Source organism: Ahaetulla prasina, chromosome 2 (assembly GCF_028640845.1).
Source record: "Ahaetulla prasina isolate Xishuangbanna chromosome 2, ASM2864084v1, whole genome shotgun sequence".
NCBI classification, from domain to species: Eukaryota; Metazoa; Chordata; class Lepidosauria; order Squamata; family Colubridae; genus Ahaetulla; species Ahaetulla prasina.
In genome coordinates, this window is record NC_080540.1 from 88,440,506 (window position 1) to 88,512,594 (window position 72,089).

The 72,089-nt window shown below is 40.3% G+C and overlaps 1 protein-coding gene across 2 annotated transcripts; it reads left to right on the forward strand.

Annotated features, from left to right (window-relative positions):
- The first annotated feature begins 8,967 nt into the window (after nt 1–8,967).
- Nucleotides 8,968–34,261, forward strand: SPARC (secreted protein acidic and cysteine rich). Of its 2 annotated transcripts, none has more exons than XM_058165654.1 (10): nt 8,968–9,110; nt 19,193–19,262; nt 21,703–21,750; nt 22,924–23,008; nt 25,321–25,442; nt 26,218–26,338; nt 28,760–28,893; nt 28,990–29,138; nt 32,143–32,291; nt 33,581–34,261. In XM_058165654.1, the coding sequence occupies exons 2-10, from the start codon at nt 19,206–19,208 to the stop codon at nt 33,607–33,609; spliced, it is 894 nt and encodes a 297-aa protein (XP_058021637.1). In that variant the 5' UTR covers nt 8,968–9,110; nt 19,193–19,205; the 3' UTR covers nt 33,610–34,261. The 2 variants fall into 2 exon arrangements, with proteins under 2 accessions (XP_058021637.1, XP_058021636.1); XM_058165653.1 differs by having other exon boundaries at nt 8,970–9,110; nt 21,700–21,750.
- Nucleotides 34,262–72,089: the final 37,828 nt, after the last annotated feature.

Genomic DNA, 72,089 nt, shown 5'->3' on the forward strand with positions numbered 1-72,089 from the left:
GGGAAGGTGGCAAGACTATCTTTGATTGCAAGAGAGTGAATTATTTTCTTATGGCTAAAAACAATTGAATTTAGTGGCATTACACTGCAAATAATTATGTACAACCCACAAAGCATCAATACGTCCATAATCTTTCTTTCTCTTTTAAGTCAAACTCCCTAAAAAAAAAAAATGCCTGCTGGCTTCCTGTCACATCAGCTTGGAACTGGAGTGACCTGCTTTCTATTCCAAATGCAAGCTATCACTTGATCAAAAGCAGCTGCAAGAGCACTGAATCTTTCCCCCTCTTTCCAGAAAGAGACTCCAAATCTGAGACTCATTTAAAAAGGGAGGGATGAGCTTGTGGAGAAATTACATCGATTGATTTATTTCATTTCATTTGATTCTTAACTGGCCTCCTGCCCTTCAATTTAAAAGTGGGGGCTAATTTTCTTTTCTAATTTCATATGCAGAAGATGGCAAAACTGAAGAATCTTTGAATCTTTCCTCATTTGCAGTGAACTGCAATGCAAATTTTCATCAGCAACCCCTTTGCTGTGATCTCAAAATGTTGCTTTCATCTGACATCCAGTTCATAAGTGAAGCAGCTGTAAGTTGCACTTAGCTGTAACTGGGTTAAAGTGTTTCCCCCTTATTATCCCAACACAGTGTCTTCCATGGATACAGCTTAATCCACTTCTCAACCACTCTGTTGATGGCCCAGTCAAATGACTCCTAGATGATGGGATCAGCCAGCACCTATTGTTCACTTTAGGCAGGGCACACATTTCTCTCACCCTTCTAATCCCTGAGCAATGTATTTCAGGCTATTCTGCTTTGAGAGGCAGGAGAGTCCACTTTTTTTCAAACTGATACCCCTCTGTAATTTCCAGGTCTTCAGTTCTCAGCTGATCAACAATAGTGGTGGGGGTGGGAAACTGTTGTCTAAATTGTTTTCAAATATAAGTGTAGTGATATTCCAGGGGAAAAAACTATTTCATGAAGTAGCATTACTAGTATAAAATCTATATCCACAAAGATCAAGCAACATTAGCTGCCTCTGAACATTTTTGCTGTTGTTAAACCAGTATGAGTTTCAACAGATGGCTAAACCAACCAACAAAATTTGACTATTAACTGACATTAATTAGACGTAACTGGGGATGTGTTCCTGCTGGCCCAGTGTGTTTGGCGAGAATGGATGGAAATAAAAGTTAGGAGAATCCACCAATCCTTGTTAATTTACCCTCTGTACTCTAAATAAGGACGTCGTTAGAACCAGCCTTAGTCATGCAGCAGGATTAGTATTAACAGTGGGTGCAGCATATTTTATGAAGGTATCATTTCTACTGGTTCAAGGACTGATGGATAGGTTTTTAAGTCCATTTCCCAGAGTTGCCAACATTGTGGGGGGGGCTCTTTACTTCCATCTTTCATAGCTCCTTAATCATCAGCAATTTGTATAGTATTTATCATGGAATGCTTTAAAAGCTTCATTTATTAATTACAACAGTTCAAACAGACAGCAGACCCAACTGTTTTTCTAGCGAGTTTACATAAGCGAATTCCATCCCTTGGCTGCTTCTGATTCAACAGCAGGATAAATGCTTTGCCTTCCAAATATGCTCAATTTCAATTCCTCAGAAAGAAACTAGAGTGGCAAAATTTTTGAGCAAGAATGACAAACACAGATACACAGCAGAATGAAGGCTTTTGCTTTGTAAATTCCCTTTGGAAAAATGTTGGCTAAAAGGCCTAATTTAGTCTTTTGCAAAGCCTCAAAGGTTTTCCTCATTCACTATTTGAAGGGACTCCAGAATGGCCAAGCAATCTAACTTTAACCTTCTCCTCATGACTCTGTCATTGTCCTATCTCAGACCATGATTTAACAATTTTTTCCAACACATTTTCAAGCAGCAAAAGAGAAAAGAGTTAGGAAAATGTCTATTACTTCAAGGGTGTGTGTGTGTGTGTGAAAGAGAGAGAGAGAGAGAGAGTTGTGCTAAAGATTGCTAGCAAGGAAAGATTCTTATACAGGCTCCATCTCCACTGGAAAGATGCCTGCCAGCTGGATGTGGTCTTTCTTTCTGAGCTGATCTTTTGGCTTGTACAACGCCATCTGCACACCACACCCTTCCAAAACCATACTGATGTCCTACATTTTGTACAGCTGAGACAGCTCATGCTCACACAGCTATATATACTCAGAGTTTGGCCACTAATTTATTACCCAATTTTTAAAATTGGGTACTGATGTATTTATTCAATGATTTGATTAATACTGGGTGATAACTAACAGTGAGGATACAAATGCTCTTCAGCAGTTACCTATCTAAATAATAATAATTCACTCCATTGGTGAATTATCTTTCTTTCATTTTTCTTCCTTTATTCCCACATACATCGATTCACTTATTAATAAATATTTCTATTTAGAAAGCACCTGGTGATTTCCTACCCTCACCCCTTCACCATAAACCATAAAACATTGAAGATCATGTTGAAGTCAGAGAGGTGAGAAAAAAGAGAGAGAGATAAGAGGGGAAAAAGATACCACACATGTGCTAGAGTAGGGCTGTCAAACTCCTGGCCTGTGGGCCAGATATGTCACACGCTGGCCATGCCCACGTCTGGTTTAGTGAAGGGGGGGGGGAAAGTGCCGATACATCATGTGACACCACTGTGACGAGGTGAGTTTGACGCCCCTGTGCTAGAGGTTGACAAATATTAGCAAGTACAGTAGTGTATGAAACTTCAAGTTTTCATTTTCTGAAAATCGGGCCTCTTTTCATATTTCTGTCTTCCCTACCCCACGCAATTATGGCTAAAACTTGCAACTAGTCTTGAATGGGAGTCACTGTTGCTCTTTATTTGAGTCACAGAACATTTTTTTTGTAAAAGCTTTTCCTCATAAAGAATATAATGGGACTTATTTACAAGAGTATGGTTTCCCCAATAGGAAATCTGCGAAACTTAAAAGGAGAATTTTTAAGGGCCAGAAGGAATCAAAATGGTTCTTTCAAACACCAATCTCTTCTTGTGCTTACTTCAGTGTTGTAACACAATCTGTCTTGTAAAAGTCTTCAGATAGATTCCGTAAAATGAAACGTATTGTTACCTGATTCTGCCCCCTCCCTCATACACACAAAGCCAAAACCCACCAGCTGAAAAAGACAAAGGGAGGACATCCCAGAAATAAATGTTTATATTAAGTATTTCCCTCCTCTTGTGTGCCATGAGCTATCTTGCAGCAAGTATATGCGCTATTTGAGTTTTTCTCTTGAGAGACTATGATTCATTGCCAAATCATGCATTTTTGAATCCTCTACTCCAGTCTCACAATCTTCTGAAAGTCCGATGAAAGATTTTCTCCATTAACATGTGTTCACTTGTTTCTGACTATATCCAGAATTAGGCAAAACTATTATTTGTGCAACTGTATTGCTCGCTCGTAAAACATAAATATCAAAAATAAGTAACCTTCTCTCCTGATGTTTTGTAAATTCACAGACTTTAAATATCTAAGTCTATTTTCTGCAAAGTTGTTTATCAAAAGTAAACTGTACTGATTATTAATACATACAGCATACTGGAGATTATTTGGCATAAAGGTAAAGGTTCCCCTCACATATATATGCTAGTCACGTTCCCGACTCTAGGGGGCAGTGCTCATCTCCATTTCAAAGCCAAAGAGCCAGCGCTGTCAGAAGACATCTTCCGTGGTCATGTGGCTGGCATGACTCAACGCCAAAGGCGCATGGAACGCTGTTACCTTCCCCCCAAAAGTGGTCCCTATTTTTCTACTTGCATTTTTTACCTGTTTTCAAACTGCTAGGTTGGCAGAAGCTGGGACAAGTAATGGGAGCTCACCCCATTACATGGCAGCACTAGGGATTCGAACCGCTGAACTACTGACCTTTCGATCGACAAGCTCAGTGTCTTAGCCCCTGAGCCACCGCGTCCCTTTTATCTGGCATATCTATATACTTTTTGAATAGAACCTTCTGCTTTGCTACTACCTCCAAAATTCCAATTGTTTTTGTACCTGGAGAATATCAACAAAATAAAAATATTTTATGTAACTTCATATATTATAAAACAAATATGTATTATTTTGCACCTAAGACTGATCTGCAATGAAGATCAGTCAATGAAAATTGACAATGAAATTCATTGGAATTCAATTCACTCAACATCACCACTAGTGATGAATTATAAATAAAGGCATCCAAATGAACATTCTGTATATTTATACATATTCAGCATATTTAGAGAAGTCAAAAGCCAGATATTGCATGATACCAGATACAGCCATGTAATTCAAACAGATACACAGCAAATAAAGTGCATATTAACCATTATTTGGGAGATAGTGATCTGCTTTTTAAAGAAGAGATATTCTTATTTATTACAATTTTTCATAAACTGGAAACAGTAATGTAATGTGCATACTATAATACTAATATTAAACACTATACTATACTATACTATACTATACTATACTATACTATACTATACTATACTATACTATACTATACTATACTATACTATACTATACTAATTTTTCTGTCTATTTAGAATCAGGTAAATAGGGCAATGCTGAAGAGAAATGGGTGCTTAATTTTATCCCTTTCAAGCCAAAGGCAAAGACAGTGGATGTTGTTTCTGGAATCTTTTGTCACTGATCTGCCTTCAACTGCCACGTATGTTAAGAAGTTCCCATTGTAATTATCTTGCTGGCTCTGTTATTTGGGGCTCTTTAAGTAATGAAACGGTTGTTTTCTTAAAAGCCTTGAGGCCAGCATATCTAAGTTTAAACAGCTGCCACGTTGCAAGTATACTGAGAGGTGGTTCTACTTTTTAAACTTTTCCAGATGTTTTTGTTTCAGCAGGACAAGTCTCAGCAGCAGCTGCCTCATCTCAATGCCTCTTAGCCCAAAAAGGCAACGCTAATCCACTGTAGAAAACATTCAGCATTCCTGGGCAAAGCAATGTAAGTGTAAGTGTAATGGAAATATGGACAGACGCACCCATAATCTTCACCAGTTTTCTCCTAGGTGTTTATTCCTATGCATTAAGCAACAGCTTGGCATGCAGAAAACAGCAAAATGTTTATTTTTCATAGTTTATTTATTAAGTGTGTTTTTGCCTCTTCAGGAAAAGTTTAAGTTTCTACATGTTGTTTACTGCTAAAAGAAACAGTGCACACTTTTTAAAAAGAAAACCCTCAACATCTATATAAAATTCCTTAATTCGTCAGGTTAAACTGAACTCAGCGCAACTATGGGAAGCCTCTTTAGATGGGTTTTTTCAAAGCTTCTGCAGTATGCAAACATTGCACCTGTTTGTCGTTTTATTTTAAGCAGCTTGCTTTAAAGTGTTGCAGATATATGTGACATTTGCATACCTCTGTGCACAAAAGCACCTTGAAGAACCTAATCTGTGATGCTGCATAACCTTCTCAGACATTGGATAATTATTTCAGGGCTCATTAAGACATCCTAGTCACAAACATTGCATGTCAATATCACAAAACAATAAATGAGAAAACCATTTCTCATTTGCTATTGGCTTGCATAAATATCAGCATTTCCTGGCCCAAAAGATGTCTTGATTAGCAGAACATCTAACTGATATTTTAGCTGATTCTTTGAACCAGTTTGTGTGCATTTTTAAATACTTAACTGAAACTGCTTTCTTTCAAGACTCAATTCAAATACAATTTTGTTGCATCTGGATATGGAAGGAAAAGGAATTCAGGAAGCTTTCATTTATTTCACAAAGTAGATGAAATACTCATCCAATCAACAGAGTAGCATTTCAGGATTAGTTTTTCTTTGATATTTTCAATATGAAGAATACCGTAGAGGCGTTTCCAACTTATGCATATCTAAGCTTCATTAAGCTTAGTGGGACATTCTCCAAGATGCAGTTTTAATTCATTTGATAGATTGATATCCTGTCTTTCATCAGGGACTCAAAGTAGCACATATAGTGCTCCCTCTTTCTATTTTTCCCCATAACAACCATCTAATAATGTAAGTCAGGCTTAGAGAGTGTACAGACAATGCTCTATCTACAATCAGTCATTTAGGCACTGAAAGAAGTGACTTATGACTGTTTTTCAAACTTATGAATGTTGTAAAATCCCCATGGTCACATGATTAAAATTTGGATAACTGGCTCATATTTATGATGGTGGCAGTGTCCTAGGGTCATGGAATCACCTTTTGCGAGCTTCTGACAAGTAAAGTCAATGGGGAAGCCAGATTCATTTATCCTATTGCCTTCCTTCCCCACCTTTCATTCTAAATTATTGCTGTAATGGTTATTTATTGTTTTAATGTTTTATTGATTTGTAATGTTTTCAAGACAGACAGAGTCATCTATCAGACAGATGATTGATAATAGACAGACAGACAGACTGACAGATTATATAATTCATGTACTCGGGTCCTTTCCTTTAACCTTGTCACCTAGGAAGACTTGGAACCCTGCCTTTTCCATAGCAGACCCAGTCTGTAGTACATTCTCCTCCCAAGAACTGGCAAGCGCCTGCCTCTTAGCCTTCCTGAAAAAGTTGGTTCTTCCTTCAAGCATTGGATAAAATGACACAGGAGAGCAGCAGTTACAATCATTGATGGTTGAATGCTATTTTGAGTGCTAGGATTTCTTTTCTACACATTGGGGTTTTCGTGTTTGTGTGTATGTCTCTTGTTTTTAATTATTGTTTTGTGAACTATCTAGAATTGTGACACCTAAGATGGGTGACCATCAGTAGTGGGTTTCAATTTAGTTTGCTATGGTTTGCTCGTGTGTGTGCATGTACATACATGACGCTTCTGCGCATGCGCAGGAGCATCCGGGCAGGTGGGCGGAGTCTGCTGCCACCACCGCTACCGGTTCGCCCGATGTGGGGAGAACCGGTAGCAACCCACCACTGGTGACCATGCAATTCTGTAAAACAAAAGAAAACAAAACAAAGTGTTGTTAATCACTCAGAACTGCATTCTGCAAAATGGGCTCACATATAAATAAATCCAGCCAACAAACAGAAATAAACAAGCGAGCTAACTATACTGTTTGTCACCCTTTTTCATCCATCCTTTATATTGTAAATTGTGAAGTTATCCCACTTCTTATAGTTGTAATTTGTATTTTATTATAATTTTAATGTGACTTTAGTATATTTATTCATATATTTATGTTCATTTTGCTGTTGTAAGCCATTCAGAGTCACCTTGTGTTGAGATGAGCGGCAAACAAATGGAATGAATAAATAAATAAAATTACTATCTAACTTTATACTGTAATGATGCATTACTACCATAGTCAGATCAGATCAATTACAGCGAACAAGCTATTTTAATTCTGATAGTTCTCTCTACAATATTTCCTTGTTTCTTAGCTTTTCATTCTATCAGTATAGTATAGAAGAGAATTTGAGACAAAACAAGCTGCAATATAGTATAGTAGCAAAATCCTACTGAAAATCTCCTGGTATTTCTAAAAGTAGAAATACTCAGAAGAGATTGCTTGTTAATTAGAAACGCTTCTTTGGTATTCAAGAAGAAAGCATGGAGAATAACACAGAATAATTGTCGTGTGTTAAAACTTCTAAATTGCACTTATTAATAAAAAAAAATCATCTACAGTGAATTAGATTAGATTAGAATAATCCCACATCCTTTCAACTATCCAAAATATGATTAGTGTATTTAAGACTACTGAAACAAATGAGCTTTAATTATATTTTATATTGCTGCTGTTGTAGCTAATACTCTTCTTGTCTTTATACTTCAGACAGATTCACACAGATTCATACTCCAAGGACGGAAGGAATTTAATCCAAAGAGCTGCTGCCACAAATCTTAACCCTTGTCAAGTGCCTTTTCTTTATACTTTTTATTCAGGTACCACACCCTGAGCTGCCATAGGTGGTTTCTGGACAGGAATTCCAAAATAGGCACCAAAATGGTAAGATTCAGGGCAATCAGAACACTAGGGGTGCCCTGGTCTTACCATGAAGTTAATATGAAGAAGCATCTCCACTCAATTTGTAGCACTCTGTGCATACGTGGGTCATAAGATCAAAGGAACTTTGTATCATGGGGATTATTATTGAGATAATAGAAATTAAAAGCTCTGTTCATGATGCATCTATGAATACATATCTGGGGATGTGAAAAGGAGTGATTTTGATACTGGAAAAAAACTTCTGAGGAATGGACAAAAATATTAACCTACACCACTAATTTGTGTAGCACAGCAATTTCTATAAACTGAATTTGTGACAATGGTGTACTTTGATTTTCTAACCAAAATAAACTCTGTATTTTGCTACTCCAAAAATAAAATAGAGATAGTTTTATATAACATAAATGTTTACAAAGGCAAATGCGGGTTGCTTGTTTGATCTAGGAACTGATTTTGATAGTAGCTGTAGCTATTCTTTCTTTGAATAAATTCTTAATCTGTTGTGATGACAATTGCAGTACTTTAAAGACTGACACATTTATTATTGCATTTATTATTGCAATTGAATTAATGGTATAGTAAATGCTACTCTTTCAATAAGAATATCTATCTATCTATCTATCTATCTATCTATCTATCTATCTATCTATCTATCTATCTATCTATCTATCTACAAATCACTCTCTCTAGATTGCAAGCTTTTCATTTTTGGGGAAGCAACAATTTCACCCCCTTCTCTCAAAAGGGCTAACATTTTGAGAAATCCTAAAAGAAAAAAAGTGATCTCATTGGAGCCCCCAGTGAGGCAATAATTGCCATAAATACAGCAACAGCTTCTTTCTTAACTCTCTATTCAACTTTACAGACTCTGTCACCGTTTGATTGCTCTGGCCTATAATTTAGCTGTTGGCTGCAGCCTCAGAATATATTTTGAGAGGAGGAGGGGGTGGGGAGGGAAGAGAAGGTGAAAGCCAGCCCACTTGTAGCTGGAGAGAAAGAAACAAATTTGGAAAATAGAAGAGGAGGAGGAGGAGAAAGAAAGCCCAGCCCAAGCACCCTCGAAACAGTTTCCTGTTGCCATCCTCCAAGATACTTAGATTCCTTCAGACCTTTGAGAGAGAGGCTGAAGTTTTCTCAGCTGCCCTGTGCTTGAGGTATGACATCAAAACTTACTTTTCCATTCTCAGATTTTATTTATTCTTCATTTTTATCTGTTATATTAAGCAAAGGAGTCCTGATTGGGCCCAAAACTAATATCTGCATTTGAAGAGTAGCCTAACAAGAATAGCACTGATGTGTAAGAATATACAATTGACGTTCTGTACTGTTGGGAATTCTGCATGCTGTGCCTAACTTCTGTTTTGCTGCTAATTGTTTTTATTAATTGAATTAGTTTAATAAAACTTCCATATTTGGCAACAATTATCAGCACTCTTTTCTACTTGCTGAATAAATACGGAAGGGAGTAAAGTTATTTTCAGGCCAATTGCTCCTCTGTATCTAAGATTTCACAATTTATTGCCTCCTAATTAATTAAGACTGTCATATGGAATACGTTCCCTGGTAATTGAAGAATAAACTTGGCAAGTAAACCTTGTTTAGGACATTTGCTTGGGCTATATTTGCTTTTGGAAAAAGGGAACGGGAAACATAATTTTCTACTTCCATCTTCATATTTATTTCTCAGTGTTCTATTGCAAAGCAGAATTTATTTCAATCTGTATAAGCCTATCTAAAAGGAGGCATGCAATTTGTTGCTTTTAAAATTCATTGCCTCAGCCTTCTTTCCCGGACATCGCAGAACTACAGTAGAGAGACGAATTAAATTGTTTCCCCTTTCTAGAAGAGTCCTTTATTTTTCCCTCCTACCTAACCCCACCAAAAAGTTTTTTTCTTCCTGCAATTCAGTGAAGTCAAATTGAGTTATTTTGAAATGTGTTATTCCCTTGCAACATAAAGAAAGAGGTTCTGTTGTTTAGGACATGCTATTCCCTTCCAGAGACAAAACATTTAAAACAACAAATGCAACGGATTTTTTAAAAAAAAGTTATTCTGGAACCATGGTAAATTGGACAAAAGAGTTGTGCAAATGCCGGTGCAGAGAGATGAAAGGGAATGCATGCAGAATAGCATGAAACCCGTTTAGACAAAGCCATTGTGTGTGCCACATAGGCAGAGGCTGGAGACGTGGGGAAAGGGGAGGGGGGAAAGAGATATCAACTTTTCACATTTTTGCCAAGCCCCACCTACAGGGAGGGGGAAAAAAATCCCTTCTCTGGTATGACTCTTCTACAATGGAATGTCGGCTCCCATGGAAACCCTTTCAGGGTCTTCTGGTTCAAGAGATACCCTGGCCTTGATGACCACAGATGTGAAAGGAAAGGATGCATTCAGTTGGGGTGTTTTGTATCAATGTTTTGACCCAAAATATTGCTGGTTTGCTCTACGGCATCCAAAAGACAAAATGCAGGACACTTCAAGTTAATTAAAAGGAATTATTCTACACTGTCTATTATTCAACTCAAAGTTTAGTTTGTGTCAAGGGTCATCCAAGACTCAGGCCTGAATCTGTGTCCCATACTTAGTATTTCACACTTAGATTGGTTTTGAAATGGCATCTTGAAAGAGCAAGGATTACACAAACACATACTGTAATAGCTGGAATGATTATCCTTTTGCAAATAAAGAAACAAAGGGCAGAAGCACCATGCCTTTAATTTAGACTTCATTGTGCAAATGGTAATTTAGTAATACTGTACAGTCATTCTCTGCAACAATAAGAAATATGCTAATAACTTTTTCAACTGTCTGTGAGATAACTGTGGGGGTTTTATAGGTAATGATAATCTAGGCTACCATCCAGTCCAAATTGTGGTCACTTTCTTAATGTTTGACAATGTTGGGACTGATAATCAAGGAGAATATTTGTAGTTCAGGGTTGAAATGGGGGTTCTTTGGTGCTCTCTGAGTTTTGTTAAATTCTCGCAGATCTTTCATTACCCAAACTAGGTAACATCATGAGTCTGTAAGAAAACAAACAAGTTCAGAGAGCACCAAGGACTTCAATAGACTTACTGAGTCTATTGAATTTGCTTTTGTAGCATCATGGAATGCATAAAACAACACAATGAAAAGTATTTGGAACACTACAGTCAAACTAAGCCCCATCTTCCATGTCTTAAGAGTACTTTTCAGCCCCTAATGGTAAATCTGTGTGGGTCATACCATTCAGTTTGTAGGAGAGAAATTTTAGACACCGCTGTGCTGCCAGATCATCCTTCTCTCCAGGAAACAGAACATCTCCCTAGAGGTTTGATGATGATGCACAGATAGCTGCTGGAACAATCTCTTTCTTCTTAGTGGGAGAAGCAATGGGAGAATAAATTCCTCCTGTCCTTTTTGCACAGAATTTAGAATTTTAGATTTTTTTTTATTGGCCAAGTGTAATTGGACGCACAAGGAATTTATCTTGGTGCATATGCTCTCAGTGTACATAAAAGAAAAGAAGGGGCCAAAAGGAATGCAAGAAACTTGGATTATAGCTTCTTTCCTGATGGCAGACAGCAGGGAAGACTTGAGTACGAGCTGGCCATCATATGGCAAAGTTAGAATTCCTGTTATAGCATTGATCAAGCAAATCCTCTTTCTTTTTTTCTTTTTCTTTTTTTTGGCTCAGTGGCCATCACATGGCCATCACATTGAACATTCACTAATGGCAACAGGTACACTCTGGTAGTTTTGACCAGAAGTGGCCAAGCTGTATTTAGGCACAGCAATTGCAGGGAGGAAGTAGGAACCAGGGGGAAAATGTATGTTAATTGAGCAGTACGTATGACAGTGGTATACAACTTTTACTGAGACCAAGACTTAAGTTGTATGTACCTTGAATTGAGCCCTGGAATCAATTCAAAAGTTTGCTCCAGTCAGCTATTTAATAATTTCTCCCTTCTGTCAATTAAAAATAACAATTGGATAAGAAGTTGCTTGAGGGCCCTGGAAGCCACATTCAAGCATTTGAGGGACAGAAGGCAGCCTGGAGGCTCAGCCTTTGTATTTCTGTCTTCTATGTACCATAGCCTATATATTGCAGAATTCTCTTCAAGTTCACCGAAGGCATTTCTGAAATCAGAAATTTCTGGTACCAGTAGATAGCTTGTATCCTTCCAGATCTTGGACCGAAGTAGTCATAGTTATATGGGAATGGAGTTTAATACCAACCTTCTTCATGCCCATCAAACATGTTCTCTCAAAAATAAGTCAATCTGAGGTCTGCATTATGGGCAGCTGTTAAGATGCCAGATCATCTGTGCTGATTCACATTTAAATTTTTGCCTGGCCTAGCGTTCCTAACAGCTTACCTTTCAAAGATGGTGATTGATTACTCTCCGGTAAGGGCCACTGGAATTTAACATAGAATGATCAATGAGCTTTCTTAGAGTTATCATGCTGAAGGTTTGCTCATATCCATGAATCAGCTTGCTATTAAAAGAGCAGTGCTAGACCAAGATTGAAAAGGCTGAGGTTCAGTTTCCATCCAATCCTGAGGGATGATTCAGCTTAAATTACCTCAAGATATAAAGAATAAATGGGGACATCAGGGAAGCACAATATATACTGCTATGAACTCCTGGAGAGAAAGAGGGATATGAATTATTTTTACAAAATGCCAACTAATATAGTGCAACATAGTGCAACCCATTTGAACATTTTACAGAAATCTTGGTCTAAATATACCAGGAAGAGATCCAAAGTACGTAAGAATAGTGTGCATGGGATAACAGCACCAACATGGAATTTTAGAAGAGAATTGCTCCAAGGGATTTACTGTATTTAATTGAAACCAGGGCAGATCACGTAGAGGGTGGGAAGTGGATAGATTTTTTTCTTTTAGTTAAACTTTGACATTTGGCTATGTTTGTTAGTGGTTTAACATGAAATTAGATTACGGTACATATCAGTTTTCCAGTTTGAATATGAATGGCAGATGAAAGCTTTTCCTTTTTATATAACTAACAACACAGCCCAGATTTATTCACAAGGGGTTGAGTTAATTCAACAAGTTTTGGGTATGTGTGGAATATTGCAGTCCAAACCTCCAGCTATAATTCTTTTATACTAACAGATGCAGCTAAAACTTGGAGTATCACTGTGAATTTTCAAAAAATGTCCATATCAATGTAGCTTCAACTTGGTTTCCTTTTAGATTTCTTTAATACTGTACAAAATAATTAGTAAAATATGCCATCTCTCACTAAAAAATAGGCCCACTTTGTCAGTATTTTTAAATAAGAATGTATCAATCCTTTGAAGAATCATGTTGGCTTCAAAAACAATTGTGCCCCTTACTACAGCCTTAAAAATTTGCCCCATTCTGTTAACATTGTCTACAGCAAGTATTATGTAAATTCAAAGGCTGAATTACTTTTCTTCCATGATTTTATGAGTGTTACTTACATAAAGCTTAACTGAGACTTCTGCAGTATGATTCTGCTGACATTTCTAGTCAATGATCATAACGAGCTATTTAAAGCTGGCGATTTCAGGCATTTCTCCTGCCTCTTTGAAACTCATAAGTTTAATAAAATAATATACAGGAGAAGTTTGAGTTAGCGATTTTGTGATTCCTACAGCATGCTTAAGAGATGAAAGAGTGCAGAACAGATTGTTCAAGATGTATACTAAAAAGCAGTTTTATTAGAAACAAATCTGCTAAAGTCTAAATTGGTTCATTTCAATTTTATGTATTTTAAACCTAAAATCATATTCATATCTGGTCTAATTATACAGTTGATGGCATTTGAAATTCATTCCATCAGTTACTTATCCTGGAAATCAGGCAAAGTCCTCGGCAATTCTTGTTTTATGTTTATGTATAATGTGTCTATGATCTCTTCAACAAACTAGAGTTAAACGAAATTCAGTATGTGAATTCAGAGACCACATTTGATCCCTAAGTATAACATGATGCCTTAGTTAACTTTGTGTGGACTATTTGCAATGTGTTTTAAATGAAGCTATCCTTGAAGGTCACTCAGAAGTTGCATCTGGTATAGAATAAGGTGACATGCTTCAGATTGCCCATATAACAATGCTGTGCAAGCTGCACTCATCACCAGATACTTCCAGATGCTAATCAAGGTGCTGGTTGTTACCTATAAAGCACTTTTTTGAATAGGGCCTAATTATCTGAGGAATTATCTCTCAACCGTGGTTTATTAGATCTGACAAATTTAGCACGCTCCAAGCCCTGTCTTAAAAACAATGCAAGCTGATGGGAACCAAGCTTGTTGGTATACCTGTTGTCTACAGACACCTGTTGTCTACCTGTACCTGTTGTCTACAGACACTCTGAAATAGCGTCCCTCAAATGGTTTTAATGATCCCTAACCTGTTCTCTTTTAAACCGGCCTTGAAGACTTGGTTTCCCCTCCCTCCCCACCCCCAGGTTTGTGTTAGATGGGAAACGTGTCCTCTGAACGCGATGGTGCTATTGTGTTAGCTTATATTGGTTCCCTGTTTCTTCCCATTTTTCACTTGCATTTTGTTTTTGCGAGATAGCCTTCTAAATTTGATTTATAATTGTATCAATAAATAATCACAACTAGTGAACACTGATAACATTTCAAATACAGCACATATTTCATATGATGGTCAGAACAGAATCTGTCACCATAGCTGTCTAGATTCACATGGTTAACTAAGAACAAAATCAACCAAACCATATTACAGTTTTAGCATAATGGCTGAGCTCAGTCATTGTAAATTATTTCTTTTTAATCAAAGTTTATGGGGAAATTCTGATTTCCAGTTTTCCAATTAGCAAATAGTATCTATCTATTTAACAGGGACATGTGTGGTAATTAATACATGTTGAAACCATGCATGACAAAGACACAACAAGTGTATTCTCTTACCTTACTCCCTTATTTAAAAGATAGAAACATTAATACTAAACTAATCTGTGACATGGGGTAATTAAAGTCCTGTTATAATAAATAATTACTATATTCAAAAATTTTATGTAAATATTATTCTCAACATGCTCTGTATCTTCTATATTAGCATGATAATTCATCCATAATTGTCATCTACCTGTCCCCAGGTAAATAAAAGTGATGCCTAGGAGATGCTACTGGCAGTTCCTAGGTAAACATTTCTATCATTCAAACTGTGAAAAACTAAAATGAAGGCTAGGGAAATGGAGGGTAGCTTAGGGTTTTACATAGATATGGTACCACACTTATTCCTTAAGCAATCCACGGAAGACACTTGTTTTCAGTCAAGGCAAAACCAGATCCACATAGAGCTACAACATTTAGATGAACACACAATCACAGAAAAGATACATGGTTAACTTAAAGCTATTCAGACTATCTATGGCAATGCACAGTATGAAATCCAACTGTTCACACAACTTTTTCTGTATACTGAAGCTTGGCTTTGAAGTTGCCATTCCAACTTTAAAACTAGGAATTAATCCAAAAAGAGGAGGGGAAAAATATGTTAATGGGGGAAGCAAATGTCCGAGAGAAGAAATGGAGAAAAATAACAGCAAGTGAGGTGGTAGAGAAGTGATTTTTAGTCATTGAAAGCTGGAAAATGAAAATTACTCTTCCCTGCAGAAAAAGAGAGGAGGCAAGCTACTTAGTACAGAAGAAACAAATAATACTGAGCTTAGTGGGAAGGGAGAAGAGATGGCCTCTGTTAAATGGAGCATAGTTATTACAGAAAGAGATGGACAAGAGATGCAGCTAACGAAAGACAGTTTTTCTTGCATCAAATTTATCTAGGTTGCCTTGAGCAGCCGCAGAAAGAAAACAGCTTTCTAAGGTGACATCACTATGAAATAATGCACTCCTCTTACAATGGGCAAAATCAACAGTTGAAATTTGTAGCACACTCCTTATTGTTTTTAGCCTAGTAATTTGAGGAGCATCAATTGTCCATTTTAATTTCCCACAGTGGTCCTGATATAATGCTTCTCTGAGAAAGCATCTGTGGAAAATTGAACTGTGGAAAATCATATTGGGTAGCTCAGTGGTGGGTTGCTACATGTTTGCCCCGGGTCGGGCGAACCGGTGGCAGTGGTGAGAGGCTCCATCTATCTGCCTGGATGTCTCTACACATGCACAGAAGCATCACCCACGTGCATGAGCACACCCGCGCCTGCCAGCAAATCGGTAGTGACCAAAATTGAAACCCACTACTGGGGTAGCTGGATTATATGTCATCTTCATCCCCCCCCCGAGAGCAACCCAGAATTTTGCTTTGACCCCTCTCCCCATTTGCAACCCTATTAATACAAAGGCAATTTAGCACTGAAGGGCAGCATTCATCGATACCTGCGTGAGGACTGCGTGAAACAAGCCCTCATAGTAGGAGAAGCACACTATTGTATTCCACAGGATTATGGCAAAGCACCAGCTAGACCTCTCCGCCAAAATATCTGTGCAGTTTTTCTCAAAAATAAGTTAGTTGATGAGGCTTTTCTTTATATTTTGTTTTTCAAATAAACGTGTTTCCTGTCTCCAGTGACAGATGTTTACGCAGGACCTATTTGCTCAAACAGTCTTTCTACCTCCAATCACAACAGTGGAAGGACTGAGCATTGACTGGTGTGTTGTCTGACGGTCTCCAAACTCCAAGCGCAAAGCCAGGCTTTGAAACCTGGTATTCTCTGGCACTGGAGGACACGGCAGAAATCTTAACCCAACATTGACAGCTGTGTCTTGAAGGATGCTGTTTTCTGAACATCCATCCCCTTGGCACCCCATTCATAGAGTTCTCCTGCCTTGGTTGTAAATAGAGCTAGGAAGCAAGGCAAATATGCCAAGCTTCCTGAAGCATAAGAAAAGCCCTTATAAATCTGGGATGAGGGAAACAGCCAGATTCAGCTGTACTTTTCCACCCAAAATTGCCCTTGGAAGGGAAGAGCTAGTGACCTCAGCTTCAGGTCTTGGCAGTGATGGAAGATGCTTTCAGTGGTCTCCAGAGCAAATAAAGGAGAGAGAGAGGAAGGGACGCCATGTACTGAACGGGAGTAAAATAGGTAGGAGTAAGAAGAGGAATGAATGTATTAAAGCAGAGCCAAGGAAAAGGGAAATAGACACTTTGCTTTAGCTACTTGCTGCCCCTGCCTATAAAAAAAATCTGGATCTATGTGTTAGCCACACTGCCGGTTATAGAGACAACCACATTACATGATTTCCATTTGGACCTATTTATACTCCACGCCTTCTGTGCTGTAAATGTAGGCTGTAAATGCTGTAAATGTAGGCATAAAATTCTGAAACAAATCAATATTGAGACAGGTTGTGGCACCAACATGTATTAGTAATACTCTTTTATAGGTAGTAGAAACAAAGATAACACTTTAAGCAAATTGCAAAGGTATTTAAAAGTATTGCAACATATTGTCTGGCAGAGAATGCCCGGTGCTGACTTGTAAAAGTGTCTTGTATGATTATGATGATAACAACAACAACAACAATAATAATATAAACAAATAGACATTGACAAATTTGCCTGTGACGATATCTGTAACACCGTCAAACATCCAGATTTGTCTATCCCAGGTCCTTGGTAAGGACTCGATAGGTAGACAAAAATGCTACCCCAGTCTGAACATCTGGCTGACTGTGCAATGATTAATAACAAGAACAATAACCATCAAAGCAGTTTCACCATACAAGATTCATCCACAGATTCACAGTGGGCCCATTTAGACTCTTGCTTATATGGTAGACAAAACAGATGTTCCTCCTTTCCAGCTTATCTCAGTTTACACTGCAACAGATGTACGTTTAAAAAAATAATTTTGTTAATTGGATTCGGAACAAATACCACCATGTGGAGGGATTGAATCTCTGTGCCAGCAATTTCCTAGACTTTAGGGCCTAGAGAATGATCAAGGTTCAAGGCACGAAGCCCTGGTATTAGTGGCCTGTAGATGAAACCAGCACAACAGTGCAATGCCAACTGTAGTTAAGCAAAGAATTTAATCTCTCAAGATTTTGTTTGAATGCTTCTTTTTGGCAAAAACCTGGATGAATAAGAATGGGCAAGCTTGAATATTACTATTGCAAAAGAATAATAATGCAGGTTTCTACCAATAGCATGCACAGATTTTACATAATGCCAAGAATAGGAAGCCACATACTTCAGTTCTTCATATTTCTGCATTTGTTTGATCTGAAATGTAACTTTTTATTGAGAATGTTGACTTCTGGAAGAAGCATACTTCTGGCTGGGGAATTCTGGGAGTTGAGGATGCTCAGGTCTTAAAGTTGCTAAGGTTGGATATCCCTGAGGTAGAATGCAGCCACATCCTTCCTGTTTATTTTCCATTGCCTGCCTAAGACATTCAAGGTAGTCTTCATAGGTCAGTAAACAAGAAGTGTTACTGAGTATGCAAAAGCAGTTTTATTCCAGTGCATTTTTTTTTCCTGAGAGCACTGTTGCTTCAGATTTCTGTTGGAATTAGTAATTGTCTGCTACCTTTCCTCAGATGGTTGAGATTCAGTTAGGAACAGAAAGTTCTGGAAAATCTATAGTTGGATAATAGTGGAGCATTTTTCAGTCCTTTTTTTTTTAATGTGGGCTTTTTAAAAGTCTGCACCAAACCAGAGATTGGCAATTTGGTGCACAGGAATTATGATACGAATAAAGCCTCAATGGCATTGGTGGGACCCCAGAACTAAATAAAATGTGACATAATTCTTAAAAAAGAGATTCCTGCCTCATGCAATTGCTGGATATCCCAAGATATCAATGCCTGACATAAAAATGGTGTGAAAGTTGACAATTTCCTGGGATTTTTATTTTTCTGACCACTTAAAGTACCACTGAAAAACCCTTTATGGATCACCATTTCAGATCCCAGATTGGGACAATATGCTGGATTGGCTAGTTAGTGATTCAGTTTGTCTTGTAAACCACCTTAGATGATGACTATAATGGGAAATCATGGACAATAATGGGAAGGAAGATGACCTGACATTGTGTATATGTTAATGTTATCTATTTTCCAGCATTTGTCCAGTGATACAACGGATATACCATTGTCTGTTTGTTGCATACTGTATATTGCCTTGAGTTATATGGAAGAAGTGGGTACAAATATTAAAAATGAAAGAGTCTGATTCAAAATATTGATAACTGTGAAATTTAAGGGAAGCAATACATTCCCGCCAACTTGGCAAAATAAACTATGGTTCTCTTTTCTCCGTAAACTCAGGTTTGAAAGGAAGATGCGGGCCTGGATTTTCTTCTTCCTCTGCCTGGCAGGCAAGGCGCTGGCAGCTCCAGTGAGTATTATTAGCTCTAAAAACCCATTTTCTGAATGTTATAGATGCTGAAGTGTCAAAACACTCTACATTTACCATACGGTTGAAAGTAAGCACTCCAACCAACCTCTCTGCTCTGAACACTCAGAAATAGTTCAGCACTGAAGGTCACTCTCAACTTTCCTACCCAATTATAAAAGCTTCCAACTTCTGCTGATTAATTTTTATCCAGTTGTATCTCATCCACTCTGTAGTCTAGTCCAGCCAGGACCAATCAAGGAGTTTTGTCAACGAATGTCAAAATATATAAGCTTTTAGCAGGGTAGTCATAGCAATTAAATCAATATATTCTTTTTTTAGTAAATATGTCAGATTAAGAGCCACCAATATATATATAAGAACACAGCCATCACACTGCTCATTTCCAAAGTAAAAAAGGAAATTAATAAGTGAAAGACATTGAAGGCACGATGCAAGAAGAAGAATTATAGGTTGAATCAAGATTGACTCAGCCTTCTATCCTTCCGAGATGGGTAAAATGAGAACCCAAATTGTTCGGGGTAATATGCTGACTCTGTAAACCACTTAGAGAGGGCTGTAAAAGCACTATGAAGCGGTATATAAGTGCTATTGCTATAGCTAAATCTAATTTTTTTTAAAAAAAATAATTTTTATTTCCATTTTTCAACATCATATTTATGTACAAACTATTATCCATCATTAATCATTAATTTTTATTTATTACTGATTCAGGCCTGTCCAATTGCCACTTCCTTTCTTCACAACCTCCCTCTCTACCCTCTACTACTTTCACATCCTTTGTCTCCTTCACTTTACTGCTTCCTCTCCTCCTTCTCCACTCCTCCCTTCTTCCACCCTATCTAACCTTCTTATTCCCCTCCTCCTTCTCTACTCTTTCCTACCTACTTTCTTCCCTCCTTCTACTCCTCTCTCTTTCTTTCTGAAATGGCAGTCGGGCAGCCCCAGTATCATTTTAAATTTTAATTTCATATCTTCAAACATTACTGTACATTAATAATCAATCCATGTATCATTTTTCCCCCCTTCCCCCCCCTCCTCCCCCTTCCCCCTCACCCCCCAGACTTCCCAGAGCAAATACCGGGTATTATGACCAACAATCACAAGCTAAAGTATACAAAATATACATAATCTCCCACCTTTAAAAATTTAAAACTTTAGCTAAATCTAATTTAGACTATTACTATTCACTATACAACTTATTTTTCTGTCCTTGGAAGCCCTTCTTGCTTCCACCAAGTCCATATGCCAATTAATTGCTACATTTTCTTCAAATGTCTTACCTTTCTGTTTTTCATGATTTCATAAGCTTTCAACATCATCCAATCATGACTTTCCTAGTCTAAACTTTCCTCTGATGTCATTCACTCTATGATTTTCATTTGAATCCTTCATTCTTTCATCCATTCTAGTCACTCATTCCATCCACATTAATTCATCATCTATTCATTTTTTACACTCTCTCTTCTTTTACATATTTCATCTTCATTCAATTTATTTTTATGTATCTTGGAACATACCCAATATTATATAACAGAGTAGGCACAGCAAACTTAACCATAAGCAAACTACTTCAAAGTCATATTTTAATATTTCTCAAGTTATACTTGCAGCCTTATCATTTAATGAAACAGTAAAATAACCTGAGCGGTGGCTCAGTGGCTAAGACGCTGAGCTTGTCGATTGAAAGGTCGGCAGTTCAGTGGTTCGAATCCCTAGTGCTGAGTGAGCTCCCGTTACTTGCCCCTGCTTCTGCCAACCTAGCAGTTCGAAAGCACGTAAAAAATGCAAATAGAAAAATAGGGACCACCTTTGGTGGGAAGGTAACAGCATTCCGTGCACCTTTGGCGTTTAGTCATGCCGGCCACATGACCATAGAGACATCTTTAGACAGTGCTGCCTCTTTGGCTTTGAAACGGAGATGAGCACACCCCCTAGAGTCAGGAACAACTAGCACATATGTGCGAGGGGAACCTTTACCTTTTAAAATAACCTATAAACTCCAATATTATAAAGACAACAAAGATAAGAAACTGAAAAATAAATATGTGCATTTATAATCAAGAGAATATGAAGGATATTTTGTATTGTTTATAAGGAGTGCACTATGGCCAAGGAGAGTTGAGTGTCTTCAATTCAGGCTTTGCCTCTCAGAGAGAAATTAGATAAAGAAATTCCATCTTTCAAAATAAGAGGTCAGATGTTCCAAGAAGTTCTTGAGAAGCTCTTTGTTTTCACTGTGGCACAGGGAAAGCAAATAAATATGCTTATAGTGTCTGCTTGGTGAGGGTTGAGAGCAATAGGGAGGCATATGCAAGCAAAAGGGATGGATATCCCACCAGTAGGAGTTGAGTTCTAGTACCAACTTGAGAACTCTAAGTAGAAGTCTTTATTTGCCTATTTTTTCTCTCTCTTACAGCAGGATGCGCTGCCGGAGGAGATGGAGGTTATAGAGGATCCTGCAACACAGGTACAGAGTAACACAGTGCTGGCCCCTTCTCTTGCTTCTTTGATGCTGTTCTTACATGCGAACATCCCCAGGAGTGGGATGGAGAGTTAAATAGTTCTAAATTCTCAGGATAGAGGATAACAGCAGATATGTTCATCTCCTGTTTCTAGTTTTCCTAAATGCACCTCATTTACTTTATTCCATTCATTTCTACCTGCACATCACACATACAAACACAATAAACTCTTGTAGGGTGATGTGCTCCTATTCAGAGTTCCACTAAGACATCAATTCCTTTTTCAGTTTACTCATTTTTTTTCTTTCCTGCCCTCAGTTGATTATATCTACCAGTCAATCAGAATGTCATAGCCATAACCACTAAACTGCTCAGCCTTGACTCAGCTGTTGTGTGGTTATGTTCCCCCCCCAATTCATTTTTTTCCCTTAAAAATTATTTTTACTTTCCAGTTTATTAACACATCCCTCTTACATGGTTGGCACTGTTTGGTTCGCATGAATATAAATGCTTAGAATTTTACAATATACAATAAATGTCAATAGTAAAGAAATACACATCAGGAATAGAGTAAACAAATTATTGTTTGTCTACAGCAACCACTTTTAAAAAATTAATTAATAAAACTTAGATGACCACCTATCTTATATGCCATAATCTTAGGTGGCTCTCAACAAAACTAATGAAGCAGCAATAAAAATAACCATGTCACTTGTAAACGGAGGCATCAGGAATTGTTTTTTGGAAAATACCAACAGCTATGACATAAAATAATACCTTGCTTCTTAAACTTTGGGTGCTTTTTGTAAATGTGAGGGTACGTGTAGGTACTTAAAATATACTATGGAGAAGGCAGCATTCTTCACCTTGGCACCTTCAAAGTGTGTTGTTGCACTTCAATTCCTAGGGAACTCTGTAGCCCAAAGCTTTAGGAAGGCTCCAAGTTGCAAAAGATCAATTTGGGGTATTTTTTGTTTTCTTTCATTTTTATTTGGTAATTTGCTGTTTCTACATTACTCTATTGTTGTGAGCTGCCCAGAGTCATTCAGAGGCAGGTAGCATCCATACTGAATAAATAAAGATGGCTTCCCAGTCTTGAGTACAGTATCCATGCTGCAGAAATCAGTCATCCGTCAGACCCAGAACAGTAATTGATCTCATTCCATCTATTCATTTAGGAACCAATTGGAATCAACCCAGTCCAGGTGGAGATTGGCGAGTTTGAGGAGACCACTGTGGATGTCGAGGAGATTGTGGCTGAAAGTACGTGGCTGCATAGCTACTGTAGATCCCTAAGATGTACTTATATAAAGTATTTTGTGTATATACAAGATCTATGTGTCTGTAACAGGTACATACATTTTATACATGTAAGATACCAAGAGAATAGAAATCGGCATCTGTCACCATGACATGTGCAATAAGGTCATTCATAGGGGGCAAAACTTCAAACCAGTACAACAAGAAAAAAAAATTTAAGAAATTTTCCATTTACAAAAAAGAAGCCATATTTGGAATGGAAAGGAATACACTTTCAGGTGTTCCTTTGCATACAGATTGTACAGTGGTGTTATATTACTATGTATTAGTCTGATTGGGAATGAAAATCAAATGGGAATCGTTTGTCAAAGAAAGCATTTGTCTCTCTCACACAGAGACAGAAGGTTTGACACCTGTTTTCTCCTCATATATGGGAAGGCTGATGGAGAAAATCTGTGTGTTCACTGGGAATCAAGAATGATGATGGCACACAGTCTTATCATCAGTCGATCAGTTAGAAGCATTTATGTTGTAATCCCATACACACATTCCTCTTTGGAACAGTAGAGTATCCCAAAGGTGCCTTTTTCAAGAGGCATCTGGACTTCTTGTTTTTTCTTTGAAGACGTTTCACTTCTCATCTAAGAAGCTTCTTCAGCTCTGACGAAGCTTCTTGGATGAGAAGCGAAACATCTTCAAAGAAAAACCAGGAAGTCCAGCTGCCTCTTGAAAAAGGCACCTTTGGGACAATCATGACCTAGATGGCTGAGAATCTCCATAGACGAACAGTAGAGAACTGAAGTCCATACATTTTCTTTCATTCATTTCATTGCATGATTCTTGGTGACCGCACAGTTCAGATTTTCTCCATGACAATCTGTCCCTAACCTGGTTTTTCAGATTTTCCAACAGTACACTACTGTAATCTACGTTTCTCCCACTTTTTCTAGTATTAGAGCCTTCTCCTCTAGAGAGCTAGGTCCTCGCATAACGTGATCAAAGTAATTTGAGCATGGAGTACATAAGAAATGCATAAATTTTCATACGGGGCTAAAAAGAATCAAGCAAGTTATTGTATCAGATGAATATAGAATTTTTATTGGCCAAGTGTGATTGGACACACAAGGAATTTGTCTTTGGTGCACATGCTCTCAGTGTATCCACTCAGATCTGGAGTGTAAAGAGAATCAGGTGATGTTTAGGGAGAGTTCCCCTCCCCTTATACCGTGAATGGCATTTTAGGTCCCAAACTGGGCAATCAATATGTCTCTTTACACTTCCTCTGAGCAAAATAACTCCACAAAATTATTTAATTGCAAGGAGAATTGCAAGGAGTAAACCATGCGAGGGGCTTCCATTTCCCTCTCCTTTCTAATGCCATCAAAGGGGAAACAATGAAGTTTTCTCTTCCTGATGGTAATTCACTATAGATTGCGGATCATCTCCTCCCATTTGCAACAGGAAAACAGCAATCCAGCCTGTCTTAGCATACTTATTAAGTGATAAACTACCAGATCTCTTCTTTTTCCACCAGTTCATTTTCTGCTAGGACACCCCTGTGCTAGGGAGTGGATGATACTAGCTATGGGAATGAGTGGGAAGGGGACTCACGGTGAACCATCACAGCAATGCAGGATACCCATTTATGTTTTAAAGAATTTTGAGGGGAAGAAATTGTCTTGAGGATGGATATTTTTATCTGAAACCAATCTACACTTTATTTAAATAGTTCAATTCATCTTTTGTTGAATGTTATTAATTGATTAAATGAGAAACACTTGAAATACATTCAACCAGAAGTTCACAATTGCATTGAGCCAGAAATTACACAAAGTTTGTAGAACGACAACTACTTTTTGTGACTTTCTGCAAGCAAAGGGAAGAGCAAAGCTAGGAATGAATTTGTTCTTGTGCATGTCTGATCAGTTTTTTTAAAGTGCAACCCCTTCAAATTATTGGGATCTCCTGGAGAATCCTAGTTTGAGAATCCTACATTAGGTACTTTTTTGAAAAAACACAGAGACAATAAAATTTCCACTCTCACAGAAGAATTTGCACCATTCATGATGACCAAATATTGATTTTGATTGGTCCTGGTAGTTTCCATGTTGCTCCAGTCAATGATAAATGCAAACAACTTAACTGGACATTATAAATTTACTGCATAAACATTCTTAGGAGGTTCTCCTGCATCTGATGTGCCAGCTAAAGCCTGAGTGGGATGGCTATGATTTTGTCATGACTAGTCCTTCAGGTTTTGTTTAGCAGCAATGGCCACTTTTGGGTTCTAAAATGGCTTCTTGGATCTTCCTTAGACCCCTGCCAAAACCATCACTGCAAACACGGCAAAGTCTGTGAAGTAGATGAAAGCAACACTCCAATGTGTGTATGCCAAGATCCTTCCAGCTGCCCAACCAGCACTGCAGTGTTTGAGAAGGTAAGCAAAGACTTTAGACACAACACAAGGTGAATAAATATATACCGGTATAAGATAAAATAAAGATACTCAGCTATAGTGAAGCTGAATTGTAACTACATATTCAAGATTGTAATGAATTGCATGCCAGGTTCCCCAGTGAAAGCTGATGTAGTTACTGTATGAGTTACTACCAGTTCTGCAGTTATTTAAAAAAAAACATGGGGAGGATTGTCCTTTAACTTTGGAGGGAACGGGATCAGGATAGGATGATTTATCTGGGCTCGTGTAGGGTAAGATTATGAATGAAAGCCAAGATTGGTTGGCAATACATAATTCTGTTCATTTCTGAACATCTGCAATTGTTAATCATCACTCCATCTTTGTAGATTGCAGAAGGCAGATGAGAATGGGAGGCAGGGCTTACCAGTGGTTCTCCCCTTTTGGATAAATAACTGAAAGCAACATTGGGGGACTTCAACTCTACCATTTGGGATTTGTTTTGTGGCCTACCACAAATGTCTATCTTGAACCTTTTAATATTTATACAGCATGCAGCTGTTTGGAAACTTCATTCATCATTTGGAAATGCAGTGACATCAGTGAACTTTCCATTTTCTTTGAATTCAGAAAAGTGAGCTTAGTCCTTGAAAAAGTCCCAGTTGCATTTTGAGTCATGAAATTTGACAGATGGAAGTGTAATCTGAGTAGACTTGTTGATTTGTTGTCATAGAATAGGAGAAAGACCCTGGTCCATTTGGACACTTTTTCTAACACAACAACCTTTTTCACAAAGGTATGTGGTACTGACAACAAGACCTATGACACCTCCTGCCACTTCTTTGCCACCAAATGTACTTTGGAAGGCACCAAGAAAGGACACAAACTTCACCTGGATTACATTGGACCTTGTAAAAGTGAGTCATCCTCCTTAAGAGTGGAACAGTCCAGTTAGAAAATAACTCCTTAGTAATGACCATGTTTTTAGAATCTAGGGACTTTGAAATTCATGCAGTCTGAGGAATTGCAGTACATATTGACATGTACTGCAGAGTGACTTTGATCATGGGTATCCTGCAATTTTTTTTGTGCCAGTTGGTAAATGATAAATCATCCAGTGTTGAAGTCTTAACTTTAATCTATTCTTTGATTGCCCCAAAGGTGCTTTTTCAAGAGGCAACTGGACTTTCTGGTTTTTCTTTGAAGTCATTTTGCTTCTCATCCAAGAAGCTTCTTCAGCTCTGACTGGATGGTGGGGAATGGAAGTCTATCTCCAGTCTACAACACAGTCCTTTCAACAGTTCCAAGAAGGCTCCACACCCATTTGCATTACTCAGGTGATCCTGATGAAACAGATAAACCTCCAGGTGTCCTTAAGGACTCACTAAAAGAATGCAAATGACTAATTGTCTGCAAGGAGTATAAATCCTTCCATTGCCCACCATTCACTCAGAGCTGAAGAAGCTTCTTGGATGAGAAGTGAAATGTCTTCAAAAAAAAAAAACAAACCCAAGAAAGTCCAGTTGCCTCTCAAAAAAGCACTTTTGGGACAACCATGACCTGGATGACTAAGAATCTCCATAGACTATTCTTTGATTATGACAATTTGTTTCCTCAGCTCCTTTATTCAGCAATGATTCCTAAAGGTTAAGCCTTATTCTCCTCCGGTCATTCATTCATTTTTATAAAGGTCATTTTGCATATTGCCAGAAAAACTCCTCTTTCCCTCTTTGTTCAAATAGCAGAACACAGACAATGATAACACATCAGTACTTACTCATTCCCTTTCAAACTGCTGAGTGTATTCCCCCCCCCCAGTTTCTAATATTCCATGAATTAATACTTGTCTTTAAAAGTAAAGCATGTAAGCTTTTAACATTCCCACAAATAACACATAATTTTACACATATGCAGTGGTGAAATCCAATTTTTTTTACTATCAGTTCTGTGGGTATGGCTTGGTGGACATGGCAGGGGAAGGATACTGCAAAATCTCCATTCCCACCCTACTCCTGGGGGAAGGATATTGCAAAATCTCCATTCCCACCCCACTCTGGGGCCAGCCAGAGGTAGTATTTGCCGGTTCTCCGAACTACTCAAAATTTCCGCTACCAGTTCTACAGAACCTGTCAGAACCTTATTATAAAAAGATTTATTATAAAAATCTAATAAATAAATAAATAAACCTGCTGGATTTCACCCCTGCACATATGCATTTAGCTGCAATTGTTTGATGCTTTGTGAACCATTTTTTCTGATAGACGATGGCTAGAAGAGAAATTCCTTTTAAAACACACACACACACACAGAAAGAGAGGGAGAGGTGGAGAGAGAGAGAGAGAGAGAGAGAGAGAGAGAGAAGCCTCAAAGGTCATCACCAATGCAGAGGGAATCCTGTAAAAGCAGCACTCAAGCAACTTTGGTAACCTAGCCAACTCTGTATTACATGCCAATAAAATCACATTTGAGGGTTTTCTCCCTAAGTGGGATAAAAGGAACATTAACTAGCATCTGGGTGGCCATGGCAGGCAGGGTCTCCAAAGTAAAATTAACCTTAGAGGAGGATGGTTTCATTGGAATATGGATTTCCGCCTCCTCTGAAGCAAACAGTTTTTCTTGGGAAGGAAAGAAATGATGATGGCTTTGGAAATCTGTATCCCATCAAATATGGGTTTTGGATTTTTGCATCCCATCCAGAAATCTCTCAGATATAAGAGGACTTTAATACTACATTTCTGATTTGGAGTGTTAGATTCCACCTCCTACTTGCTACTATTCCTTAACTTTTAGTTAAAGGGGCAGGGGGAATCATAAAACCGTTTTTTAAAGCAAAAACTGGGTCGATCAATATCATTGTAGATGACTAAATTCAATTCTAAAATACCTTTCAAAAGTTCAGGCTGGCTCAGAATACTGAAAATAATGTCTGGAGCAAATTGAGAAGATAATTTTATCTCCAATGCAGAAGTTATGTAACATCATTAACAGACATGGCTAAAACTATTGACCAGAGTGGCCATTAAATGGTGCAACTGTGTTGGGGAAGGGAAACAGTGAATGAATAGGAAGGGTGATAGAGGGTAGAAGAAATGTTCCAACAGGAGGGAAAAGCATTTGTGCTGCACATCACAACGCCAATATGATTAACTGTGGAGGAAAGGGATATAATTGGAGACACAAAGCAGCAGCATCTCTGTCCTATCACGGAAATTGCAGCTGGTCTCTAATAGCCTTTCTGCCATTTATTAATTGAGATCAATGTGTCCACTGTTGGATATAACTCTGGTTATTTTTTAATAAATTATGCCTGGACTGATGGGGCTGTGGTTGCATTTCAGTCATTCCTGCCTGTCTTGATACTGAACTGACTGAATTCCCTCTGCGTATGCGCGACTGGCTGAAGAATGTGCTGGTTACCTTGTATGAGCGGGATGAGGATAACAACCTGCTGAATGAGAAGCAGAAACTCAAGGTGAGCAAGAGACACACCTAAGCAGAGCCCCTTAGTTTATGATGCCTTTCTTACAAAGGGACCAGTTAATATCCCCCATTGCATTTTCCTGACTAGGTGAAGAAGATCCATGAGAATGAGAAGCGCCTGGAAGCCGGAGATCATCCAGTAGAACTCCTTGCCCGTGACTTTGAGAAAAACTACAACATGTACATCTTCCCTGTGCACTGGCAATTTGGACAGCTAGACCTACATCCTGCTGATGGGTATATACTGCTATTCCTAGCTTATGAGAAACTTGGCATAGACAAGTCCCATTACCTCGTAGACAAAATTAGACCTTGGTTACTAGTGGTTATCCTTTAGCAAGGTGGGGCTAAAACATTCACCTGGGATACAGAAATCAAGACTACAATTTAGTTTAGAGAAAACAGGTGAAATCAAATAAGTTAACGGGTAAAATTAAATAATCGGTGAGTTGCAGCGCTATTAAAAAAAAGTCAGACACTGATCTCAAATAGTAACAAGTTGTTCATTATAATTAGGTTTATGGTTAGGTTTATTTAATTTCTATACCGCCCTTCTCCCAAAGGACTCAGGGTGGTTTACAGCCAGGATAAAACAACAAAATACAAAAATTAAGAACAAATTTAAAAACAAATATTCGAATTTGGCTGTAAACTGTAAAATCCAATAAGAACCCCATTTAAAACCCATTAGGCCAGTCCTGCACGATAGAATAAAACATTTTCAGCTCGCGTAGAAAGGTCCAGAGATCGGGAAGTTGACAGATCCCTGGTGGTAGCTCGTTCCAGAGGGTTGGAGCCCCCACAAAGAAGGCCCTCCCCCTGGGGGTCGCCAGCCGACATTGTCTAGCCGAAGGCACCCTGAGGAGACTCCTATGGGAGCGCACTGGTCAATGGGAGGCTATCGGTGGCAGTAGGCAGTCCCGTAAATAACCCAGTCCTATGCCATGGAGGTGGTAACCAACACCTTGAATTGCACTCGGAAGACCACTGGAAGCCAGTGCAGCCTACGCAGGAGAGGTGTTATATGGGAGCCACGTGTCGCTCCCTCTATCACCCGCACGGCCGCATTCTGCACCAGTTGGAGCCTCCGGGTGCTCTTCAAGGGGAACCCCATGTAGAGAGCGTTGCAGTAGTCCAGGCGGGAAGTGACGAGGGCATGGGTGACTGTGCACAGGGAATCCCGGTCTAAGTAGGGACGCAACTGGCGTATCAGGCGAACCTGATAAAAAGCTCTTCTGGCGACGGCCGTCGTATGCTCTTCAAACGACAGCCGTACATCCAGAAGGACTGTGGACCCTCTCTGTGGGGGTCAATGACTCGCCACCCACAATCAGCGATGGAATCAGCTGATTATATTGGGATGCCGGCATCCACAGCCACTCGGTCTTGGACGGGTTGAGTTGGAGCCTGTTTTTCCCCATCCAGACCCACACGGCCTCCAGGCACCGGGACATCACTTCAACGGCTTTGGGTCACTAAATGGTTTTTTTTCCCCAAATCCTAAGATGTATTTCATTTTTTTAAATTGTTTAAAGATCTTATCACAATATATAGAGAGAATAAAACTAGCACTCTGATGCCAGACTATGAAGGATCCAATTCAGATTGCATTAACCCTTTAAATATTTAAGCTGAGACAAGACGTAAAATACTTACCATATAAGAAGCTCCTGTAAAGATGTTTGATGGAAAAAGAGATCATAGAAGATTCTTTGTCCCATAGAATAGGAAACTGCACATTATACTCTGGAAGGCTTAATGATGTATGATGTAAGTGAAATCTATAAAAGGAGAAAGGTGCAAGATAATAGGGGACATAGACAGGGTTTTTTTCTTCTTTTTAGTCTGTTACTTTGAGGTAGAATCTGGGCGATTGGATGGAGCTGAACATTTACTGGCCAGATGCCCTTCGTGACACCTATGTGGAGTTTGCAGCAGATATTTTTTTTTGTGCCCTAAGACAGAAACACCTGTTTAGGATTGAACTCTTAACAAGAGTGGGAGGTGAGAGTCTTCACCACTAGGACATGTTGACAGTTCTTATTTATTTGTTGAATTTATATTCCGCCTTTTGTACAAGAGTTCAAGGCACATTGCCTTGAACTCTTGTACAAAAGGCAGAATATCTATCTGTCTGTCTGTCTGTCTGTCTCTGGCTCAAAGTCACCCAGTTTGCTTTTGTAGTCAGAAATGGCTTCCTTAGTAACTTAACACTTTAAGCACCATGCCACACTGACTCTCCTTTCCTGTATTTGAGTCCACTTTTTTTAATGCCACTCATTATTCAGGGTTGTTCAAGCTTTCCCCACAACAATGAATTATTTTCAGTTTCACTGTGGTCCTTTTTGCAGTGTGGCTGCAAAATTGCCCATTTTGAATGAGAAATATAAAAGGAAAGTGATCAGTTAAGCACCCAGTAAGCCTAATGCACATAGAAAACTTTAAAATCTCTTATATGGAAGAGAAGTTGGGAAATATGAGTTGAAAATCTTAGCCTTTGTTCCCTTTGATGGGTAACTTTTAACAGGAATTTCAGGTATAGAACCCTGATCCTGCCTCTCCCTCTTAATTTGTGATTCTTCCTTTCTTCTATTTCCTAAGCCTTCCTGTCAGATAAAAACAACCAGACCCACACTTGTAGAGTTCAAACAAGCTACTTTATTATTCTATTCCTATTCTCCCCAGACTGGTAAGTTTGGCCTGGGAAAAAGTAGATAAAGCTCAAAGTCATTGAGGGGTGGGGGAGTTCTCTTATATTTACGTAATAATTCTAGACCAGGGGTGTGAAACGCACATTGTCATGGAGTCGTCATGTGACATATCGAGACTTTTTCTCCCTTCTCTAAACTGGGCTAGGGCGGGGCCAGTATGTGAGGCATACGACCTGCGGATGCCTCACACGAGTTTGACACTCCTGTTCTAGACTAATCTCCCTCTTGGGATGATTGCTCTCCAACACTTTCCAAGCACAGTTGTGTATTTTCTGTCATCTGCTCACATCTCACACTCAAAATGTTTTGGAACTAGCTCCCAAATAAAAAAGATTATAAGGTAGAAGTGTAACAGTGCAATCATTCCTCTCTTTTTCACAAATGCTTTTCCAGGTTATTTGCTCCAGGTTATTTGCAGTTATTTTATGCAATGAAATTATGCTGGGGATTCATTCAACCACCATTGCATGCCTTGTCCATGAGATTTCTGGGAGTAGTGGTAATTGTGCCCACTTTGATATTCCTTTCAGATACCTGTCCCACACTGAATTGGCCCCACTCAGAGCTCCCTTGATCCCTATGGAGCACTGCACCACTCGCTTCTTTGACACATGTGATCTAGACAACGACAAATACATTGCTCTGGAAGAATGGGCCAACTGTTTTGGCATTAAGGAAAGTAAGTACCACAAATCTGTGCTGACTTAGGAGTGGTGGCTCACATTGACACTGGGTTGGAGATTAGCAAGCCAAAATTTGACACCCATATGCTGCCATGGGGCAGGGTTGAGCTCCTGTACTTTTCTCCAGCTCCTGCCAGGGACCTGAAAGGAGCCCCCCATCTGGTCACACACACCCTGGTAACAGTGATGTAACCTGCTAATGCTTTCAATCAGGACGTCCCTTGGTGCTTCTGACACAAATGCACTGCAATCTGTGATGACCACAACTGAAAAAGGGAGAGAAGAGAAGTGGCCTTAGTTCTAAATATCTCTAGAAGAATATCTGTCCAGGAAAAAAAATACTGATCTACAGTGCAATTTTGAATGTACTTGCTCAGCAGTAAATTTGTCAGCCTTATGAAATTTATTCTAGATAAGTGTATATAGAATATCAACCTAAGACACTTTATGAACTGGAATAAGTGATGATGCCCTTGATAAACACTGATTTTAGTGATCACCAATTAGCTGAATTAGCTAACTGGAATTAGCTGAAGCTCTTAAAGACCATTTTTCTTCATTTGTATCCCAGCTTTCTTTCAAGACATTCAGAATACCTTATATATAATTGGCTTATAAAGGCAGTCCTCATTTAGCAACTGACTTGTCTAGTGATTGTCCGCAGTTATGACAGTGATGAAAAACTAACTTTGCATCCAGCCCTCATATTTATGGCCTTCACAGGTCTGCAAAATGGAGGAAAGTTGAAGTAAGATCATAAACAAAGTCACAGTTTCACTTACCAACCCCGTCACTTAATGACCGAGTTGCCATTCCCAGTTCTCGTTGCTAAATGAGACTACCTGTAACCGTATCCGGGATCTTCCTTAGCCAAAACTGTTTACCTTTAATAGTAAAACTGAGTCATATATGCCTTTAGAATTTCTAAAGGCTCAACATTTTTTCACAAATCATTCATCTGCATTCTAACTAGCCAAGCATTCGTATTCCTCAGTATGGCTGTAAAAACCTCTTTCTAAAAAAGCAGTCAATTAACCACTAGGCTATAACAGTATTCTCCAAGCTAATATCCTTCAGATATTACAACTTTACAAGTCTGAACATGGTGGATGGGAATTCTGAGAGCAGTAACCATTACATCTGGTTGGTACAAGTTTGGAAAAGACTGTTCTTTAGATATCAAATCTAAAATCTAAATCCTAGGAGAAGTGATTAAATAATGTTGTTTAAGACAGCGACAGCAAGCATTTTTCTTACATGATTTCTTCCTTTCTTTCTCTTACAGAGGACATTGACAAGGATCTTGTCATCTAAATTTAGCAGCTTCTTCATTTGTTATGCACAAGTTGTGTTCTTCCATTTTAACAAGTTGAAGAGTGTTTTTCTTTATTTTATCGGGGACAAGGTGCTAATATAGGTCTAAAACATATACATTAACGGTGCTAAAAAAAGAAGACAGAAAGTTGATAGTAGCTTAATCTATACCACTAGATCACTTTGCTCACACACTCATTGTGCATTTCTGTTGACCTTTTAATTTGTTGATACCAGTACAGTGATTTAAAAAAATCTGTTCCAATTCTCTACTCTTTGGACTATTTAAATTGACTCTAGTTGATAGACTCAAGACTATTAATCCCCTAATTTCAAAGAAAGGCAAGAGAGGAAGATAAACCAAAAATGTGTGGAGAGACTGGGCTTTACAAAGTCAAGTGTTGCAAATGTTTTATGAAAGTTTAAGAAACTTGGATTTTATATGATAGTGCAGTGGGAATGGCAGGGGAGGAGATGGGACAGGACTGAAAATTCAGAAAGGAGAATTTATAAATTTGACAGTCCTTGAATGTAACAGTGATTGGGCACAAACTCTAAATAACATAAACAGAAAACAACTGAAGTGTTGGAAAGTTTCAGATCTTGTAACCCTCTCATCCTCCCACCCTTTAAAAATAAAAAGTTAAAAATGCTTCTGCTTCACAGCTACTTAGTGACTGTATTGCTTTTTGCTGTGTTTCTATGTCTTAAAAGTTAAATTTGGTGCTTATCAAAAATTGGTTGTGGCTGTTTTTACTGGGTCTTTCTCTTTTGGTGATTTATTTGTAACTGATATACATTCTGACACAACAAATCACATGCCTCTGATTATTATATCCTCTCTGTATCCCTATTCATATTTTTTCAGCCAATAATTTCAATTCTGCCCTTCGAGATAAAACTTCAAATTATGTGATATAGTATAAAAAGTGTTCAAATGTTTCTTGAGTTTGCTTACTAATTAGTGATCAGTAACAGTGATTCGGTTTACAAATTGTATCAATTCATTCTTTATATAATCATATTTATTAAATAAACCTCAATTCATTTATAAACCACAATATCTAAGTTCACAAGTCAAAAGTGAACAAATCACATTATAATTTGGTATGATGTTTTAACCCAGCCATTTGATAGATAGTCCTATTTCCATACTGGAGTGTGACACAGGAACAATAATTGACACTGATCATTTGATTCTGCTGAATAAAATTGGGTTTGCTAAGATTCAAATACTTAGGATACATCTGCAGTTTTATGTTAATTTTTATACTGCATGACACCTAGAAATCATAGTTCCATGAATATCTAGAACCTCAAATATGGGATTTTTAAAAATCTTATACTCAGGATAATTCTTAGGTAAAATATAAATAACTATAAAATAAATTCAAACTAATGCCTTTAGAAGTGAACACATGTTATCTATTTAATCAATTGAGTTACCATATTGAAAAAGAAGTCCAAAACCTATCTACCAATACAAAGAGATGTTGCATCTTCTTTTTGTATTCATATCCTCTCTCCTGTTTTGCAAAGGACAATTGATAGAAATTGTGAAGTGGAGGAATAAAAGCTAGGAATGACTGGTTAAAATCTTTGATTAATTGTATTATCAAAAGATATATTAAGGTTTGAATGAAGAATCTGTTTACTCATATGAAGTTAAGGAGATACTAAGGGAAAGAAAGGACTGGAGGCTTTTAATGATTTGAATTATTCAGGAGAATAATGTCTTCTTTGTCCCTAATATGAAGAACAAGCACAGCTGCAACAGAAAATTAGGCATAGATGGTCTTCAGCCAGAAATATAAGAAGTCTCAGCCAGCATCTTAAAATCTGACCTCCCACTCTTGACATCAGCAAGAAATTCCAGCACGTTTAAAGGCCACTAGGCTGGGAGGCTAAGATGATGACTGGGTGATGATTGATCAGGCCACAGAGATCTTTACGATAGCTACTTCTGTTCAATGATAATAGGACAGCTCCTATTCGTTGGAGATGGTACAAAATTCTATTTCACATTATAACTGGAGTGCATGCACGAAATTAATAAAATTTGGTCCCTGAAGCTCAGAGAACAGAAACAGGTTGCCATTCCCAGGTTCTTCAATCCGTTTCTCATGCAACATCAATGCAAAAAGAACTCACCATTATTTAAAACAAAAAGCCATGTGTATACAGAATGAATAATTTGGTCACTTGCAGACACTATTTAAAACTTACAAAAACTCCCCATCTTCTAACCAGTTCTGGGTGGCTCCTAATCAAAAGTTAAAACAACACATAAAATCATATTAAAACTATAAACTGTTTAAAACACCAAAGCCAACTTAAGACCTAGCACCAAAACAACCTTCTGTGTAATTATCCAATTCACCCAGGATTCCTACAAACATAGCACACTTTTATGGCAGTATTATTTAAAGTTATAAAACGTGAGCAAATTTCCAGCTGTATCTTTTCCAGTTTTTCTGAAGAGCAGCATTCTGCACACCTGAGTTTTCCTAGATTTAAGGTAGGGTTCCTTCATCAAATCTGCCAAAACTGTTAGCTTTAGAGTGCTTGCATTCTCTTCGCTCAGTCCAGGTTATGTATTTGAAATAATCTTTCCGCCCTTCAGAGTTCGTTCCCCTTTTCTCAAGCTTTTCTCAAAAGCCCTTGACCTTTGTGGGGGAAGTGTGCAAAACATTCAAAACAAGTGTCTAGCACAGCTGCTTTGTTTAACTAAGACAGAAACTGCCACTGTCAACCACTGGAGCCTTGCAAAAAAGAGATGTTTCTCTGCTCTGCAGTGTCTCTTTTTAAATGCTTTGTATAACCCTAGCAGGGAATTGCAATCTCCACAGGTGTTTGGAAAGCATCAGCCCAGGTAGGCAAGGACCTGAAATCTTTCATTTCCTTCAGATTTGTCTTAGCCTTCCTCCTCCTCTCCCACTCCCAAGAGACTTGTTTTCTAATCTTGGTGCCAACATTCTTTGCAATTCCTATGATTTCATACCTCCAGCCTGCAACAGGAGGGAAGCTACAGCAGCAGGAGCAAAGGGGGAGGACATTCCATTCCATTTCTCCTTGAAATCAAAAAAGATCATCTCCAATTTGTAATGCCTACAGAAATGGGGGGCAAGGAGAGAGCTAAGGAATGCATTGATTGCCTCCCCTTCCACCAGACTTCCATGTTATCAGTTATATTTACATTTTTCAAGCACTCCCACTCTTTCCAATTTGACTCGGAGACTTATATCGTTCACGGTTTATCTATTTAGCCCAAGAAACGGAGAATACAGCTTTTAATTTGAGCCCAACGTAGTTATTGATTCCTGACCACTTGCAGAATATGATCCAAAGGAATGTATAATTACACCTCTGAGCTTTGATCCATTTTGAGTGGGAGCCTGAAACATAATTTATAACCCAAAGGACTATTCCAGATTCAAGCAAATGTGTCTGCTTGAATTTAACTGATAAATTTCCAAGGTTCAAAGCCTATCATGATTTAGAGTACATTTGCTATTTCTCATGAACCTTCAGCTTTAGAAAGAATCTTGTGGAACACCAAAATTGGCTTCCAACTTGGTGAACATTAAAATAACCAAGGAAATTGTCCATCTTGGAAATGACAGAACTGTCTTACTATTGTCTTGCAGTAGGTTTCCTTCTACTTCCCAATCTTGCTTACAAACTTGGATCTCCTGGTGCTCTCTATCCAATTAAAAGAGGCCTGGCGGCAGAGCAATTAATTCAGTGTTGCAGGCTACTCTGTTCACTGCCAGGAGTTCGATCCTGACCTGTTTAAGGCTGACACAGCCTTTCATGAGATGGATAAAATGAGGACCCAGATTGTTGGGGGCAATATGCTGACTCTGTAAACTGCAGGCTGGTGTCTTCGGCTTCGTGCTTCTCGAGCAAAGAGTGGTCGGAGCTGCTCAGCACTCACCAATGTTGTAAGAAATCTCCATCTGAATTCAGTTCCAAGTGGGAAACAGACACTGGAAACATGGTGACTGCTTGGAAAGATGGTTTTATGATGGACAGGAACCACATAGCTTGAGTTCCTGAACAGGAGCACATGGCTTGCTTGTGTTCCTGAGTAGAAAAGGTGATCACATGCTTCAAGGTGTTGGGTGAAGAACCAGAGAGAAAAGGAGAAGAATTCTTCTCTTTGCTCACTTTGCTCACATAAGAACACATAAGAACAAAGCCAAAGTCTGAAGATGATGAGTGAGATCTCATCGAAACGTTGCCTAAATACTTCCAATCTTACACAGGAAAAGACCCGAACATACCAAGGTCTGCATACATATACCCGTGAAAACCTACGAAAACAAATATATATATATATATATACACACACACACATATACATACATACATACAGACAGACAGACATACATATACATATTTACATACATATATATATCTTCAATGTTTTACAGCCCTCTCTAAGCAGTTTACAGAGTATGTATGTATGTATGTATGTATGTATGTATGTATATAAGTTTATCTTGATGCTGATATAACCTTAATTAAATTGAACTCTTATTTTTATATCTCCTGGGTTTTGTGCATTTATTTTATTTTATTTTAATTTATTTCTCATATGTGTCTCATACCCACTTCATAGAGCATGACTCTGGGTGGCATGCAACAGTTAATTAAAAAAGGAAACCAATAAATATATATAAATTCTTATTTCTAAAAAAACCTATAAAAAAACCACAGGAGCAAGAAAAGACGATGCTAGTCACAGTAAGGGAGCCTTTGCAAGATGCCCCTGGTCCCGTGGGACCTTCAGGCTTCATGGCATAGCCAGGTTTTGAAAAACTTGAAAAATACCAAGGGGAATGGAGCTAATCTCACTTCTGGGAGGAGAAGATTCCAGAAGGCGGGCACCATGGCAGAGAAGGGTAGTTCTTTGGCAAATGGAATCCGCAGCATGCCTTTTCTGCCAGATCTGATAGGACAGGCAGTCATAAACAAGGAGAGGCCGGATAACCCAGCCCCGAGTCATAAAGCGCTTTAAAGATTAAAACTAGCACCTTGTATTGGACCTAGAAGTAAACTTGCAACCTCACAGACTGGCAAAATGCAGCTTGTGGAGCAAAGATGCAAGACATGCTGTTCTAAGGGCACACATAACTGCTACACCACTGCATTTTGTACCAGTCTAAGCTTCTGGATATTTTTCAAGGGCAGCCCCTATAGAGCACATTTACAGAATCCAAATGGGAGAAGATTAGGTCATGAGTAACAGTGAACAGAGCGACACAATCCAGGATTCCCAACTATATTTTTAAACTGCGTTGGCTTGTCCAGTACAGTTTGGTTTAGTGCAGGGGTGGGCAACCTTAAACACTCAAAGAGCCATTTGGACCCGTTTCCCACAGAAAAGAAAACACTGGGAGCCACAAAACCTTTCCCATGCCTGACTATTTCCTGAGAGGCCACAAAACTAGCATATGTAGTTGAATTAAACGTTCTGTTTTTTTCTAAAACTTTTCTTTTCTTGAGTTTATCAATGGTTGGTCTATCGAGGATCAAAAAGCTCAATAAATCGCATGTGGGCGGGTATCACACATTGGCGGTTGTGATGCATATTTTGAGCGACAGGGAGCCACAGTAGAGGGATGAAAGAGCCACATGTGGCTCCAGAGCCGTGGGTTGCTGACCCCTGGTTTAGAGGTTAAGATTCTAGGATAGAAAATAAGAGATGGTGAGTTCAGGTCCTGCCTTAGCCATGAAAGCTGGCTGGGTGAGTGACCTTGGGCCAGTCTGTTTCTCTCAGCCTAGTTTACCTTACAGGGATGCGGTTGAGGGAAAAATAGAGGAGGAATGTGTGTAGGAATTTTTCACCACTTTGAATTATTTCTAAATATAATAAAGGTGGGGTATAAATAATCAAATCTGAAATTGCAAAGAAACTCCAAACAAGCATTTAAGTAGATCAGCCTGACACAGCACTCCTCCAGTATATCTAATATCCTTCCCTAAAGCTAGCATGACATAGTGAACAGGCAATGTCTACATCCTCAGATTACCTTTCATGCTGTACTAGAAGATTCTGGCACAGAAGGCTGCAGGTGGAGGAGGAAGTGATAAAATCACCTGGATCCAAGCCAATAAATACAAAACTTTATGATAGCAAGAGAAAGTTATCGCTATAATCTGGTTCTTCTTAGTTTTTCTTAGCCATAGCAATAATTGCCCTACATGAGGCTGTCATCTTCATATTTGCAGAACAAGAGTAGTTATTTCATAAATTCAGAAAGCAGTTTTGGCAGACACATCTGATACTGTATAATCACGTTTGTAAATATATCAGCCACAATATTATTGGCTCACTAGGGTAGAAATGTGCAAGGAGCTGGCAAAAGCCTTGCCCAGGGCAACAGAGCTTCCATATTTAGGACATATCTACAACTTTCATAATAATCTGTTTATTCTTCCGAGGTTCTACACATCTAAGGAATTTAGCTCCTGATAAAATTGTTTTTTTTTAGGGATTAACTCAATTAAATTAATCAGCAGGAATGAGATCTGCATTTCCGTTCAGTCTTTAGGAACAACGCATCCCTTTGGCACTTAAATGTTTTTGAGATGTGCTTTGTCTGTAATGTCCAGATTACCAACTAGCATGGCTTCTGGGAACTACACCACCAACATATTTTCACAAGATTGGCATTTTGGAGAAAGCTAATAGAGACAGCACACTGGGCACCCAAAGGGCACATCTGTCAGCTTTGGAAGCCATACTAGGCCAGAAGCTTCCGTGCTGCCACTTTCCATGTGTGGGAAAGTAGGAGGGGGGATTTAGTAGAGGGGCCCATTAGACACAATAACATTCTTCCTGCCGGTCAAGGTCAGGCCAGTCCTGCATCTGGAGAAGGAGTGGTCGGATGGTCGGAATGATGTATCGTGATGGGATGGTTGGCGATTGGAGCATGTCATCAGCAGAGGAATCAGGGGGTGGTTTTGGGGTTTTGATTTACTGAGGGAAAACCCGGATCTCTCAGATTCGGATTTTCCCAGATGTGCCAGTTTACCTGTCCTAGTAAAAGAACTTTGAAAGATGCGTGCTTTGGACTTTTTACTTGGCGAGGGGTTTTTCTGGAACGCTGACAACATCATTGACGTCACATGCATGCTCACTAAATGTTACAGAAAGCCAAATATAGAGCCCTTTCATTTTTCTCCTACTCAACTGGAATAAAAAATTGTGATTTAGGATTATAGAAGCAACCAGGAATCAAGGAGAAACTTCCTAACAGTGAGAACAATTAACCAGTGGAATTGCTTGCCATCAGAAGTTGTAGGTGCTTCATCACTGGAGTTTTTAAAGAGAAGAATAGACAGCTACTGTCTGAAATGGTATAGGGTCTCTTGCTTGAGCAGGAGATTGGACTAGAAGACCTTCCAGGTCCCTTCCAGATCTAGTCAGATTGATTGATTGATTGAACGAACAATTGCTAATGGTAATAAAAAAAACCTCATTTTCAGAAGTGCAGTAGGGCACAGGAGATCTGTCCATCCTGACTACCATTTGTAGAAGGATGCCAAGCCTGATTTTGTATGTTTGGTGATGATGGTCCCCCTCCAATATATTATTAGTTAGGTCCTATAGCAGGACCTACCTAGTGGCACTGAGGGATGCGAAACGTTCCTACGTTTCCTCCCTCATTGCGTCAGCAGATAACTGCCCGGCCGCCCTGTTTTGGGTGACCCGTTCCCTCCTTCAACAGGAGGGGCGGGAGGACCCCCTACAAGGGCATGCCGAGGAGTTTAACGGTTATCTATATGATAAAATCGTTCAGCTTCGGGACGGATTGAATCAAAATTGGGTAGATCCAGACGAGAGTTCCGAGACCCGTCTTGTTGAGGTGGTTTGGGATGATTTTGACCCTGTGACTCCCGAGGACATGGACAGGTTGCTGGGAAGACTGAATGCCACCACATGTTTACTGGACCCGTGCCCCTCCTGGTTGGTGCTGGCCACACAGGAGGTGACACGAGGCTGGCTCCAGGGGATTATTAATGCTTCTCTGCGGGAGGGGATCTTTCCCGTTGCCTTGAAAGAGGCGGTGGTGAGACCTCTCCTCAAGAAGCCTTCCCTGGACCCAGCTGTTTTAGGAAATTATCGTCCGGTCTCCAACCTTCGCTTCACAGCGAAGGTTGTAGAGAGTGTGGTGGCACGTCAGCTACCCCAGTACCTGGATGAAACCGTCTATCTAGACCCGTTCCAGTCCGGCTTCCGGCCCGGATACAGTACGGAGACGGCTTTGGTCGCGTTGGTGGATGATCTCTGGAGGGCCAGGGATAAGGGTTACTCCTCTGCCCTGGTCCTATTAGACCTCTCAGCAACTTTTGATACCATCAACCATGGTATCTTGCTGCGCCGGTTAGAGGGGTTGGGAGTGGGAGGCACCGTTTATCGGTGGTTCTCCTCCTACCTCTCTGACCGGACGCAGACGGTGTTGACAGGGGGGCAGAGATCGACTCCGAGGCGCCTCATGTGTGGGGTGCCGCAGGGATCGATTCTCTCGCCTCTCCTGTTCAATATCTACATGAAGCCACTGGGTGAGATCATCAGTGGTTTTGGGGTGAGATACCAACTGTACGCTGATGACATGCAGCTGTACTTCTCCACCCCAGGCCACCCCAACGAAGCTGTCGAAGTACTGTCCCGGTGTCTGGAGGCCGTACGGGTCTGGATGGGGAGGAACAGGCTCAAACTTAATCCCTCCAAGACGGAGTGGCTGTGGATGCCGGCACCCCGGTACAGTCAGCTGCAGCCGCAGCTGTCTGTTGGGGGCGAGTCATTGGCCCCAATGGAGAGGGTGCGCAACTTGGGCGTGCTCCTGGATGGGCGGCTGTCTTTCGAAGACCATTTGACAGCCGTCTCCAGGAGAGCTTTCTATCAGGTTCGCCTGATCCACCAGTTGCGCCTTCCTGGACCGGGATGCCCTATGCACAGTCACTCATGCTCTCGTTACCTCTCGTCTGGACTATTGCAATGCTCTCTACATGGGGCTCCCCTTGAAGAGCACCCGGAGACTCCAGCTAGTCCAGAATGCGGCTGCGCGGGTTATTGAGGGAGCCGTTCGGAGCTCCCATGTAACACCTATCCTGCGCAGACTGCACTGGCTGCCTGTTGTCTTCCGGGTGCGCTTCAAGGTGTTAGTTACTACCTTTAAAGCGCTCCATGGCTTAGGACCGGGATACCTACGGGACCGTCTACTGCCAACGTCTATCTCCCAACGACCGGTGCGCTCCCACAGAGAGGGGCTCCTCAGGGTGCCGTCAGCCAAGCAATGTCGGCTGGCGGCCCTCAGGGGGAGGGCCTTCTCTGTGGGGGCTCCTACCCTATGGAACGAGCTTCCCCCTGGACTCAGACAAATATCTGACCTTAGGACCTTCAGCCGCGAACTCAAAACCTACTTATTTCGTCTTGCTGGACTCGCTTAAATTTTAAATTTTATATTATTAAATTGTATGGGTTTTTAAATTTTTTTAGTAAATTTTAGTGGGAATATTTTTATCTATAAGTAGCCAAATTAAATAGGTTTTTTAAGGGTTGTTTTTAGTTTTGTACTGTTGTTTTCTTTCTGTATTTTACTTGTGGCTGTACACCGCTCTGAGTCCTTTGGGAGAAGGGCGGTCTATAAATAAAAATATTATTATTATTATTATTATTATTATTATTTGCATAAAAATCCAGACAGCAAAGATCTGTAATTACCAAATCATCTCTTTCATGAAATGGTGAACCATTTTCTAATGTCCGGCCTTCCCAACTTGATTCTATATAGCTGGAATTAATCTGAACTACTATCAAGTCTGCATTGCTTAAGAGAACTCATCTTTAATCAGCAGTTTCCCTTTTAGGCCTGTAGCTAAGCACAGAGTTAACTGTCAATCAGTCCCTAGTGCTCAGTTAGGGTGAGCCAGACAGTCAGTTTGATGTACTGGTGAAGGCACTAGGCTAGATGCAGCAAGTTCTAGTCCCACTGTAGGCACAAAGTCAGCTGGGTGACTTTGAGCCAGTCACTTTTCTCATCTTTAGGAGGTAGGTAATGGCAAACCATTTACAAGAAAAGTGCAGGGACTAGTCCAAGCAGATGCCAGGAGTCAAAAACTAGCTCAAAGGCAAACACACACACACACACAAACTAGAGAAATCAGTGACAGATTCGGTCATCTGGGAAGAGAAGTTTGTTGGTTAGCCTACAAGTCTGAATCACTCTATAGTCTGCATGTTCAGCTTTTACACTGAGATTTTCCCCCCTAAAAAAGTTATCTTCAATAGTGTTAATAACGGTGTCTAGTGAATGTAGAGATGCAGACAAAGATCTTTGTTTGATTCATTCATGATCAACATTTGTTGGATAGTGGAGGGGAGATGTAAATCTAGAATAATGCAAAACTTCTAAATTTGTCCCTCCTTTTTTATCAGCCTGTTTCAAAGAGGCAGCCACTTGTGCACAAATACATCCTCTCCCAGCTCAGAGCTCCCTCCAACTTTTCAGAAATCTTTTAAGATGCCCCCCCCCCTCCTTTCTGGATGCACTATTTTTTAAACTATTTAGTTTAAAAAATAGTTTAAATTTTAGTTTAAATTTTTTAGACACGGATGATTGATTGATTGATTGATTGATTGATTGTCTAAAAATACTTGCCTCAACTCTACAGCTTCAGCAACTTGAAGATGTGTGAAGCGACTTCCGGGAGCTGAAGCCCACACATCTTTAGGTTGCTGAGATTGAGAAATTCTGCTGTGGGAGAACTAAAAAGAAGCCCGTGGGAGGGAAAATGGGATATGTTTCTTTTCTGCGTCACGCAACAGAACTGGGTCTGGCATTTGCACTGAGAAGTAGGAGCAAAACAAACAAACAAACAACCCCGTCTGTGGACGAAAGGGCTCCTGAAACCTGCTCACCATTCGTTCCTTCACAGCCTGGAGCTCCCTATCTACTGCAGCAGCCCAAGCCAGGCCAGCATTCCTTCCAACTAGCAGCCTGCATCTCTTACGCCAAGCGAATAAGAACCTAGCAGACAAACATTTTCCCTTTGTCAGACTTCCGTCCCAGTTTCTATTCAAAAATATGCTTTCCAGTTCCCCGCGCCCTCCTGCTCTCGTCTCCCGAATCCAGCCGATCCCTGACGGAGGGAGAAGGGAGCTGCAGCTAAAAGCCATACAGCTCCCCCTGGCGGACCGTTTCTTCAAGCCAGTCCGCCAGAAATTCACCCGAATTCCACAATTACAAATACTGTACATTGTTGGGCAATGCCTTGTGCAAACCCTGATTTCTTCCAACAAGGTGAATTGAACAAGCAGCATATTAAGTCGTGGGTCGCTATTTACAATGCCGAGAGGCTGGATTTATGCCAGAGTCAAACCTGTAAACAGTGGATGTCTGGCATAAGGGTTGCAGGGAGAATTTTGCCTGCCAGATTTTGTTGCTTTTGGGTTGTTGGGAAGTTACCCTCATTCTGAAATAACCTTTGTGATGTGCTTGGCCTCAGATAGGACAAAGAGAAAAGTCTCTAGAAGATATATTTCAAGGACATTGACAGAATCCCAAGACCAGTGTTTTAGTTGTTGTTGTTAGTTGCAAAGTCGTGCCCGACCCCCATGGACAACATTCCTCCAGGCCTTCCTGTCCTCTACCATCCTCTGGAGTCCATTTAAACTCATGCCTACTGCTTCAGTGACTCCATCCAGCCACCTCATTCACTGTCGTCCCCTTTTCCTTTTGCCCTCAATCTTTCCCAGCATTAGGCTCTTCTCCAGTGAGTCCTTCCTTCTCATTAGGTGGCCAAAGTATTTCAGTTTCATCTTCAGGATCTGGCCTTCTAAAGAGCAGTCAGGGTTGATCTCTAGGACTGACTTGTTTGTTCACCATTGTTGAGTTTTCCAAATTTGCTGGCAAATTTACTGCGTCGTCTTTTAAGACTTTGAATAGCTCAGCTGGAATACTGTCTCCTCCACTAGCTTTATTGTTGCTCAGATTTCCTAAGGCCCATTTGACTTGACATTCTAGGATGTCTGGCTCAAGGTCAGTGACCACCCCATCATGGTTATCAGGGATGTTAAGCTCATTCTTGTATAGTTCTTCTGTGTAATTTTGCTACCTCTTTTTAAATCTCTTCTGCCTCTGTTAGGTCCCTGCCATTTTGGACCTTTATCATGCCCATCTTTGCATGCAACGTTCTCTTCATATCTCCAATTTTCTTGAAGAGAGCTCTGGTCCTCCCTATTCTATTGTTTTATTATAACTTTTATATGGTTTTTTAATATGTTTTAGTATAACTGGTTAATTTAGATGTTAAGCTTATTTTTAATTAATAGTCATTTTGTTTTTGTAAAGTATCTGACACATATTTAATAGAAATTCCTAAGGTTCAAAGCATTCTGATAGTCCTCTAAGCGCTTACTCAGTCTTAACTGGGCTTTATCTCTGATAAAGGATTGTGCCAGAAAGGGTGAGGTATCATAACGTGTGTGCCTTTCTATCAGACAGTATTAAATTACATGTTTGCATCTAAAAGAGTCAGATCTCTTCAAAGGCAATAAACTACATTTTGAGGGTAGGCTTGCTGGTTTACCAGCGTATCTGTAGAGTTGGATTTGGTATTCTGGGCTGCATGTAGAGATGAGACCATCTGGGCCTCCCCTTAAAGTGTATTCATGCTTCTGGTTTGACCATTTTCCTGTGTCAATAAACCATGTGAAGTTGTCCAGCACATGATACAAGCACAAGTGAGACCAGAATTTCTATTGCTAAGCAAGGAAGTTGTTAAGTAAGTCATGCCCAATTCTGCAACCTTTTTTTGACATGGTTGTTAAGTGAATCATATTATCATTAAGTAAATCTGACTTCTCCATTGACTTTGCTTGTCAGAAGCCAGCTAGGAAAGTCACAAGTGACAGTCACATGACCCGCTGTAAATACTTCCGGGTTACTGAGCATCTGAATTTTGATCATGTGACTGTGGGGATGCTCCAACAGTCATAAGTGCAAGGACTAGTCATAAGTCACTTTTTTCAGTGCCATTGTAATTTTGAACAATGAAATTGGCTGTACATTTAGGACTATCTTTCCCTCTTGTTCCTACACTATCCAAGGACAATCTTTTGAAGTATAAAATATGTTTGACTTTATTACCCCCATTACCCTAAATAGAAATTGGCTGGTTTCTGTGATGGGGAATAGAAGCAACAGAGGCAGGAATGGAACTGGCAATGAATTTATTGTATCATTTTATAATGCCTTGATAAAAGCACACTTGGAATATTTCCTGGGTTTTTTTTCTCCCCGCCTCCTTTTTTTAAAAAAAAAAATATTTTTATTGAATTCAAAATAGCTTTTTTAGAGAAAACACAGAGGTATCACAGCACTAATGAAGAATAAGATTCTACATCTCACAGTATAACTTTCCAGGAAGATCTACACATCAGTGATGCACACATTTTTTATTATTTTTTTAAATCCGAAAGGTTGAGTCACAAATCAAAGTTGGCCACAAGATGTCAGTAAGAAGCTAAGAATACAGGTACATTACTGCTTGAGACTCTTGCTCAGCACAAGAATTCTGCAGTGTCACAGGACTGCTTACATGGGTGTTGAAAAAGCTATTTTGAAAGCTGCTTCTGCTAGAAAACGAATCTCACTTCATAGCCCGCATTATTATTAACAATGATAACGATATTAATTAAAACAACGATGATAATGATAGCAAAAGCTCAAGAAGCCAAACTGATTGCTGTTTGCGCATTTTTCAACCGTGAACCACCATGTTTGCGATATCTAGAACAATTTTATTTATTTTACTACTGAAAAGCTGTTTTAATTAAAAGACAGTTAGGATAAAGCATACTGTATGTCCTGCAGGCAGATTGGTTCCCACAATGGCATCTCCCAGTAAATACATATTTACTGCAATGTCTTTATGAAGTACAAATTTATTATTTTTTAAAAAATATCTGGGCACAAATAGAAAGTTATGCGGATTATTTATTTAAAAAAAGATTTATACCACATAGCTGTCCATCTTGTAAAACACAACTCTGGGCTCTTCACAACAATAACAAAGTTAATTAAAACTTAAGAAAACTAAAATAGGCACCTAACCCATCATCTACAATGCAACCATCTATATAATCTCCCAACCTTCCCTATCCCAGTGCCTGAGGGAAAAGCTAGCCATTTATTATCAGCATAGAAGCCCAAATAAATAAGCAAATATATGGTACAAAAGAATAGAAAAAAGCAGTTACGGTATGAGCTGGAAAACAAGCCTGATAACTGTACATAGGACTTCTTTTTGCTATTCTGGACAGTTTTCACCAACCTTGTACGTGGCGAAGCTGACCAGATGCTGACCGAATATTATAATCTCAATGCATCTGTGGGACATCATGCTGGGACAGGCCAATGTTTCCGAATCATGGATTTCAAGTGCCTAAATTTTCAGCAAGTCTACACAAACTAGAATATTTTGTGGTGTTTTTTTTTTAAGTCAGTGCCAAGATTGGGAAACACTGATCTAGGTGATCTTGCATGTTGATAGGAAAGCAAGGAAAATAAAGAAAAGATAGGAAAGTAAATTTCCCATACACTTCCATGCTCTCACCCAGGACTGGCCAATTTACAATCCCAGCATAGTTTATTTTATTACAGTGCTATTTTGATGCTTCCATATGTTAGTTCAGATATTAACAGAGTTGGAAGGTACCTTGTAGGTCATCTAGTCCAACCCCCCACCCAAGCCTACACCATTTCTGGCAAATGGCAATCCAATCTCTTCTTGAAAGCCTCCAGTGATGAAGCTCCCACAACTTTGTTTTAATCTTAATACTATTGGGAAGCTCATAAACTGCCCAGAATCAGACATGATTGGAGCATCTTATCAGCCAAGACAAAAACTCAATACAGATCACTTTGAAGCAGCTTCTTATAAGGGGTAGTTAGGTGGAAATTAGAATGTACTGAACATATTCCAAACAGGTTGAAATCTGTATACCCATAACAGTGGAAAGCCCCATATATATATATATGAGCCTCAGAGGGGCAATTAGTTTGTGCCAGGCATTAGCTATTTATTAATACACATCAACATGGAAAACCCACTTTAAGAAGGATAGGACAAGCTGGAACCATAGTCAGTTTTCCCTGAAGTTCGCCTCTGGCTGCACCTTTAACATGTGTGGGCATAGCCCAAAAGAGTTTGCAGAACAGAAGCAACCAAGCTTCATGTTGAAAGAGAGAGCAGATTGCCTTCCACAATAGCAAAATTATAGCAGTTCTTGGAATGGGACATTTGCTGATAAATTGCTTTCGAGTAGACAGGCAATTCCTCTATGAGGTGGAGGGTCCACCTATGTTCACATCTGGAATCACTTGAAAAAGTGTGCAAAATGGGGAAACGAGCTGATTCTTTTAAACATGGACGCCCAATTTAAAATCATTGTAAGCCAAAGAAGAGAAGAATGAAGAAGAGCAAAGGAGAGGAGAGAATAACTGGAATTATCCTGATTCAAGCTAAAGAACTCCACAAGTATATTAATAACTCAGGAACTCTTTGCTAACACCAAATGTCATAAAGGGCCACAACAGCATTTTAAATGTTTGTTCCTTTTTTTTTTTTACAGCAAAACACTTCTTTTCACCTTTTGTTTATCCACTTCATGTATTGTATATATGCATAACTCACAAGTTTTCATTCCTCCTTGTTTGCTAACAAGTTCCCTCTTGTTTGTTCTCTTCTTAAGCCAGATAAAAAATGTTCCGTTCACATACTTATTTGTGAAGATTTGATTACCCACTTCTATCCAATATATTCCATGTTCTCTCAGCAAACTTATGCTAGAATGGATTATTGAGCAACTGCTGTAAAAAAAAAGGCTCGCTATCTGCAAAAAATTCTGCCATTATTATTAGTAGTAATATTCCTTCTAGGTAGACTACTTATATTAAGGGGGGGGAAAAGGATTCCAATTTGAAAATGCAATAATGGAAAGGAAATGAAGGTGGGATAAAATGAAGTGAACATATATATCAATTCAGTAACATTTACTAGATGTGTTTTGGCTTATTTACAATACAAAACTATTATATTCAGCACTCTGGAGTCATACCAAAGTTAGTGTTTCTAGAATTTAATAGCTCTTTCCTTGCTGGTCATTGCCTGATTATTCTCATATAATTATAGAATGGGTACTTGTGCCTAGATCTGGGCCTCCTGCAAATCTAGTCTATATGATTTTTTTAAAATGGAAACCCTGTTTCTATGAAAATCAGTTGTATGGGGAATTATATAGCTTACAACAGCATTCTGCAATTTGAAAACACTAAGGTTTCACTTAGCAGAGGCATCCACAGGATTCCCAAAGACTTTTTGTCAAAATGATGGCACAAGCTGGCAATGCAACATCCACTCCCTTTGTATGTATATCCAGTGTTTCCATGCCTGAACAAATGGGGTGGAGTTTGCATTACATCAGCATGATCTTCCTTTCATTACTGACCTTCCTTTGATCTTTCCTACAGATGCTTTTGTTCCTTGGCTACCTGGAACAAACGTTGAAGAAGAGATCCACAGTGATTGTGATTTAAAAAAAAACCCACTGTGGACATAGGAACCTGGATTTCTCTCGAGTGATTGGGGGACACATGACATTAGGCCTGGTTCGGTTAGTGCTTCTTGGTTCCTTCTGAGTCAATTCAAAATGGTTGTTTTAACATGCAAATCCCTCTGTAGTTTGAATCCTGCCTACCTAAAGGATCAGTTTCTCTATGTCTTCATCCACTGATCCTCTGTGATAACAGTTTTTCCTAGAAAGGAGCCCTGGCTAGAAAAAAACTAGATTCTGGGCCATCTGGGTGGTGACACCATTTTTCAGTAGTAATTCCCCTCCAATCAGGAGTAAGGACATTGCGCTCCCAGGCTAATTTTAAGAGAAATCTAAAAACCTACTTTGAGGAATGTTAAGAAAACATTATATTCTTAATTTTGTCCTTTTTATGACTTGGCATGTTGGCTAATCTGTATTTAATGTTTGTTTTATGGGTGTTATTTATTACTTTGTTCTTTTAATGAACCTGTTTTAACAGATGTAACTTGTTGGGCTGTTTCCCCCCCCTTCTATTCAATTGTATCCAGTTTTCAGACAATGTCTAGGCAAGTCCTTGCAGTTTTCTTGGCAAGGATTTTCAGAAGTGGTTTGCCATTGCCATGATTTCTAGGGCTGAGAGAGAATGACTACAGTAGTTCAAAGTCATCAAGCTGGCTTTGTGCCTTAGGCAAGAGTAGAAAACTCACGGTCTCCAAATTTTTACCTTGGTGCCTTATGCACTGCACCATATTGGTCTTCTTGTTAATTTGCTGTTATTTAGTTATGTTTATTGTTATACTTTAATTCACCGAGGGCTGGCTTTAAAAGTGACATACCGGTATGTCACCGGTATGAAACAAAGTTTCACTCACACTTTCTTTTAAATGGTTAGAAACACAACTAGGCATGAACCTACTGCAACTAATCGATGTATTTAGACAGTTCAGTTCAAAATAGTAGGTTTAAATAATAGCCCTAAACTCTCGCTCTTCTAAACTTTCTTCTATCTCTGTGTATATTGCCTATATATTTGCTTCACTATTCAGATACAGGGACGTGGTGGCTCAGGGGCTAGGATGTTGAGTCTGTCGATCGAAAGGTCGGCAGTTTGAATCCCTAGTGCTGCTGTGTAACGGGGTGAGCTCCCGTTACTTGTGCCAGCTTCTGCCAACCTAGCAGTTTCAAAAGCACATAAAAATGCAAGCAGAAAAAATAGGGACCACCTTTGGTGGGAAGGTAACAGCGTTCCGTGCGCCTTTGGCGTTGAGTCATGCTGGCCACATGACCACGGAGACGTCTTCGGACAGCGCTGGCTCTTCGGCTTTGAAATGGAGATGAGCACCGCCCCCTAAAGTCGGCAACGGCTAGCACGTATGTGCGAGGGGAACCTTTACCTTTACCTTATTCAGATACATGTATTTATAATCTGATTTGACTCCCACCCTTGCTCCACATCCCCATCTAGAATGTAGTTTTGTTTGTGGGAGGAATTTACATTGATCTTGATTACCGGTAAGTCTAAGCACACCAAGTCTATGCATGTATGCCAGGTTAAGAATTAAAAATAGATTTTCAGTTTTCATCCAGGTAGATTAATTTTGATCTCAACTTGCTGGTCTCAGCTTTTATTTAAAACACCGGAATTATACATGAGGCTTTAATTTTGTTACTTGAAGGAGGGCAAGAATAAAATGTTGGCTGTCTTTCTAGTAGGCCAAATGCTCTTTAGTTTCTACCAATATCAAAACAGAGGAATTATTGAGACTGTCATTTGCACCTCTATAACTGTCTGGTTTGGTTCTGCAACCCAACAAGAAAGACACAGACTTCAGAGGATGATTAGAACTGCAGAAAAAATAATTGCTACCAACCTGCCTTCCATTGAGGACCTGTATACTGCACGAATCAAGAAGAGGGCCGTGAAAATATTTACAGATCCCTCACATCCTGGACATAAACTGTTTCAATTCCTACCCTCAAAATGACGCTATAGAGCACTGCACACCAGAACAACTAGACACAAGAACAGTTTTTTCCCAAAGGCCATCACTCTGCTAAACAAATAATTCCCTTAACACTGTCAAACTATTTACTAAATCTGCACTACTATTAATCTTCTCATCGTTCCCATCACCAATCTCTTTCCACTTATGACTGTATGACTGTAACTTTGTTGCTGGTAATCCTTATGATTTATATTGATATTGATTGTTCCTGATTGCTTATTTGTACCCTATGCTTATCATTAAGTGTTGTATCATTAAGTATTAAATTGTACCCTATGACCATCATTTGTGTTGTAAATGTTGTACCTTGATGAAGGTATCTTTTCTTTTATGTACACTGAGAGCATATGCACCAAGACAAATTCCTTGTGTGTCCAGTCACACTTGGCCAATAAAAATTCTATTCTATTCTATTCTATTTCCCATCAAGATGCTTTAGATCTAAGGAGAAACAGTTGTTGAATTGCCTTCAATTAAAGGCTCGATCAGCACTACGTTAAGGCAAACAAAGTCCTGGCTGACATGGATTATGCTTATAGATCTAATTCTATACAAACCTCTGCTCAAACTGTCCCAGAAACTAAAACAAAAAAATACATAGTACAAACAGCTGTTTGCAAAGGAAAAAAGCAAGCCAAGAAAAGGACACTCTTAACCATTTGTTAGGTGTAGCAAAATCAATCAATTGCTAGTGTTTCTTAAACCTAACACCTGCACTTCAGGATAACTTGTTTGTAGCCTCATATCCCACTAGGACATGGATGGAGTTCTTTCACAAGCTATTTCCTAGGGCAGTGTTGGTGAACTTTTTTGGCACCGACTGCCAAAACAGGAGTGTGCATGCGTGCATGTGCGCTTGTGCTGAAAACTGGAAGAACAGCCGCCCGGTGTGCCTGCACGTGCTGGGAAGATGATCTTCCAGTTTCCGGTGCATGCATGTGCACTGGCCACCTGGTCTTCCAGTTTCTGGCGCACATACATGTACGAAGACCAGGTGGTTGGTGTACATGCGCATGCCGTAAACCGGAAGAGCAGCTGCCTGGTGTGCATGCATGCGCCAGGAAAATTATATTCCAGTTTCCAATGCAGATATGCACACCGGCCACCTGGTCTTTCGGTTCCTGGTGCACACGCGTGCATGAAGACCAATTGGTCGGTGCATTAGAACCCGGAAAAGCAATGGGTGACAGCTCGCATGCCTGGAGAGATGGCTCTGTGTGCCACTTCTGGCACACTTGCCATTTATTTATTTATTTATTTATTTTATTTTATTAGATTTTTATACTGCCCTTCTCCCGAAGGAATCAGGGCGGTGTACAGCCAAATAATAAAAAAACTACAATATACACATTAAAACAAAACTAAAACCGAGCATATTACAAGAATGGCCAAAATTTAAAACAATTTAAAACCCTAAAATTCATAAATAGCCCCAATTAAAAATTTAATAAAACTTTTAAGCCAGTCCCGCTTGAATAAATAGGTGCGTTTTCAGCTCACGGCGAAAAGTCCGAAGATCAGGCACTTGATGTAAACCAGGGGGAAGTTCGTTCCAAAGCGTAGGAGTTCCAACAGAGAAGGCCCTACCCCTGGGGGCCGCCAGCCGACATTGTTTGGCGGACGGCACCTTGAGAAGGCCCTCTCTGTGTGAGCGTACGGGTCGGTGGGAGACATAAGGTAACAGCAGGCGGTCCCATAAGTACCCGGGCCCTAAGCCATGGAGCGCTTTAAAGGTGGTAACCAAAATCTTAAAGCGCACCCGAAAGACCACAGGAAGCCAGCGCAGGATTGGTGTTACATGGGAGCAACGAGCACCTCCAGTAGCTCCGGTAGGGCTGTAGTCACGCAGCAAGGAGCCAGGTAGGCCCCATCAACAGACCCATCTGATTCCTATGGCCCCACTTCACAAGGAGGGATTCACAACCAGCTATCTGAGGCACAGTGGACTCCCTCGGCTCTAGGCTTTCTCTAGGCCATAGATTTGCCATCACGGTCCTAGGGAATCCAGATTGAATATCCTTGCCAAGAGATTTCAGAAAAATTAATTGGACAGGAAGATACCAGGGCAAACTTAGTATCCTAAGACTTTATTAAAAATAAACTGAGATGATGGAGCTCTCTCTCACTTTGACCTCACTATTTACATGACTCAATACTATAGCCCAGTGATTCCCAAAGTGTGAGCCGCGGCTCCCCAGGGAGCCGCGCTATCGTCATAAGGGCGCCGCGAAATATTCAATTAATATCTGCGCCCGCTGGGTCTAACGCTGATGCGCCATTTCTGAAACATCTAGTGCGCGTGCGCAGTTTCAAGTCAGATTTCTATTCGTTTGTTATCACCTTCTCAGTGCTCGCATAAGTTTTTGTTTGTTGGGCTAACTTAATAGTGTGGTGGTTAAGTTACTTTTCAACACACGGATATGGTTGGGGAACCAGTCGGACGGGCTCCAGGCGCATGCGCTGGTGGACTCAGGGGCCACAACAAACTTTATGGACCAGGCCTTTGTTGACCCAGTTTGCGGTCCCCGTGGTTCCGGTGGACCCTCCGATGCGGGTAGAGACAATTGATGGACGAGAACTGGTGTCCGGCCCCATTAAATTCGCCACCCAGCCTTTGCGCCTGGCTATTGGGGACCATGAGGAGGCGATCCAGTTTTATGTCACGGCGGACCTTCATTTTCCCTTGGTCCTTGGGTTGGCCTGGCTTGGACCCACGATCCTCAGGTGGCCTGGTCGCGGAACGCCATCTCTTTCCCGAGTCTGCAGTGCGTCGATCACATCCGCCACACCTGTGCCGGCCAGAACGTCCCCACCGCTGCCATCACCTTGCCTCCTGAGCTGGCGGACTTCGCCCGGCGTGTTCAGCGAGAAGGAGGCGGACCGACTACCCGCATCGGCCCCACGATTGCCCGTGGACCTTCTGCCCAACGCACCACTGCCTGTGGGGCGCCTGTATTCCATGTCGGAGCCCGAGTTGGCCGCCCTCAGGGACTTCCTGGACAAAAACCTGGCCCGAGGTTCATCCGGCCTTCAAAGTCCCTCTCGGCCCCGGTCCTCTTTGTGAAGAAGAAGACAGGGGACTTGCGCTATGCTGTGATTACCGCCGGCTAAACGCCATTACGGTGCGGAATCGCTACCCCTGCCGCTCATCCCGGAGCTACTGGAAAGGTTGCGGGAGGCCACGATCTTCACCAAGCTCGATCTCCGGGGCCTACAACCTGGTGCGGATACGAGAAGGAGGCGGAGGTGGGCCCCACGTCTCCTTGGACCTTGGAGGAGGACTTACTCAAGTTTCGGGGGCGATTATATGTGCCCACAGGACCACTCCGAGCCCTCGTCATGACCCAGTGCCACGACAACCCTGCAGCAGGACATTTTGGGTTCTTCAAGACCCTCCACCTGGTGACACGGACCTTTTGGTGGCCCCGAGTGCGGCATGATATACATGCCTCCGTGACATCCTGCGTACCGTGCCGGCAAGCCAAGACCGCCACGGGGGCCCCTCCCGGGCTCCTCCAGCCCTTGCCGACACCCGACAGACCCTGGGGGGCGATCTCTATGGATTTCCTGACAGACCTGCCGCCGTCCTCTGGGTTCACCACGGTGCTGGTGGTGGTGGACATGCTCACCAAGATGGCACACTTCATCCCATGCCGCGGACTGCCCACAGCCGCAAAAACACCCCGTCTCTTTCTGCAGCACATCTTCCGCCTCCATGGTCTACCGGACAGGGTGGTTTCGGACATGAGTTCAGTTCACAGCCCGCTTCTGGAAGAGCCTGATGGCGCGTTGGAGGTGCAGGTATGTCTGTCGTCATCGCACCATCCGGAGACCGGCGGGGTACAGAGAAGGTCATCGGTATACTGGAACAGTATCTCCGTTGCTTCATCAACCAGCAACAGGACAACTGGGCCGACTACCTGTCTCTGGCGGAGTTTGCTTTTAACAACTCTCAGCACACCTCTACTCAGATGACCCGTTCTTTGCCAATGTGGGGTACCATCCGCGGCTCTTCCCTCTGGCACCACGGACTCTCCTGTTCCCGAACGCAGACCTTCCTGACGGAATTGCATGCGGTCCAACAGTTGGTACGTCAGCAGCTGAATCGGGCAAGGAGGACTACAAACGGTCCGCTGACCGCTCCCGGCGCAACGCCCCGCTGGCAGTTGGAGACCGGTGTGGCTCTCCACCAAACACCTCCCGTCCGACCGCCCGGTAAAGAAGTTGGACCACCGATTCATCGGCCCGTTCCCTGTCGAGGCAGTCATCAACCCGGTAGCCTACCGACTGACCCTGCCACGATCCATGCGGATCCACCCGTTTTCACGGTCCCTTCTGGTTCCTGAGGCCACACGAGTCCCCTTGGTGCCCAACAGCACCCGTCACTGTCGCCGAGGGCGGGTCGGAGGAATCTGAAGTCCACAGCGTCTGAGACTCTCGCTGGCTAAAGGTCGTTTCCAATATTTGATCGCGTGGAAGGGATACGGGACTGATTTCTCCTGGGTAGATGCCTTGGCCGCAGCACGGGAGCCAGTGGACTTGCGGGCCCAGGTGCGAGGCGCAGCGCCAGGACGCCTGGTCGCAGCAAAGGAGGCGGAGGTGGGCCCCACGTCTCCTTGGACCTTGGAGGAGGACTTACTCAAGTTTGGGCGATTATATGTGCCCACAGGACCACTCCGAGCCCTCGTCATGACCCAGTGCCACGACAACCCTGCAGCAGGACATTTTGGGTTCTTCAAGACCCTCCACCTGGTGACACGGACCTTTTGGTGGCCCCGAGTGCGGCATGATATACATGCCTCGTGACATCCTGCGTACCGTGCGGCAAGCCAAGACCGCCACGGGGCCCCTCCGGGCTCCTCCAGCCCTTGCCGACACCCGACAGACCCTGGGGGGCGATCTCTATGGATTTCCTGACAGACCTGCCGCCGTCCTCTGGGTTCACCACGGTGCTGGTGGTGGTGGACATGCTCACCAAGATGGCACACTTCATCCCATGCTGCGGACTGCCCACAGCCGCAAAACGCCCGCCTCTTTCTGCAGCACATCTTCCGCCTCCATGGTCTACGGACAGGGTGGTTTCGGACCGCGGAGTTCAGTTCACAGCCCGCTTCTGGAAGAGCCTGATGGCGCGTTGGAGGTGCAGGTATGTCTGTCGTCATCGCACCATCCGGAGACCGGCGGGGTACAGAGAAGGTCATCGGTATACTGGAACAGTATCTCCGTTGCTTCATCAACCAGCAACAGGACAACTGGGCGACTACCTGTCTCTGGCGGAGTTTGCTTTTAACAACTCTCAGCACACCTCTACTCAGATGACCCGTTCTTTGCCAATGTGGGGTACCATCCGCGGCTCTTCCTCTGGCACCACCGGACTCTCCTGTTCCCGAACGCAGACCTTCCTGACGGAATTGCATGCGGTCCAACAGTTGGTACGTCAGCAGCTGAATCGGGCAAGGAGGACTACAAACGGTCCGCTGACCGCTCCCGACGGGCAACGCCCCGCTGGCAGTTGGAGACCGGTGTGGCTCTCCACTAAACACCTCCCGTCCGACCGCCCGGTAAAGAAGTTGGACCACCGACTCATCGGCCCGTTCCCCGTCGAGGCAGGCATCAACCCGGTAGTCTACCGACTGTGCCTGTCAGGATCCATGCGGATCCACCCTTTTTCACCGGTCCCTTCTGGTTCCTGAGGCCACACGAGTCCCCTTCGGTGCCCAACAGCACCCGTCACTGTCGCCGAGGACGGGTCGGAGGAATCTGAAGTCCACAGCGTCTGAGACTCTCGCTGGCTAAAGGGTCGCTTCCAGTATCTGATCGTGTGGAAGGGAGACGGGCCTGATTTCGCCTGGGTAGATGCCTCCGACATTCATGCCCCTGACCTGGTGCAGGCCTTCCATGAGCAGAACCCAGCCCGACCACATCCCAATCGTCAGCCCCGGGGGAAGGGCCCTGCGGTGAGGATAGTGTTGTGACCCAGGTTCCTGGACCCAGACTCCTGGACTCGGATGATTCAGAAAATGAGGAGAAGACCTGGCAAGCCCTGCTTCTCTAATATTCCTTTTGAAGTGCCCAGCATTCCTTCATTACCACTTGTGTATCTCCAGTTGCTGAAAGATTTTTGAGAACTGTACATCTATATAAAAACACGGCCACTAAAAGCAAGATTTTTAAAAGAAAGTTAATGGAATTAAAACAACAAAAAGGCAGCATTTATAAACATATGTCAATACCAAATAATGCTTTGCTAGCATCATACAAAGTTGCATATAGAGTTGCTAAGTGTAAAAAGCCCCATACTATTGCTGAGCAACTCATTCTACCGGCTGCTGTAGATTTAGTGAACATTATGATTGGTGAGTCGTGAAACTACTTTCAAATGTCCCTTTGTCTAACAATACAATCAGTCGCAGAATTCAGCACATGGGGAGGATCTCAATGCACAATTAATTGAAAAATTTACTTGGATTTTGGCTTTACATCAATAAGCGAAAATGATAAAGAGAGACCACAGTGTGTATTGTGCATGAAAGTTTTGGCACGGAATGTATGCTTCCAAGTAAGTTAAAAGCGACATTTAGAAACCAACCATTCTAACTTTGTTGGTAAACCTCACAACTTTTTAAAAAGAAAGTTAATGGAATTAAAACAACAAAAAGGCAGCATTTATAAACATATGTCAATACCAAATAATGCTTTGCTAGCATCATACAAAGTTGCATATAGAGTTGCTAAGTGTAAAAAGCCCCATACTATTGCTGAGCAACTCATTCTACCGGCTGCTGTAGATTTAGTGAACATTATGATTGGTGAGTCGTGAAACTACTTTCAAATGTCCCTTTGTCTAACAATACAATCAGTCGCAGAATTCAGCACATGGGGAGGATCTCAATGCACAATTAATTGAAAAATTTACTTGGATTTTGGCTTTACATCAATAAGCGAAAATGATAAAGAGAGACCACAGTGTGTATTGTGCATGAAAGTTTTGGCACGGAATGTATGCTTCCAAGTAAGTTAAAAGCGACATTTAGAAACCAACCATTCTAACTTTGTTGGTAAACCTCACAACTTTTTTAAAAGAAAGTTAATGGAATTAAAACAACAAAAAGGCAGCATTTATAAACATATGTCAATACCAAATAATGCTTTGCTAGCATCATACAAAGTTGCATATAGAGTTGCTAAGTGTAAAAAGCCCCATACTATTGCTGAGCAACTCATTCTACCGGCTGCTGTAGATTTAGTGAACATTATGATTGGTGAGTCGTGAAACTACTTTCAAATGTCCCTTTGTCTAACAATACAATCAGTCGCAGAATTCAGCACATGGGGAGGATCTCAATGCACAATTAATTGAAAAATTTACTTGGATTTTGGCTTTACATCAATAAGCGAAAATGATAAAGAGAGACCACAGTGTGTATTGTGCATGAAAGTTTTGGCACGGAATGTATGCTTCCAAGTAAGTTAAAAGCGACATTTAGAAACCAACCATTCTAACTTTGTTGGTAAACCTCACAACTTTTTTAAAAGAAAGTTAATGGAATTAAAACAACAAAAAGGCAGCATTTATAAACATATGTCAATACCAAATAATGCTTTTCTAGCATCATACAAAGTTGCATATAGAGTTGCTAAGTGTAAAAAGCCCCATACTATTGCTGAGCAACTCATTCTACCGGCTGCTGTAGATTTAGTGAACATTATGATTGGTGAGTCGTGAAACTACTTTCAAATGTCCCTTTGTCTAACAATACAATCAGTCGCAGAATTCAGCACATGGGGAGGATCCCAATGCACAATTAATTGAAAAATTAAAAGGAAGTGAATATGGACTGCAACTCGATGAGGCCACAGACAATAATAAGGGCACACTTGATTTGTTACGTCACGGTTCTTAGATGGTAATTCAATCGTTGAGGACCTTCTCTTTTGTAAAAGTATTACTGGAAGTACAAAGGCTCAGGATTTGTTCGAGATCCTGAATATATTTATGGTTGAAAATAATTTAGACTGGACAAAGTGCGTTGGCGTCTGTACTGATGGTGGTGGATTCGATGTCCGGCTCTTATGGAGGATTGCAGGCGCTTATTGAAACAAAGCTCCAGATTCAGTTTGGACCCATTGCATCATTCACAAAGAAGCACTTGCATCAAAGTATATAAGTCCTCCACTAAATATAGTTTTAGAGCGTGTGGTAAATATAGTAAACTATATAAAAACACGGCCACTAAAAGCAAGATTTTTTAAAAGAATGTGTGAAGATATGCGAGGTGAATACACATCTTTGTTCTACTACTGCCACTCATGATGGCTTTCTCGCGGCGGTGTATTGTCTCGTACGTTCCAATTACGGCAAGAAATATACACTTTCCTTGAAGAAGAAAAACATGAGTATGCCAAACACTTTGTAGAAACAGACTTTTTGATTAAACTCGCATACCTATGTGATATCTTTGAAAAGTTGAATGTGTTGAATCTCTCTTTACAAGGAGGCAATATGCACATTTTAAAGTTAACAGAAAAGATTTCAGCTTTCAGAAAAAAATTACAGCTATGGAAACTAAAATTAATGAAGATGATCTTAATGATTGCTTTCCCTTGTTGCACCAGTTTTTAACCTCCAATGAAATCAGTTTGTCTTGCAATTTAAAATCTCTTTTTGAAGATCATTTATCTCAGCTTATCAAATGGTTCGAAAAATACTTTGAAGCAGATAACATTGAAAAATTTACTTGGATTCAAGACCCATTTAGAGCCAAAGCTCCATCAGAATTTACCTCTACAGAAGAAGAATCTCTTATTGAGTTGTCTTGCGACACAACATTGAAGTTAAAATTTGTTAGCAAGGAACTTTCTGATTTTGGATATCAGTAAAGAGGAATACCCACTGCTTAGTTGCAAAGCCCTAAGAATATTAATTCCTTTTGCAACGTCCTATTTGTCTTGACTGGGTTTTCGGCAGTCGCGGTAATAAAAAGTAAATATCGCTCAAAAATTAACGTCGAGCAAGAAATGAGAGTCGCTATTTCCAATTTTATTCCAAGATTTGAGAAGTTGTGCAGCGAACAACAAGCCCATCCATCCCATTAATAATTTTAAATCATTAAACGATGTTCAATAAATTTTGAATTTAAAGCTCGTATTTAATTTATTTTTCAATTAACCTAACCTTAACGATCTAAAAAGTAGATTTCCAAATCCTTAAAAAGACAAAAATTTTAAAAAAAATCGGATGTACCTATTAAGGGAGCCGCGGAAAAAATCCGAAGTGTTATGGGAGCCGCAAACCGAAAAAGATTGGGAACCTCTGCTATAGCCTTTGTCGTCTTCTTTACTTCCACTTTTATCACTTTGGGTGTTGCAGAAGATATAAAGTTTTGACTCTTGCTTTTCTGACAGCCTCAACCTTGTTCATTGATGTTGTTTTCGTATGTCTTTGATGTTGTCTGTCCATCTTCTTCTGGGTCTGCCTCATGGTCTTTGACCTTCTCCTGTTTTGTATATGCCATGTATGGTATGAAATCTCACCACTTCTCTCCAGGTGAGCAAACCACTTTATTTTCTGTTTTTGTATATAATTTAAGATTGGTTCTATGCCAATTCTTTCTCTGATGGTCTCATTTCTGATTTTATCTCTTGCCTTCTATGGCCTGAATTTCCAAATATTGGGATTTCTTATTCATCCAGTTTCTTAAGAAAAGAAAGAATTATTTTCCTGCTGGTTAATTATTTTCCTGCTGTTCAGTATTTTTAATAAGATCTACAAAATATATTTATACTAGAACCTAATAGAATGGTTAATTATGGGAAATACTGTCAACAAAAAACAGGCTTTAGAGCGGATAGATCTACAACTGATCCGGAGACTCGGCTCAGCTACTTGATAGAGAACCATACAAAATAAGCCAAAGCCTGCACTTTTTGCTGTTTTGTTTTCATTGGTTTTAAGCAAGTGCTTGTCTACATTCCTTGAGATAACCAATGGGAAAACCTGTCCCTTGCTTCCTTATCTCTGAGAGATATGAGCGTTCAACTTTTATGCTAGATGCAACCCAACAAGCTGGCTTTCTAAACCAATCCCTGCTAGGAGGGGTATGAAACAAAACTACATTCTTACCCCAGTGCTACTCAGTTTGTACATTGACCTGTACAATTTGCAGACTATTTAACTTAAGAAGAATGCCATCCTCCAAATGTGCTATTGCTTTGCACGGATGACACAGTGATCCTATAACAAACAACTGATAAGGTTAAAATGTTCATTTTGAGGACTATCTCGCTTTTACAACTGGATACTAGTAAAACCAAGGACGAGGTTTTTGTAAAGACATTTTTTAAAAATCCTAATGATCAATGGACAGAGATATGAGCCAATTGCATGCTTATCCCCAAGGCATGATTTTGCGGTCTCCGTCAAACACAAAGCTCACTTTTCATATTCTGTTCAGAATGCAAAATGAAGTTCCACAGTTCCTTTCCCCTTCTCTTACAACTATTTTAGAATGCACTATGTAGTTCTTCTCATAAATCCATTTATATTACTCTTTATAAAAAATATCCATAAGGACCCATGAACTCCTATAACTGCTATAGCTCTCCAAACTCAATTATTTTTATATCATTTCCCAGGAACAGAAAGGTGAGAATTAGAAAGAATAAAATGTCAAGAATAGATGTGATAGAAACAAAGAATGATTTATAAGCCAAGAAATGGATGGAGAAATACAGCAGGTTGGGTTGGAATAAAATAGGCTTTCTTAGATTTTCTTTTGTTTTCCCATAACTCCATTTTCAAATTTCTTTTGTACATTTTTCCCCCTTCTGCATGTTTTTTATCCCCCAAGCTTGAATGATACCTCTCAGTGGTGTGATATACATGTTATGAAGCAAGGGAAACAAGACTGAACCAGTGGTGAAATTGAGCCGGTTTTATCTGGCTCAGGCGAACTGGTAGGCCCAGTGGCGGGAGGTTCTACCCACCCGCCTGCATGTCATCACATCCCGTTTTTGACCCTCTGCACATGCTCACATTTGTGAACTGGTAGGGAAGGTAAGTAAATTTCACCCCTGGACTGAACCGTGTGGCACCCTGTGGATCAGGGGCCATACACTTTCTTCTTCCATCAACACAGATTGGAGCCAGCCCACCAAGGAAAGAGTGGAACCAAAAACTGCCTCCAATCCTTGCAGGATAGCATGGTTGATGTTGTTAAAAACTGAGGAGCGGCATCCTTTCCCCGTCCAGTTCATTGAATGCCATTTCCATCCTAAAAATGAGCTTGAAGTCTGATAGCAATAATGAACAACTTTGGAGAGGCTGAACTTCCCTATGATTTATTCAGTTTATTTATTTATGTAGTCTAAAAGAAGAGGAACTTGATTCCTTTGGATGAAAATTTAATTTTAATAACCTCAGAGTCATGAAATAACTGTAGCACGGTTATTTCCTACCTATTCAATAGTTCGTCCTTGTGTCGCATTAAAAATGACTAGTTGGAGAGTGTTTTGGGAGCGCCTCTTGGGACCACATTGTGGTTTTAGGAGAAATGTGGAGTCCTTGAACCTCATATTGCAACATCTATGATCCAGACATTTTTTGTCTTTCTTATCAACAGTTATTAAGTCTGAGGTGTTGTATGGCAGATTCTTGTCTGTTTGAATTCTAAAGTCTCAAAGCACTTTAGCTTCTGAATTTTCTATTACTTTGTCTATTTTGTGGTTCCACCAGTTTTTGCTTGCAGGCAAATGGTATTTCTTGCAGATATTCTGAGGCACCATTGTTGCTACTGTGTCATGCCATTGTTTGTAGTCAGTCTCTGTTATCTTCTTGCAGCAGCTGACTAGGTGGTTCACTGTTTCTTCAGCTTCTTTGCACAGATGGTATTTGCTGTCAGTGGCTGTCTTCTCAATTACTAATATTATTATTAAAATCTAAGGGCAACAATGGCAATTCTATAAGCATAACCATTCTGGGGAATCTCTTCAGGAACACCCTGCTTCTCTAATATTCCTTTTGAAGTGCCCAGCATTCCTTCGTACCACTTGTGTATCTCCAGTTGCTGAAAGATTTTTGAGAACTGTACATCTATATAAAAAAAAAACATTTAAACTGTTTTAATTATCACTTTCAGGACAAGAAAAGCCAGAGCGAATCAGAGAACAAGTTGAACCTGCTTTTTTTTTTTTTTGGAAGCTCTGTTGTACACCTATATATACGGTTAAACAATGGCCCAGATTTTGAAGAATCTTGTATATGTTATTATTTTGTCCTGTGAAGAGTTTCTTTAAAAAACAACTTCATTTGCTTTGTGTTTACTATGTTAACTATGTGTATCAATAGATGTTGTGGAGAATTGAGTACAGATGCTTCCCTTTTATTTAATTCATGTTACAGGATTCATACTTGTCTCGTTCTATGTCTGAAGCTATTTTTAACATTTCAAAGGTGTGTGCAGGGGTTGAAATGGATGGCATATGAAATGGATGTCCTTCCTGTTGAAGACTATTTCAGCTTCAATCACAACAATACATGAGCACACAATAGATTTAAGCTTAATGTGAACCTCTCCAATCTTGATTGCAGAAAATATGACTTCAGTAACAGAGTTGTTAATGCCTGGAATGCACTATCAGACTCTGTGGTCTCTTCCCAAAATCCCCAAAGCTTTAATCAAAAACTATCTACTATCGACCTCACCCCATTCCTAAGAGGTCTATAAGGGGCGTGCATAAGAGCACCAACATGCCTACCATTCCTGTCCTAATGTTCCCTTTGATTGTATCCAAATTTCATATAGTTATTACATACGTATGCTCATATATATGCTTATATATCTTATAGTTATTTCATGCTTATGCTTATATATACTGTTGTGACAAAATAAATAAATAAATAAATAATGTTTCAGAGTGAGCATGACCGCGCAAAAGTTTGGTAAGCAATGAGTTTGTATTTTACTCGGGAGAAAGTTCTTTACTTTTAAACCACAAATAGTCCTCACTTATGACCACAATTGGAACTGGCAACTCCATCGCTAAGTGGAGTGGTCATAAAGTGAAGCATCATATGAACGTGCCAACTTGTGGTGTCGGTTTTAGCTGCAGTCATGAAGCAAATCACCCATGATCATTAAGCATGTAACCATGACTTGCGACTTCCTGCCAGCTTCCCCATCACCAGCTTTGCTTGTTGGAATCCAGCATTTGTGAAGGTCAAAATTGGCGATCACATCACTGTGGGATACTACAGCTCTTGTAAATATGCACCCAGTTACCAAATGCCCAAATCACAATCCTCTGGCTATGGGGGATAATGTGATGGCTGCAATTTTGAGGACTAGTTGCAAATTCTTTTTTTCCCAGCACTAATGTAACTTCAAGCAGTTGGTAGATAAGCAGTCAGTAAGCAAAGACCACCTCCTTATCAGGGGCACAGAAAGAAGTCCAAGGATGGAGTTGGAGTCTTTGCCCTGGAGTTGCTTGCTTAGCTATCTCTGGGTCCTCAATGGATTTCAAAATACCTCTAAAGCCTAGGTACTTTATCCCTATCTTTTATGGCAAACATTTCTGTCTTTAATATGATGTTCTTCAATTGTTGAAATCTAGAGCGAAAACCTGAAGACATGTTAAAGTTTATGGTTCATATGAATCGTTTTAACAATGAACTATGTTCTCTCTGTAACCTTCTGGAGAAGCTCAGGTAGTTGAAAGAACAAGATTGCTAGAATGTAGCCAAGGGGTGCCCATCCTTGGCAATTTTAATATTTGTCAATTTCAACATGGCTGGCTGGGAAATTCTGGGATTTGAACTTCATAAGTCTTAGAGTTGCCAAGGTTGGTCACTTCTGATATAGACATTTACAGCAATTAGACCAACCTAATAATGTACAGTATTGCCATCTTCTGCTGTTAAAATATGAACCAGTTTGATTCACCAGAAGTGTTGGAACAAACTTATTTCTAGTTTCTACATCTTACGTTTCTGATACGGTTCAAGTTACTCTCTCTGATCTTTATGCTTCTGACACCTGACTCTACAGGCTAACACATCTCTGTTAATCTTGATGTTCTTTTATTCTCCTGGAAAATGAGGCACATGTAATTTAGTGTCTGGAAATCTAGAAAACAAAAATTCAGCCAGGTGAATTTGTGCTAATATTTATCTGGCAGGTACAGCAATTCCTAGCTTGGCAACAAAAGATATTTAAATGAGTGTCAAAGATAAAGAAAAGATAAGCAGGTAGCATAGTTCTCATTCCAAAGATCATCATCATGTGAACACAGTTCTTAAGTAATAGTTGTTTCAGACAGATATGGCAATAACATAATTTGAAGTAACAAGGCTGGCAGGAGCTAAGATTTAGTTCCTCAACACTATATGCAAATCCAATAACAGGACAGATGATTTATGCTTTTCCAATGCTTAGACCTTTTTAATTGAAATAAATTAATTATTTTATTAATATATAGCAGTGGTAGTCAACCTGGTCCCTAGCGCCCACTAGTGGGTGTTCCAGCTTTCATGGTGGGTGGTAGAGGTTTTGTCCGATACTGAAGAACTTTCCTTTTTTTAAAATTTAATTGACTTTTTAAAAAAATTTCATTGCATTATTTAAAAACATTTTCATTAGGTTTTCATAAAATTCCCCGTGACAATTGAAATTTTTGAAAATATACTATTTGTATCGCCCGCGCATAAGTTTAGTTCATGTTACGTAAGTGAAACTAAACGGCGCTATAGTGCAACCGCAAACAAAAGAACCTCATCCCAGAATAGCTCACACATCTCCCCCACCACCACCCAGCTGTAACAGACAAGTAGAGCTGTTAGCTGGCGCCCCCGCCAACCCAATCCACGATGCTCGAGAAGCATGTGTAAATGATGATACTGTTCTGTTTCCCTCCCCCAATAGTCCCAACAAAGAGTCAGTCAAAGGCCTCCTCTTCTACTTTATTTACATAGATAAATGTCCTGGCCACGTCTACCCACGGGCCTGCCAAGTTTCTGGAGATAACGAGGAAATTATAGATAAGGCCAGAATTACTCACGAATATATTCTTCCCTCCATTGATACAGTTTGCCCGCGCAAATTCATTGCTTTGTCCAAGACAAAAAACCAGGAAGTCCCGCCTCCTATTTATAGTCTCTGCAGATGTCACTGCATGACCATCATTCCTTGGCTTTATCCCAACGCTTCTTCTGCTGCGCGCGCCGGTCACGTCTGCGCAGTCTTGCATCACTCCAAAACTGTTCTTGGGGCGTTGCCAAATCAGAAGAAGGCTCGAGAGAATCAGGCCTTGCCGGCCCCTCCTCCTCCCTTTGAGTGGGTGCCAGGGAGGGAGAGGGCCCAAGAGAAGCAGGGCTTGCCAGGTCTTCTCCCTCACTTTCTGAATCATCCGAGTCCAGGAGTCCGGGTCCAGGAACCTGGGTCACAACAGATACACAGTACATTACTGTGGAACCGGTGGGCGGTTAGAAAATTTTACTACTAACAGAGATACAAAAGTGGGCGGTAGGTATAAAAAGGTTGACTACCCCTGATATATAGCATACTGTAAGTAAACACAGTGAAAACAGATAAAATAATTCAGTAAAAATTAATAGTCAGTGATACAAATTATTGACGTATAATTCCAAACTCAATGTTTATTTACTTAATTCATAATAATAAGTGAAATTGAATCTTGGCAGCTTTAAGACGTGTGGACCTCAACTCCCAGAATTCTATAGCCAGCATGCTGGCTGGGAAATTCTGGAAATTGAAGTCCATACATCTTAAACCTGCCAGAGTTGAGAAATACTGCTATAGAGAATCAGTACATAGCCAGTTGACTATCAGTGGATCATAGTATGGTCAGCAAATCAGCTCACCAGTACATAGACAATGGGTAGGTCTACTTACGGGACCGTCTGCTGCCACCGAATGCCTCTCACCGACCCGTGCGCTCTCACAGAGAGGGACTCCTCAGGGTGCCATCGGCCAGGCAGTGCCGACTGGCGACACCCAGGGGAAGGGCCTTTTCTGTGGGGGCCCCCACCCTCTGGAACGAGCTTCCCCCAGGACTTCGACAACTTCCTGACCTTCGAACCTTCCGCCGCGAGCTTAAGACACATCTATTTATTTGCGCAGGACTGGACTAGAATTTTTAAATTTTTAAATATTTAAATTTTAAATCTGGTTTTAATGGGTTTTTTTATTTATATCTCTATTTTAAATATTCGGCCTTTGTAATCAGTTTTTTAAATTAATGTTTTATTCTGTATATATTTACGTTTTATATGGCTGTAAACCGCCCTGAGTCCCTAGGGAGATAGGGCGGTATAAAAGTGTGAACAAATAAATAAATAATAAAGAAATAATAAAGAAAGAAAATGTCAGAGTATTGCAGAAAATCACGGAACCTTCTGCAGGGACATAATTGTACAGACTTGATTCAGTATACACCAGTGTTTCTCAGTTAAGTCCCATTAATCACTCTATCAAAGAACCTGGATCTCGCCATGACAGAAATGAAAAGGCCATGTGTTTTTACAGGCATTACATTTATAATTTACAGCAAGTTTAAAGGATTTAGTTACAGTTTTAAGGACTTACCATGTGTCCCATCGAGATCATTTCTTTATACCATGACTTGAGAATTGCATAGACTATCCAATTCAGAGCCAAATACTAATGATATATGAAGGTAATATGCATTCTCTGAATGGTCACTGCGAGTGAACAAGTGAATAAGAAAAGCTACGGAAATTGAGTAGTTCAACAGGAGGAGGAGAAGAGAATCTGACCGGAAAAGTTGTATATTTTGAAGGACTGCATGATGAAAATAATTTACTGAATATTTGCCAATTGCAAGAGGTGTGTTCTGAGTGCTGTTTATTGTCCCATGTGAGTGACTGAGTTACTGTTTCCTGCTGAATGATCAGAGCCTGAAAGTGGAGTGAATATGAACAACTATTAGAAATTTGAGAGGGAGATTAAAAGGAAGTCTTTAGAATATTTAAGTCAAGAGTATGTATTTGGTTAATCTGAAAGGAGGCGGAAGGGGAGTAGGAGGAGGCATTTCTATTTATATAGAGTAAAAGGAAGGGTGAATGGACAGGAATCTGCATTTTTTACTTGCAATGCATGCTTGTCTTCCTCCCTGAAAGCAACCTAGCAGATACTAGCAGAACACACAAGAGAAGAATTATGTTAGTTGGTGATTCACTACTATGAGGAATTGAAATAAATGAATGCCAAACAGTCATTGCTTCATAAAGCAAGGATAAGCGATGTGACAGAAGAATTTCCAAAACGTATCAGATTCATTGGCAACTATATTGTCCCGCTAATACATGCAGAACAAATGATACAGCAAAGAACACGACAACTGTATCATCATGGACTTAGAACTTAAATCCTTGAAGGCTCAGGTAGTTTTTTCCAATCCATGGAAGAGAACCAGGAAAGGAAAACAGAATTCTACAAGTCAATAACTGAATATGTGGATCGTGTCTGTGAGAGAGACTTGATTTCTGGGACCACGCTCTTGAGTTATTTAGATGCTACAGTATTACACCTCACTATAATTAACAGAAATGTCTTTACGAAGCGTAAAGAACCACCTTTAAGGTGGTTTAAACTGAATTATATTGGAGGATAAAAGCTATAAAGGTGGGATGCCAGTTAAGGATTTGTGTGCCATATAGACTGGGAGTGATACTGAAATGAAAATCAGATAAAAACATGCCTCGTAACATATATGGCTACCTAACAGTCATATTATGAACAGTGTCAGCCTTAAGTACCCACCTCTCCTGCCATAGGAGTGTTGAGCAAGGGGAGAAGTAGTGATTAAGATCAGGCGCTTTTCTTCAGGAAGTGCATCTTTGAGAGGAATAGCAGAGTGGCTGATATTCAGGTCTAAGACTGGGTAGATCCAAGATCAAGTCCACTGCAAAACAGAACTTCAGTATTTCTAAGTCTGTCACTATTTCTGGTTGTTCTTGTGATTATAACCTTGGAGGAAAGAGTATTTGCCCCTTTGAGCTTGTGACAGGAAAATGGGATATATATCTAAAGTAAATATAGTGTATTTGCCCTGAAACTTTTCTTTTTTTCCATTTAGAGTTTACTTTTTCTCACCCTGTATAAATCAAGAGACATTTAACATAGGAATATGTTGTGCATAAGAACCAGTTTGGTGTACAATAGTAGTTAAGGCATCAGGCTAAAAACTGGGAGACTGTGAGTTCTAGTCCCGCCTTCAGCATAAGGCCAGCTGGGTGACCTTGGGCAATTACTCAGCCCTAGGAAGTATGCAATGGCAAACCACTTCTGAAAATCCTTGCCAAGAAAACCACAGGTACTAGTCCAAGCAGTCATCAGGAGTCAAAAACTGATTTGAAGGCGCCAAAATAAATAAATAAAAATGTTATGTGGGATAGTGAGTATGAGCACCAGTCCAATGTTAGGTGTATTTAAAAGAGATCCAATGAGCAACTGGATTTCTTAGGGTGAGACAAGCACTGAGATGTAATCTTCCTTTTTCTTGTGGATTCCAATTAAATTGGTAACATGAATCACTTTGTTAGTTCCAGGATAATCGATTTCCCAGGATGACAACTATTTCAAAGTATTTGTTGTTTATGTTGTTGCCCTTCCTCAAAAACAAAAACAAAAAAACAACCCTAGGGTAAAATGGGAGAGAAGATTAACATTCTGGCTTCTCTCTTTATCTTTTTAGTAGCCCAGTGTTGTAGATCATGCTCACTTACGGTTACAATAGTAGATTTGGGATTATAGGGTAGTAAATAGATTTGTTCTGCAAAATTCCTACAGCTATTAACAAAACAAAGAGTTTGGTTTTTCTATGTCTCCTTGCTTTAATTAACATACATTTTTTAATGAATAGTCCAAATACCGCTTCAAACCAAAACATATTAATTTCATTACAAAATATTTCATAATAAATTACATACCTAAAAGTGCACTGAAACATTGCATCTTTTTGCTGTGTATTTTTGCAACCTCCACCCAAGGCCAAATCTCTTGAGCTCCATAGCTGAATGGAATTTTAAAGGCAGAACTATATAACCAGGTTGTTAAATCATGACTTGGCTTGTCCTTGTTTGTTGCAAAGAGGTACACCTTCTAAATAAGCAAGAACAATAATGGGCAATTTTTTGATAGACAAGGAGGGTACTTAAATTTTTATGGGGAGAAAGGCCACAGTGAATTAGTACTAGCTATGTAGAGTGAACCTGATTTTTTTCCACTGGGTTTTAGACAGGGGTGGACTTGACAAATGTTCCTTTAAAATAATTTATGCTTTGCGGGGAAACAAAACAGTGGTATCAGGGCCCACGCTCTGTCATATTATTTACCAAAAACTGTAGCAAACTTCTACAATCATAATTATACTGTCATGGTGAGGACAGAAGATAAAGTCCATCAACCTGGAGTGATCCTATTTAGAGAAGAGTGACCCCTTCTTAGCCTACCTCTCAAGATCGCTGTGGAGATTTTAGAAAGCTGAATAACAGAGTGGGAAGATACTTTGGAGTTCTTCTAGTCCAGTGGTTCTCAAACTTTATAGTGCTGCGACCCCTTTAATACAATTCCCCATGATGTGGCGACCCCAACCATAAAATTATTTTTGTTTTGAATTTATCGTGCCTGAAGCTGTATTGGCTAGCGATCTGAACTGCTTGCGATTGCCTTGAGGACAGAGGCATTAAAGCGGAGACTCCTCCCCTATTAAGTTTATCGCGCCTGAAGCCAGATTAGGCTAGCAATTGGAAGTGATTGCAGTTGGCTTGAGAGGGAGACATCAGAGCAAAGATTTCTCTTTTTTTTTATTTCATCGCGCCTGAA

What these genes read in the sequence shown, in the direction of transcription:
- SPARC (XM_058165653.1), top strand. Translation starts at nt 19,206, where the DNA reads ATGCGGGCCTGGATTTTCTTCTTCCTCTGCCTGGCAGGCAAGGCGCTG. An exon ending in GCACTGCAGTGTTTGAGAAG is followed by an intron (nt 25,443 to 26,217) that starts GTAAGCAAAGAC and finishes TTTTTCACAAAG; the next exon opens with GTATGTGGTACTGACAACAA. An exon ending in CTGTTTTGGCATTAAGGAAA is followed by an intron (nt 32,292 to 33,580) that starts GTAAGTACCACA and finishes TTTCTCTTACAG; the next exon opens with AGGACATTGACAAGGATCTT.